The sequence below is a fragment of the Physeter macrocephalus genome, chromosome 12 (assembly GCF_002837175.3).
Source record: "Physeter macrocephalus isolate SW-GA chromosome 12, ASM283717v5, whole genome shotgun sequence".
Taxonomy (NCBI): Eukaryota; Metazoa; Chordata; class Mammalia; order Artiodactyla; family Physeteridae; genus Physeter; species Physeter macrocephalus.
This window is the reverse complement of record NC_041225.1, coordinates 83064847-83136935: the sequence shown is the minus strand read 5'-3', so window position 1 is coordinate 83136935 and position 72089 is coordinate 83064847. Positions and strand designations below refer to the sequence as shown.

Genomic DNA, 72089 nt, shown 5'->3' with positions numbered 1-72089 from the left:
GTGATGTCCTCTTGCACTTAGAATAAAACCCAAGTTCTTTCCCTGTCTCTCTGATGTCTCCTATCACTTCCCCCCTAGTTCATCAAGCATCAGACACACTGGCCTTCTTTTTGTTCCTTGATCATGCGGCGCTCAATCCTGCCTCAGGATCTATACCCTTTCTCTTTCCACAGACAGGAATGTACTTATTTCTTGCCTTGTTTTATTTTCGTCAATAGCACTTTCAGTATCTGAAGTTGTCTTGATTGTTTATGGACTATCCCTCCGCACTAGAATGCAAGCTCCCTGATGGTGGGGATCTTGCCTGCCTTATTTACCTAGCAGTGAACAAGCACTAGTGGACTCTAATTAATATGACCCTGTTGAACAAATAAATGAATGAGTTACTATGAGTTCCTATACTTCTGGAAGCTACAGCCCAACCCTCTACCCTATAGTGCACTGTAATGAACTTCTGGAATGAATCAATCATGTGCAACCACTGCTTCCCCTTTTAACTACCAGCCCCATTTTCTCTGTGTTGCGACTTTTCCCCACACCATCCTTCTGAAACTTCTCCCTTGAAGGTCACCATGTGCTTTCATGACCACACCCAACTGCGTTCTGGAGGCCTCGGCCTTCTCACCCACCGTGTTTTGACGCTGTTGAAGGCATGTCACACGTGCCTTCTTACGGAATCACGCTTCTCCCTGGGCCTCTGACAGTCTTCTTCTCCTGACCACATCTTGATCAACCCTTTTGCTGGCCCCTCTTCCTGTTCCTGATCTCCATCCATGGTTCTTCCCAGTTGTCCGACATAAAGCTGTGTTCATCTTAATTCTACATGTTCTCCTTTGGTGAACCCACCTCCTAGGACTGCAGGCCTCTTTGCTCATGTCTCTAAGCAGACCCCTACATCTCCACTCTCTCTCCTTACCACAGACTCATGTCCCAAGCCCACCCTTATGCTATGATTTTCTCTTTCATGACCACACCCAACTGCGTTCTGGAGGCCTCGGCCTTCTCACCCACCGTGTTTTGACGCTGTTGAAGGCATGTCACACGTGCCTTCTTACGGAATCACGCTTCTCCCTGGGCCTCTGACAGTCTTCTTCTCCTGACCACATCTTGATCAACCCTTTTGCTGGCCCCTCTTCCTGTTCCTGATCTCCATCCATGGTTCTTCCCAGTTGTCCGACATAAAGCTGTGTTCATCTTAATTCTACATGTTCTCCTTTGGTGAACCCACCTCCTAGGACTGCAGGCCTCTTTGCTCATGTCTCTAAGCAGACCCCTACATCTCCCACTTTCTTACTTACCACAGACTCATGTCCCAAGCCCACCCTTATGCTATGATTTTCTATACAGTTCACGCATATTAAGCTTTAAATACAGATGCTATGGCCCAGAGGGCATGACTGGGTCTTGACTCTTCTGCCCCTGCATAAGGAGATGGGCAATTAAAGTTTGTCTAGCAAGTTTCTTTTGAAGCATAAGTCTTCTATGACAATTTGCAAAACAGAAAAATCAGATAATACATAGATATGAATTATTAATTATAATCATAAATAAAGATTGAAATCTCTGCAGATTTAACAATATTAACAACTGCGTGTACAATCAACTAAAATTTTTAAGCTATATTTCTCTCACTGGCAAAAAATTTTTTTTCAAGTGTAGGTGAAATTCAACTAATTTTTCAACTACATAAAGTCTCTCTCATCCTTAAAGGGTGTTCTCTTGGTTATCTATCCCATTTCTAATTATCAGCTATTTATCTATTTCTCTGCGCCATCAAGAGTCTTGAAAGAAGAGTCTATAGTCTTGTTTGTCATTAAAGTACTGACCCAGGCTGAACTCACATTTCTTCAGTTACCACGAAGTGGGCACACAGTAAACATCGAATGTGTGAGTGAATGAATACATGAGCTCTTGTTCTCCCTGGACATTCTCATTCGTTATTACAGCTTCAAATGTTCACAGACAAGCTCATGACTCCAAAACCTCAAATTCTACTTTGACATTTCTTCTTTGCTCCAGTCCTGTAGATCCCTAACCGCTACTGGGCAGTCATTCCTAGATTCTAAGTAGGACTTTAAATTCAGTATTTTTCTATCTAAATAGAAAAATTATCCTTTCCACTAACTAGGCTGGGTGTTTTTGTATTTCTTACACTCATCAATGAAATGATCATCTTCCGGGTCGCTAAGTCAGAAACTGGAAATCATCTTAGATTTCTTACCCTCCTGTTGGCTCTTCCTCCTAAATATCTGTCATATCTGTCTCCTACACTCTTTGCCTACTAAATCTTATCCATCCTTCAAAACTTCACTCAGTTATCACCATCTCCAGGAAGTTTTCCCTAAACAGCCCATTTCCCCTTCTTTATCCACACATAATAGCACTCAGCAATCACAGGGTATTGAAATCATCAGCTTAGGGGCTCTCTGAGGGCAGAGAGTAAGTCTAGGCTACTTCTCATGCCAGCACAACTCCAGATATATGATGGACTTTTTGTAAATATTTGTCCAACTGTTGACTGAAATGGACTCTCACCTGCTTTACCTTCATGTGAGGCTGTGATTCAGTTACCTCTCACCTGGATTATGATAACAGGCTTGACTGCCACTGTTCTCTCAGGGATGCTCAGCTCCAAATACCCTCCACACTGCGGTCAGAATGAGCTTGCCAAATGCTAATGCAAACACTTCACAGAGAGGGCCTAGAAAGCAAGAGGAATAGGAAGGGAAGCATAACAGAAAGAGTGGGCTGTTTATCCAACTGGATTACTCACTGCGGCAGGAAACAAATGACCAAACTGGGACATGAGTCTTCTGGCCTTATGTTGACCTCATTTACTAACCCAAAGACGAGACAAGTGGAAGGTTATCTTCCTGTGCGTCAAGACACTGCCAAAAAAGAAAAATCCACACAATGTTATTGGATTTGCCATTCTCTTCTAAATGACTGCTAGACCAGAGTCCACTTCAGAAGACAAGGAAAATCCTAAAAGATTCTGACATTTCTGGTCGTTGATCATGGAGATGTGGAGTCCAAAGAAGAAAAAAAAAGACTTTCATGGAAATTTGAGAGGATAGGAGAGTCAGGAAATTCACTTCTGTTGCCTTTTCTCTTCCATGTTGACCCAATCAGAACAGCTAGGTTATTAATGCTGCCATAACAAACAACCCCAAACCCCAATGGTTTAAAAGAGCAAACTTTTATTTCTTGCTTATATTACACATTCATTATGGGTTGACGGTAGGACCTTCTCCATGTTTTTGACATCCTCACTTTAGGAATCCTCCAGACTGATGGAGGAAACACACTATCCAATAAAAACATTATGCACTTTGCTGTACAGCAGAAATTAACACAACACTGTAAATCAACTATACTTCAATAAAATAAATTTTTAAAAAACATAATGCAAGTCACATGTATGTTTAAAACTTTCTCATAGCTATATTTTAAATAGTAAAAAGAAACAGATGAAATTAAGGAGATTTTCATTCAACCCACTATATTCAAAATAGTATCTTTTCAACAAGTAATAAATGTAAAAATTATTAGTGAGATATTTACAAGAATTTTGGGGCTACTAAGTCCTTGAAATCTGATATGTCTTTTACACTTACATCTCAGTTTGGACTGGCCACTTTCGAGTGCACAGGGGTTCCATGTCACTACACAGTGGCTACAGGGTGGATCTGGACATTGATAGAGAAAAGAGAACTCCGGAGGGTCTTACACCACAATGAAATGCTCAACCCAGAGCAAGTCACACGACAATACCCAACCCCGAGGGGCTGGGAAATGGCAATCCTACCAGGTTCCTGGAAAAGAGAGAGCTGGGACTATGCAGTGAACAGCCTTCAGGACTGTCACATATGCCTTCAGGAATAATATCTTCCTGTCATAAGCATAGCTACTGTAACCATTACGCTGGAAAGCTGGTCTCGTAAGAAGCAATCAGAATAAGTCTTTTATTTGTTCTCTCCCATAACCCATTCAAATCAGTTCTCTGTTTACAACAAATGCTAAAGGAACTTCTCTAGGTGGGAAACACAAGAGAGAAAGACCTACAAAAACAAACCCTAAACAATTAAGAAAATGGCAATAGGAACATACATATCCATAGTCACCTTAAATGTAAATGCTCCAACCAAAAGACACAGACTGGCTGAAGGGACCTGTATATATGCTGTTTACAAGAGACCCACTCCAGACCTAGAGACACATACAGACTGAAAGTGAGGGGATGGAAAAAGATACTCCATGCAAATGGAAATCAAAAGAAAGCTGGAGTAGCAATACTCAGACAAAATAAACTTTAAAATAAAGGCTGTTACAAGGGACAAGGAAAGACACTACATAATGATCAAGGGGATCAATCCAAGAAGATATAACAATTGTAAATATTTATGCACCCAACATAGAAGCACCTCAATACATAAGGCAAATGCTAACAGCCATAAAAGGGGAAATTGACAGTAACACAATAATAGAGGGGGACTTCAACACTCCACTTACACCAATGGACAGATCATCCAGATGGAAAATTAATAAGGAAACACAAGCCTTAAATGACACATTAAACCAGATAGACTTGACTGCTATTTATAGGACTTCTATCCAAAAGCAGCAGAATACACTTTCTTCTCAAGTGCACACAGAACATTCTCCAGGATAGATCACATCTTGGGTCACAAATCAAGCCTTGGTAAATTTAAGAAAATTGAAATCGTATCAAGCATCTTTTCCGACCACAACGCTGTGAGATTAGAAATCAATTACAGGAAAAAAACTGTAAAAAACAAAAATCAGTTCTCTGGGGCTAGAACTTTCCCCACCCTGGATGGACTCTCAGGCCGGTTCCATCATATTTTCAGTCTCTGGGGTAAAGAAAAATCCTCCAGTCACTTCAAGTCACAAAACCATCTCAACTGGGTAATTAAAATGTAGCCTTCCGTACAACACTCTAAAACTCATTGAGAGGTAAGGAGTCTGCCTTTCGCAGATCAGGCCTGGGGGCTCGAGAACTCTGCAGGAGAAAGGGTGACAGTATGGCAAGTTCCGCTCCATTTCCCTGCCTCGTACCCCTGCCCCTGCTTCTTCCAGCTTCTCCAGAAGTAAAAAGGTTTGGGAGAGCGGTGGCGAGGAAGGCAAGGGACAGGAAATGTTCTACTTGCCTGTTACCAACCCTATCTTGTGTTACTCTCCTCTCAACTTGTGCAAGTTCAAAGCTGCCTCTTCAGGGAGGTTTTGGTGGGTTCCCAAAGACACTGCCCCCCATCTACCCCAAGCAGCATTAAGATGCACTTCTCATGAGGCTGGCCATATGTGTTCCCATGGCTGGCTGCCTACATTTTCTCCTTCAGCCCCTGAGATTCCGATGGTCCATTCCATTTGTTGAGGTCATATCCCTCCTGTTCAGGCAGTCCTCTCTGGCAGAATTTTTTAAAGCCCCATGTGGCCCTCTCTTGCCTGTGACCCACACTGGGATGCACTCATTCAAACAGGCTTTGCCCCAACAATCCAGGAGTAGAGGCTGATTCCAGGGTAGCCTCTATTCCTTGCCTCTGCCACCAGGGCACACCAGTCACAGCCTCTGGACTTAGGCTGTTTCCAGGAGTGATCTGCCACTAGCCTCTGGGCTACATGGATTCCATCAGATACAGGTCAAGGTCAGAGACTTCTTGAAGCCTTTCACGGTCTACTTAGGCTGAAGGGAAATACCCTCACACCACCCCCATGGAGTCAAAAGGAAAATTCCATTGCATTGCAAGTGCTTTCCCCAAAGAAACAGTCTCCCTGATTTCCAACTGATCTCTCCAAATTCTTCTCGTTTAGATCTTCCAGATGGGAGAAGAGCAAAGTGTCGTACATCCGGCTTTTATCCTTCCTTTGCAAGTCCCAGGTTGTTTTGATGTGGGAGTACCTGGACTTTTTAAGGGCATCAGCCAAATAGAGAAAAAAAGAATCCCATTTTAACATCTTGCTAAACTATTGTATGTTGCCCGTCCATGCCCGCCTAAGTTATTTTACTTCCATGATCTCATTTAATCCTCAGGTCAATGGTGCAATGTTGGTGCCAGCCTCCCTATGTTACAGATGCATATGCGAGGCTCAAAGAGATTAGTTAGGAACTTGTGAAAGAGGTCTGGCATTTGATCTGCCTACTGACTAGGAGATAAAACTCCCTTCTGTAGTAGGGGTAGAAAACTTCACAGTCATTTAAAATTATTCGACTTCAGTGGGTTGATCTTCTGTTAAAAGTGCCCGGTTAGAAGAAACTACAGTCCTCCTTGTCTGAACATGAAGCCAACCACACTTCAATTTTAATGTGAGCTCATCAGCTAACTCATCATTTTTTCTGTCATTCTGGCCTTTCTCGGAAGTGTGTTCAGCTTCACAGATTTACACACATCAATCTATTTCCTCTGAGCTGCCATTCAAAGGGAAATTTGATTATGGGAATTATAGAAAACATTGGACTGGACAAGACCCAACTGATCAGAACTCCAAAATAACAGGAACTTTCTTCTATATTACAGTTTAAAATAAAGAGGCAAGTCACAAGACAGCAGGTCAATGTGAGAGATTGGGGGCGGAGAGGGGGCATGGGGTGTTTCAGAGACAGCTTCCTAGTGGTGCCCTGACTCTGTCCAGATGCAACCACTTCCTTCCACATTTGCCCACTCTCTTCTCCTGCCCCACCCCCGGCAATGGTAGCTGAAGCCCAGAAGGCCCACCTCCAGTAAGGCAAGCTCCTGAGTCAGCAAAGAGAATCTCAGGCAACTTCACTGCACTTCTTAGGAAGGCAGGAGCCTGGCCTTACAGCTTTAGGAAGGTTGTCAAGTTAAACACTTGATATTAGGAAGCTGCCCGCTTAATATGCAAAGAGCAAGAAATCTGCATTAGCCGGAACACTCCCAAAGCATTCTGGGTATCCAGATTGTACTCTCAGCTGCTCCTCGTCCCACTAGGGAAGGAAACAAGGGAAGGTGCTCTAAATTCCACTGACTTCTGGACTAGCCCCTCAGGAGTGCTGAGAGCAGGGGTGTCCAGCTAAAAAAGTCATGAGCAGCTACTCATGCTACAGGACACTTGTGTCCGCCAGACCCCAAATATAAAGCCTCTTATGTGCAAAGCATGGCTTTATTGAGATAAAACTGACCTACAAGAAGCTGCATACATTTAAAGTATACAGCTTGGTAAGTTTTGACCTACGTATGTGCATGCGAAACCATCACCACAATCAAGATAAATGGACACATCCATCGCTCTCAAAAATGTCCTTTTCCCTTTGAAATTCTTATCCACCTCCACTCCTTTCTGCCCTCCTCCCCATCCCCAGGCCACCACTGTTCCCTGTCACTGTAGATTCACTTGCATTTTGTAGAACTTTATATCAATACAGTAGGTACTCTTTTTTTGTCTGGCTTTTTTCACTCACCACACTTATTTTGAGATTCATCCATGTTGAATATTCATTTCTTTTTATTGCTGAGTAATATTCCCTTGTACAAATATACATAATTTGTCTCTTTATTAACCTTTTATTGTGTATTTGGGTTGTTTCCAGTTTTTGATTATTACAGGTAAAGCTGCTATGAACATTCATGTATAAGTTTTACATAGTCATATGCTTTCATTTCTCTTGAAATATATCCAGGAGTGGAATGGCTGGCGTATGTTTAAGTTTTTTAGAAACTCTCAAACAGTTCTCCAAAGTGGTTGCAACTATTTTACTTTCCCACCAGCAGCATACGAGAGTTTCAGTTCCTCTGCACTTTTGCCATCGTCCGGAGTGGTCAGTCTTTGTAATTCTGGACATTCTACTAGGCATGCCTTGGCATCTCATTGCAGTTTTAGTTTGCATTTCCCTCATGACTAATGATGTTGAGCACCTTTCCGTGTGCTTATCTGCCAACGACATGCCTTCAGCAAAATGTCCCCCCTTTAATTATGTTTTGTTTTCTTATTATTGACAAAACATGGCTTTTGACCACATAGCAGTTTTTCCTGTGATACACCCAGTGATATCAGTAGAGTTAAGTTAAAAAAGTTTAAATACACAAATAAGCGCACAAGGGTATATGTGTGTGTATACACACACACATATATAGACACATACACAGTAATCAACTCAGGAAAATGTTTTGCCACGTGCAACATTAGAGGATAAAATCCTCAGAAGCCTCAAAACTAATATCAAGAGGGCAGAGCTATTTGCATAGCTGTATCTAACCACAGAGGTTTCCCTTTAGATAAAGAAAAGCTTAGAGGGTGGCCCTGGCCTAACAGGAAATGTTGCTGCAGCTGACAGAGCATGTGTGGTAGGTGTAGTAAGTTGGGTGTTCCCCTGGCAGCAAGATAGAGAGTCAAAAGGTGGTAAGAGCCAGACAGAGCACGACAGAGCAGAGCACTTAAGCACCAGGATTCAGAAGCCAGGCTGACCTGTGTTTGAATCTCATTGGGCGACCAGCTTGGGGCCCTTGAGCAATATGATTAACCTCATTTCCTTCATTTGCAAATTGGGGACGCAGCCCAACAAATGTCTACCCCATTCCCAATTGTTCCTCCACTATCTGCCAACAGCATCACTTCTATAGCATGCAACTTCTCTCTTTCCCTGCCGCCCTTCTTTCCAATCAAAATAATGCCCTCCATTACCTGTAGATTAAGTATAAGGAAGCTAATATTTATCAAGAGCTTAGCAGATTAATTTGGAAAAGATGATGCAAAATAGCATTCATCTAGACAAAGGCAGATATGGAATCACAACATGGTTGGGTTAATTCTAAGTGGGGTCTTTCTACCATAAACTGCTACTAACTATAGTGAAATGATGCAAGTTAAAATCAGAACCTGGACACAAATATATCTCCCAGTTTTTTTTAAAACATTGATTGCTGTACAAATTAAGTGAAAAACTCGTGTGGTATGTAGCCAAGTTCCTAGCACTCAGTCAGCACTAATTTAACTTCAGCTCTTATGAAGGGGAAGTTTAAAGTAGGGGTTAAAAGCATGAACTCTGGGGTCAACCAGAGCTGGCTAGAACTTCAACTCTGACAATTCCTAGCTGTGTGTCCTTGGACAAGTCCCTTCACCTCTCTGGGCCACAATTTTCTCATCTGTAAAATGGGAATAATATGGAATAAATGTCCTAGAGTTATTATGCACATTAACTGAGCTCACGTCTGCAAAGTCCTTAGAATGGTGGTAGCAGACAGGAATTGTTTGCTGTTACAGCTGCAGTGATCTCTCTAAGCTCAAGGCGATGTATCAGGAGCCTCCTGACTGTGACTAGTGATTACTTCATTCACATTACTTAACCAACAGCTATTTAGAGTGTGCCTGCTATGCAAACCACTCAACTAGGTGTTAGGAGGGAGTGAAAGAGTTGTAAGACACGGGTACATTTCTTACCCCAAAGAACACAAACCCTAAATCAGGAAGCATGGTTGGTAACTTCAAGCAACACGGTATGCAACTGTTCGTAAATGCTTGATGCAAAAGATGATGGAGAATTTCAGAGGTGAAAGGTCTACCATGGACTTGGAGAGAAGGACAAGGGAGAGGGGTGGGGAGCTAAGGCATGGCATCAAGCTGGATCTTAATGGAGGAATAAGAATGAGAGAGCCAAAGAGACAGGAAGTAGAGTGCTCTATGCCTCAGGGGTGCCCTTGGGGTGTGCTGGCCTCCCAAGGTGGGGATTAGGGGGCAAAGGAGCAATCAGTTAGCAAAGGTAGGTGGAGGCCAGTTCTTGAAAAGTCTTTAAAGCTAGGCTATTGCTTCAATGTCTACACTAGAAGCAGTGGGGATTGAAGGACTTTATTGGTAGTTTTTAGCTTTAATGTTGATTAAAATTACACGTCTCGTTTTTGTTAAAAAGTAGAAGTGCAAACGTATAGATCACACTGCACACTTAGGAAATCAGAATCCCTGACACTGAGGCTCAGAGAAAGAATTCCACAGGCTGTTCTGACATTATTCGAAAGTTGAAAGCCATTGCTACAGAGCCCTGAAAACCTGGATCACCACGAGCAGCTTCTATGGCAGAAACATCAGAAGGAAGGAAACTAGGATTTGCTGAGTGCCCACACGTGCCAGGGGACTGACAGGTATTCTTTCACTGAGTCTTAACAACAGTCCTATTAGAGGGACGTTACGATTCTCATTTTAGGGATAAAGAAGCCAATAGTTGGACGTGTTGCAAACACAGTAAGCCACAGACAGGGCTTTCAAACCCAGGTCCCAGGCTCCGGGATGACTGTACTTCCCACTGTATCACCTGTTTGCCCCAGAAACACCCGTGTGCATCTCTCTCCTGAAACTTAGTGCAGGTCAAACAAAATTCAGTAGCAAATGTGGCGTCATAAGCACTCTTCTCCCATCCTCATTTCTCTCCTCCAGTGAAATCTGAATTTACCTTCCTTTTGCCCTGAAGCTGAGCCAAAATCACTGAGGGCCATCATTTCAAGTGGAGTTTATTCTTGTAACCGAGCTTCTTCTAACTTTCTTTTTCCTCCACCCCTTCCTCTGTGATATCTCCTAATTCACCCTGTGCAGTTTTGTTTTCCTTTGTAAGTTTCAGGTGTACAGCATTACAGTGTAAAGTAAAACTCTGGAGAACATCAAAGGAAAATGGCTGTGCATCTGCTCTTTAATGTTTTCCTACAATAGATTAAAATAACAACAAAGTATCAGTCTCTTACAAGTAGTAATTTATATTCTCTGGATTTTTTCAGCCCACAACAACTGGATTCTCTTTTCTGTATACCCTACAGAGTGATCACCATGAGTCTAGTTACCATCCATCACCACACAGTTGACCCTCTTCACCCATTTTGCCCATCTCATATAACCCCCTTCCCCTCTGGTAACCGCTAATCAGATCTCTGTATGTAAGTTTGTTTTTGTTTTATTTTGCTTGTTCATTTTTTTGTGGTTCCACATATGAGTGAGATCAGACAGTATTTGTCTTTCTCTGACTTATTTCAATCAGCATAATACCTTCAGTGTCTATCCATGTTGTCGCAAATGACAAGATTTCATTCTTTTTTATGTCTGAGTAGTATTTCACTATATATATGTGTATATATACATATATACACATATATAGTGATATATATACATATATATACATATACATATATAGTGATATATATACATATACATATATGTATATGTATGTACATATACACATATGTACATATACATATATGTATATATGTACATATACATATATGTATCTACATATACATATGTGTGTGTATATACACATACATACATATGCATACATATACCCACACCATATCTTTATTCATCCATCGATGGGCACTTAGGTTGCTTCCATATCTTGGTTATTGTAAATAATTCTGCAGTAAACATGGGGACAGCACCCTATGCAGTTCTGAAACTCCTCATTCATAGCAGAACAAAACATGAAATCTTAAATAATTCCTTTTGTGGTTTCCTTTTCACCCTAAGGGTGACATGGGGTGGCAGCCGGCGGTGGGGGAGGGTTTGTCCATGGGAGGCTTCACTTGAAATCCACAGGAAATGATGTGGATGCGCTGTTTAGCTTTCTCGAACATCTACAAACAAGCACTGGGACACTGGTTGTTATTTTCATCTAAGCAAGTTCCTCATTCTGCTTTCGAAAGCCATCTCCCTTTGGTAGGATCTTAGCCACTGTATGTGCGTCTATGAGACACTTAACGTCTTTCCTTAAATTAGTACTGTGTTCTCCACCTGAGTGGAAGATTCTCACCTTACAAGGCCTCCTCCTATTTTTTTTTTTCCCAAAAGGGTGTTAGATTTATCAGATTTAATGCTTTATTTTTCTGACTTGCTATCGGTCACATGATGCAAGAAGCCATTTTCCCCCTTTATATATTCTTTCCTAATTCTCCCATAAATTATTCTCTTCCAATTTATTTTTTTCCCCACTCTAAATTGGAATCCTGGGTAAATGCTGAGCAGCCCTTTTTCCAGCTTCTAATGTTCTTCAAGTGGAATTGACAGGTAGTACTTTCCTTGACCCGTATCACTGAGGGCAATCTCTGTCTCTCTGGGGCTCAGCAAACCCATGTGGGTTTGCTTGTTTCTGTGCTGAAGGGGTCTGAGTATGATTTCTAAGCCAAAGAGGTTCAGACATAATATCTATACTTATACTCTAAGTATTTACTTTGGCAAGTGACAACTTCATTCCAATTGCCCCTGTTAGGAAGCCATAATGATGCTTTGAATTCTCTGCAGACCACAATATACAAATGTGCAGATTGTACAATGCAAATCCCAAGAGGTGACAATTACCTAGACTACAGTGTGACTAATGCCCCCTGGAGTTAAGCAGTGCATACCCTGCACAACCATACTTAGCAACATTTCAGTGGGAAACTTCTTTTCCTCTAATGTAAATCATTTTCTGCATTCTTAAAAATAATGGCCATTTATAGACTCTTTTGCTTGCCTAAACATTATAATCAAGGTCTCATAAATTTAAAATTACTGATAAAGGCTTAGGGAATAGGAAGATATACTGTCCGTATATCTTCCTTTTCCCTAAGCCTTACCTTTATTTTCCCCATATTTTATTTTCCCTATAATCTTGCTCCCTAGAATACACTAACTTTGTTTTTAAAAAAATTGCAAAGTCATTGGGAGCACTTCAGAGATGACAGATGGTGTTATCCTCAGTAAGGGAAAGTAGGTGGTAAAAAAGGAGAGTCACGAATGTCAGGCAAAACATCAGAGTCATGGTACCAAGAAGATGCTAAACATGGTAACATTTATTTCAAAACTCAAAACTGATTCCATATTAATAAATACCTTTAACACCGAATATAGAAAAACTACCATGCATGTTCTAATACAGTGTACTAAAGAATCAGAGAAAAGGTAGTCTTTCATCTCTCGGCCATTGAGAAAACAATCTGGAGGTAGGAATAGCTTCAAGGATATTGTGTAGAATTGGGGGAGGGAAAGAGAGGAGTTGATAAAACCAGGAAGAATTTTCTACTCTCCTTTCCTTACTAGGGCCTTAAAATTAAAAATCTGAAGTTGGAAAATACACCTGCACAACATACCAGATTTCCTCCTCAATTTTGGTTTAGAATCACTAGTTGGTGGACGGGGTCAAAAATTGGAAACAGGTACCCAATTTGAATCTAGGTCAGATCCCGCTGGGCTGATGATGGGTCCATGAGGCCCCTGAGAGGCCGAGCAGGAGACTGGACAGCCTGTCCTTAAAGCATATGCTTTAAGGCACAACCACAGTATCTTTAACTCAAGAATTGAAGGCACGGCACAATGTGACGGCCACCCCCACGTGCTGTCTAGGTGTAAGTCCTTTCTGAGCTGTCTTTGTATAAACTCATCATCCAATCAGCTGGCCTGTGATCCAGCCCCTCCACCCTCTGGAGCTGCGAGGACGCTTCAGGCGGGCAGCTGTCCAGCCCCTTCACCCATGGAGAGACCCCATAGAGAAAACCCCTCTGGCCACTATTTTCTGTAAACACTCAAATAAAGCAGAATCTTGCAGATTTGGAGTTCCCGCTCCTAATTAGAAAAAAATGGTAGAGAAATGCTCTGGAAAGGGACAAAGATAGCCCCGAGTCAGATCAGTCTCCAGTGCGAGTGGAACACGCCTGCTTTGGGCAGCTTCAGGACGTGTAGAGGACCCTGGGCTACTCCTGGTTTCCTCGGGTCTTTTTCTCAGAAGACATAACTTTCCAGGCTGTCGTCACAAGGCTTCAAGCTAAAAGCCACCACTGCGGCGCTGGCTCTCAGGAAGTTTCTGGGTAGGGCAAGGAAGGAAGAGGGTTCTCCTTGACCGTGATATATGATCTTGTGGCCAAGAGCAAGGGAAGGCAGCAAAAGGGAAAAAAAGAGGTTTGTACCTAGTGCTCTTAGTACAGATGGGCAACAGTTTTAAAGGGAAGAGTTGTTTCAGGTTCTGAAGGCCAAGACTTGGTCACAGAGGGACTCCAGCTGCACTGCCATGGGTATTAGAATCACGGGGCTTTTGAAGCTAGGGAGGACCTCGGGGCTCTCCTAGTTCAAGTCCTTCACTTTCCAGAGGAGGAACCTGAGGCCTGGAGAGGGTAAGCAACGTGCCCAGGCCACACAGCTTGTCATATCTGCCTGGGGGACACAGAGAGTGGTGGCAGAGAGGCTTCAGTGAGCAATGCGGTCGGTGTAGGCGAACATCACGCAGCACGTGGTTAGTTACATTCAGGACCCCCGAAGATGACAATGTCCCACCCCTGGGCCCTTTCTCGTTGATCTGTCGCAGAAGTGGCCAGGTCCTGGGCCGAGCTTATCCATGAGGTTCCCTTGGGAAGCGGGGTGGTGCAGGCCGCCGGCGTGTCCTCACTTCCCTGTCCGGAAGGCCGCCTGAATGGCTTTGATCCACTCGGTACGCTCCTTGGGGGCGGCCGCTTGCAAGAAATAGTGAACTTCATCAGCCGTGATGATCTCAAAGAGGTTCTCTTCTTCACTCTTCTTGCCTGGTGAGAGAGAAAGTGACAGTAGGCATGGGCACCAGAAAGGCCACCTAGCTCACCCTCCTTCTGCAAGCAACGAAATCCCCATTTTTCAAGCGTTCCAAGAAAAGTAAGTATGTGATTTTCAAACTTACTATCACTATATGATCATACATATTCATTATATGATTTTATATATATATATAGTGCTTATATACACAGGTGTATAGTATGATTGTGTGTGTGTGTGTGTGTGTGTGTGTGTGTGTGTGTGTGTTTAAGAAGTAAAACACATGGCTTCCCTGGTGGCGCAGTGGTTGAGAGTCCGCCTGCCGAGGCAGAGGACGCAGGTTCGCGCCCCGGTCCGGGAGGATCCCACGTGCCGCGGAGCGGCTGGGCCCGTGAGCCGTGGCCGCTGAGCCTGCGCGTCCGGAGCCTGTGCTCCGCAACGGGAGAGGCCACGACAGTGAGAGGCCCGCGTACCGCAAAAAAAAAAAAAGAAGTAAAACACTCAAGGAGAAACATTTTACAGTTCATAAGCAAACTAAATTTCTCACTTTTGCACACAAATAGTGTTGAACGAGTAAGCCTGTAATAGTGTCCAGTGAGTATCTTTCCTCCACTCACAATATAAACCAAGAGCTGACCTCAATATATTTTTTTAAAACATCAAAAAAACCCCAGATTCACCACCAGTGCCATCAGTATAGCCTGAACTCGTTTCTGTCAAGGGCTAAGTGAGACTCTTTGCTGAAAGATCGGAAGGCAGCAAACTTTCCAGTACTGTGACAAGACTTAAAACACATCCATCTCAGATCAAAAAGCAGCACGCTCTCCACCCCCACTAAGAGTGGCAGATCCAGGAATAGTAAAAATCTCGGCTCTTGCAGCTGCAGTGTTTTCCTGTCAGCCTCTGTAACCTCATAAACCCAACATGACAAAGGAGAAACCAGGGTCTGGATGTCTGAACCGCGTCTTCCCACTGACACCACTCATTCATACACCTGAGGAGACATGGTCATTTCATCACCAAATCATAGACTTGTGATCAGGACCCAAGGGTCATCTGGTGCGACTCCATCATTCTCGGAGGAGACGGGAGAGCCCAGATTAGTTAGGCAACTCACCCAAAGTTGTGCCACTAACTAGCTAGCCTAGACCTAACTATAACCCAGGAGCACTTCCTGGCTCAGCGTCAGGCATCAGGAGGTAACAAGTGTCTCCACCTAAGCCGGTTCCGAGGTGATGGATTTTTCTCAGCATTGCGCTAGGATTTATTCGAGGCAGCCACAAAACCACTCCAAGTCCCCGAAGCCCAGAGAGCCAGGGCAGCAGTTGGGAGAGAATAGCTTTGGGTGTCTCTAAAGTTTTCAGACAGTAAATTCATTCACGCCTGGGTGAGGGAGTGAAGGAGTGATTGCTGTTGACTCAGGGTGCCCAGGTGGGGGAAGGGAGCCTGGGTAGACACACCTCTCTGCCACAGAAATTCTTTCTTACCATCTGGGTTGCTCTCCACTGAGGTCACCACACAGCCTCTCAGGCGAATCACTCCCAAGGGATCTTCCCCCTAGAGGAGAGAGGAGTCCTTCGTTATGTTTCCAAAGTAAAATGTACGGGTATGCTTTATCCTGTTGGTGCAAAAGCCACACAGACTCACTGTGGTGTAGATAAGAGCAGAAAGAGATGAAAGAGAACCCCTTCTGGATCCTGTATCCCTCACTTCACACAGAGGGGAGGTGTGGGAGCTGGGAGAGGAGACACGAGTCAATCTGAGCTTCACATCCAGAGGAAAGTGGCAGGCAGAGGAGGCAGTGAGGCTGAATCATCCCGTCCCATGAGAGAAGGACCACACGTTTCCAGAGCCCTTTGGCCCCAGGCAACAAACATAGGAGTATAACCTTCACAGGAGGGAATCGAAGAGCCCTGCACTGCCAGCAGAGGCTGAGGGCCCAACCCAGATAGACACGGCTCATTTTATTGAGGAAAAAGCCCTCTTCTGAATAATCAACAGCCCAAATGGCTGGACTCAAACAATGTTCTCACTGAAGTAGGCCCAGAAGAGGAATTATCACTTTTTAGCGTATTAAGCCAAGAGCACAGTGTTAGATTGGTTGAGTTCCTCTGAAAATATCAGACTGGGGCAAACAGAGAAAATTATGTTGAGTTGACCAAATAAATGACCATATAGTGATATTTTCTTCCATCCCTGTGATTCTGCTGGACTCAAAGCCTAAGATCTCAGATCTTTGCAATAAGAAGGGGTAGGAAAAGGTAGAGGAGGGTGAGGATAAAGAAGAGGGATTGTGAAGAGGAAAGGGGCTTCAACAGAGCAGAAAGGGGCCTGGGAAGCCCAGTGAATAAAAGCAGCAGAGGCTTCTAGTGGGATGGGTTTATCGAGCACAGCCTCTCACCCCAGCAGGGTCATAGTAGTGCAGATACGCGGGGTTTTCTCTCAGAACGAACTTCCTCACTTTCCAGTTCTTCCGCCTATGCCCCTGTATCCAGGATCAACACAGAAAAAGAAAGGATGAGTTCTTCGCATCACTCGGTACACCTAGTACCTACGTGATAAGTCTTGTTGAGTTGAAATAAGAAAAAAATAAAGATGAAATCCTAACTCCAGGAGAAACCAGGCCACAACCCAGACCTTTGTCACAGAGATAGCAGTAGATAGATGTTATTAAATCATGGATTAAGTTATTTCTAAGATTGTCTTACAGCTCCAGCATTATATAAGACAGTACTCTGTACAACGTACTGTGTTAGGTAATGGGGGGCTATCAAGAGATTTAAGACATGGCCCTGTTCTTCAAAGAGTTTATAACCTGTGTGGAAATATAAAATTGCAAATGTCCAAATCAAATAACATGTATAGGTAATGAGTTTCAAAGGATTTTTAAAATATTTATTGTTTATTATTTGGAAACTTAATTTGGGTTTTTTTTTCTTTGGTTTTTTGGGGTTTTTTAAATTTTTACTGAAATACAGTTGATTTACAATGTTGTGTTAGTTTCAGGGGTACAGCAAATTGATTCAGTTATATACACACACCTATATATATTCTTTTTTAGATTCTTTCCCATTATAGTTTATCACAAGATATTGAGTATAGGGCTTCCCTGGTGGCGCAGTGGTTGAGAGCCCGCCTGCCGATGCAGGGGACACGGGTTCGTGCCCCGGTCCGGGAGGATCCCACATGCCGTGGAGCGGCTGGGCCCGTGAGCCGTGGCCGCTGAGCCTGCGCGTCCGGAGCCTGTGCTCCGCAACGGGAGGGGCCACAACAGTGAGAGGCCCGCGTAACACACACACACACACACACAAAAGATAAGCCAGGGGTAAGATAATATGGTAATAAGAAGATCATCAAGAAATGATTGCAACAATCCTGGCATAAAATTATTAGGGACTAACAATGGGTAGCAGCAATGGAAATTGGAAGCAATAGCGGTTGTGACAGACATGATGAAGAAGAATAGGACTTGGCCCTTCCCCATAGAATTAAACATTGACATCGTCTAGACTGTGGGTTCTGAGGCAGGATTTGTGTCTCTTTATTTTTGCTTCTCCCATACCCAGCACCGTGCCCGGCACACGGGACCCCCTTCATATCTGTTTGTAATTGCCTTGAATTACCCAGTTATTTCAATTAGCTGATAGCAGTTGTTTAAAATGTTATGTTAAACCTGATTCTATGATTTCCCACAGTAAATTCAAATGACAACTCCAGAAGCTAAAAAAATTAGATTAAGGGCTTCCCTGGTGGCGCGGTGGTTGCGCGTCCGCCTGCCGATGCAGGGGAACCGGGTTCGCGCCCCGGTCTGGGAGGATCCCGCATGCCGCGGAGCGGCTGGGCCCGTGAGCCATGGCCGCTGAGCCTGCGCGTCCGGAGCCTGTGCTCCGCAGCGGGAGAGGCCGCAGCAGAGGGAGGCCCGCGTAACACACACACACACACAAAAAAAATTAGATTAGAAAATATATAGTTTCTATCTTGCCAATATGAAGAATATTGTATGCTATTTCTGAAGCACCACATGCTAGAGGCACATATACAAATTTTCCAAAATTTTTCACTGCCCTTGTATAGAAAGCAATGAAACGTTTGTGATTTCAGCAAACTGTGTCTCTTTCATAATGCCAGGTCAGAAGAGTTTAAAGAGAGCTTTCAAGAATGGGTCTAAGTTATTTGGCAGGGCGTCTGGTCAAGTAGCTCAGCTCCAAAGAACCTTTTACTTGCCTGAAGAAAGGAGCCAGGAACGCTGTAGAGTCATATGGGAGAACAGAGAATATTTCTATCTGCAGTATCACATACAGAATGGCTTTTGTAAAGCGTCAGTTTCTAGAATTCTTGTTATGAGTGCCTGCTCTTTGCCTTAGCTGATGCTGCCCATAGGCTGAGGACAGTAAGGCTTCTGCCCCACATCGTTTCCTCCAGATCCACGGATACACAAGTCACGTTCTCTTACGCAATTACTGGGTGAATATCAAGTACTCACAAGTCAGTGGAAGAGCAAGATACAAGAGGATGTGAAATCAGCCAACCCTGGCCAACCACCACATTGTCTTTCAGCCCTCACTGGCATCACAATGTGATGCACTGAAGAGTTATCTTTCATTGACTGAGTATTTCCTGGGGTATTTTAAGGAATGCATGCATGCCTGGGGTTTCCAAGAATTGTTGCTGCTCTGTCAGCGTCATCTATGCGCTGTGCCATTTTATACAAGGGACTTGAGCATCCACAGATTTTGGTATCCGTGGCAGTCCTGGAACCAATCCCCTGTGGATACTGAAGAACGGCTGCGCTTATATTCGATTTAATTCACTCTAAAAATATTTGTTGCCTATTACAGACCAAGAAAGATGCTGAACTCTGTAGGAGGTACAAGAAAAACACATATAACACAAAGAATCTCCTCATCAAAGAATCTACACGTGGTTGAGAAACTAGATATTTTATTCGCTGTCGTCACAGAATGAATTATATGAAAAGGATTATATTGAATATAATCCAAAATCATTCATCCTCAAACTTGCTCGGCCCCCAGGTAGAATTATTTCCTCTGGGATGAGAGAAGGAGGGCGGAAATGGGGGGGATGGGACTGACCACCAGCTGGATGCAGCTACTTCCCACCTGTATGAAGTATGGAGCATAGGTGTCCTTTTTTGAGATAAGTCTTCTACACAGGTAACCCTGGCTAACTCCCAACAGTAGACACAGGGTGGTTTAGTTATGTGGTACTTAAAGAGAAGGTTTTCAAAAATTTCTCAGGTGATTCTGCTACGAACCAGGGTTGTAAACCACCAGACAAGAGATTGGAAACATTAAAGGGGGCTGTCAATTCAAGTAGAAGAGGTTTTTCTTCCCTCTACCTCCCCCCCAAATTAGAGGGGAGAATATTGAAAAAGAACACAATTCCTGAATGCACAAAGATTTCTGTTTTCTTCATGTTAAAAGGAGGCTTCTGACTATTTAAACAGTCGTACTTTGATAATAGGATAAATTAACTTCTAAGAAAAAGGTGGTTCTTAACATTGGCCACACCTCAGAATCTCTTGGGGACCTATAACATCCAGAGACTCTGATTTAATTGGCCTGAGGTGCAATTTTAACAGATCCCTGGAGGATTCAAATGTGCACCAACTGGGCATTCTAAAGACTACCTTGCACCTACCAATGGCCATGTAAAGAAGGCGAGGGAAAACAGGGAAGTAAGCCTACTTCCAGTACAATTACCTTCAACACACAACCGCACCATTACCCTCAGCCGACTTTTGGCCATCCAGTATCTCCATTGGGCCCTTTGCCTGGACATGACTCCAGTCCAGCCGGGACTTTGTCTACCCCTTATCAACCTTCATGTTCAATTTCCTCAGGGCTCCACTCTAAAGTAAGGCTTGTCAGATGAACTAACTCAAGAAAAGCCCTTCATGGCTGATAACAATATAGAATTATAGAAGACATCAACAAAAAGGAAACAATGAAATTCCCCCCCAAGTGATTCCTACTTTAACAGCCACCTTTCAGCACCTGTAATCAAAGAGCCAGATAACATAGGAACGTTTGTCAGAACAAATGAGAAAGCAGGTGATGGACAAGCTCTGCCTATGGGCAACTGCCAGATCCTTCCCTGTATAAGGCTGGCCCTCTTTTAATCGAGTCAGTGAGCACCCTGTCATAAAAGGGATTAGAATAGTCTAGAATTCTTTCACAACCATGGCTGTATTATTCCTTAGGACCTTGTTCTCTCAAAACCTGATGTGAAGGTAAGTTTTCCACACTAATGCCCTACTTCCCCTAGTGAAACTCAAAATCAACGTTCTCCTTTTTAAGTATAAATATACCCTCAACTTTGGTTCTTCTCTCTTCACCCTGGAAGTTCAGGGTCCTATTATAAGTCAAATCTCTCAGTCCCACGGGACCTGTAGACAACGCATGGAAACCTCCTTACAGCAACCAGATTCTCTCTGTTACGTACTGAGAAGTGCCTTTAAGACAGCTCACGGCACAGCCGCGAGGGCAAGACCTTGGCCTTAAAAAGCAGCTTTGGCTTCTCGACAACATATGCTAGCCTCAGTTGTTTCACCCTGAATTTTCACATATTTTCCTGTAGAGGTGCTGGCCCTGACTTCCTCACTCAGCCTCAGCCCCTGTGTTCTCTTACCTCTTGGCATCCTGTGCCTTGGCACCTGGTAACTAACCAGAGCTCTTCAGCTCACCCCAGTCCCTGCCTTCCAGACTGACAGTGGCCAGTACAGGTGGACACCTGGTAATTACTGAGTCTATGCCCTCTGACCAGATTTGACCTTTGTGTGCTGCTGCCCTTGCAGAGCTGGTCTGGATTTGGTCTCACCATGACCTACCCACAGTCTGAAATGGTACTTCCTTGCTCTCAGTGGTTTATGATGTTCCTCTTCTGGGTATGGCCTGTTCCTATTTCCTGGTTACTTTGCAGGGAGGAGGGATAGGCCAATGGAAGTACTTTCACTATCAAACATCCCTGTCTTTTGAAGGCATCTCTTAGCCAGCTGATATCCTCCAACTGATGAAAGGGTCAGCATTTTCTTGAAACATTGATAGAAGAAGAATTTCCCTATTTTATTTATTTATTTTTAATTTTTTTGGCTGCACCGCACAGCATGTGCGATCTTTGTTCCCCAACCAGGGATCAAACCCACACCCCCTGCAGTGGAAGCGTGGAGTCTTAACCACTGGACTGCCAGGGACGTCCCGAATTTCCCTATTTTAAGGTGCTTCTCCCCTGCCTGCCTCAGTCCTCCTGACCTAATGCCACTTTGATCGTCTACTTAACTATCTGTCTATCTTTCACTAAGTGGGTGTCATTTTCTAATTGACTATTGACCAAACAAACAAAATACCATTTGGTGATTTAGAATACAAAGGACTTGGTAAGGGAGAAAGGTTAGGATGGAATAGTAGTGACCACTCACCTGCTTCAGTAAACATCCCTGCTTGATAATGACCCCTCTGAATTCTTCTTTCAGAATCACATCATCATCACTGGAATTCTCTTCACAGAAGAACCCACTGTCTGGCTATTGGGGAACCAAAGAGCAAGTTTATTTTCCCAGTCTTAGGCATATTGCTACTTATACCATCTCCATCTCCCTCTCCCCTCCAGCCACTCCTTCCCCCTGTGGTTTATTGGTTTATTCCAACCTGAACTTTAAAGTTCCTGGGGGCTTTTTTGGGGTTTTTTTTTTTTTTTTTTGGCCTTGCAGTGTGGCATGTGGGATCTTAGCTCCCTGATCAGGGATTGGACCCGCGTCCCCTGCAGTGGAAGCTCGGAGTCTTAACCACTGGACCACCAGGGAAGTCCCATCTAGATGCTTATTTCTTGTTGCTAGCTGCTCTCTTGTCTCCGCTCAAGTGTGGTTTTATCAATATCCTTTCATTTTCTTGGGTTCCCCAAGCTATATTGGAAGTCTAGCTCAGCACATCTTTTTTCAAAGCCTTTCTTCTCTTGGGAACTTATGGCCAAATCCCTGAAAGCAGAGTTGGCTAGTTTATAAGACACTGTGCACACAACACAATCTCTATAATGCCCTCTGTCACTCAGCTCCTCCACTTTGAGAAGACCAAGAGCACGTGTCCAGCCACATCCTCTGAGGTCAGGAAGGAACTGGGCCTTGCTCAGCTATAAGACAGCAGTGAATCACACAGAGGAAGAGGAACCACTGTGCTGGGTATTTTTAGAGTCCCACATTTAAATGGCTATAAACAACCAGATCAAAATGCTGAAAAAAAAAAAAATTCTGACAGGGGAACTTCCCCAAAGTGAAATGAAACTCTCTCTGTGACATTCACTTCATTTTTGTAAGCAGCTTCCTTACTTTTGTGCCCTGACCCCAAATGGAAACAAAATTGCCAAAATCCCCCTAGAAATCCACTTTGCCAGATTTCTCATGTAGCCCAAGATTAAGTCCATATTGTACAATACAGTGTTTCCCAATCTGTGGTAAGCATGCCACCGGGGATACTCATGGTGCAGGGGGAACGAACCTGGATGAACACATTTTGTATTGAGTCACATATTTTAATGTTTATTTGGAAATATAAAACTGGCCCATTGTGATTTTACACATCTCCCTCTAGAAAGGAAGCTCCCAGAGGGCCATAATTTTTGCCTGTTAGTTTTCTTTCCACTACTGTATCTCCTTTGTCTAGGTGGGTGCCTGTCATGTACTTGGGCCTAAAAAGTTTTTATAAAAGAATTCTTGCTTAGAATAAGAATAGATATAGCAAATTTTTAAAAGTAAATAAAGAAAACTATTCAAGTGAACAATATTTTCCTTTAAAGAATCTCACTGAGGGCTTCCCTGGTGGCGCAGTGGTTGAGAGTCCGCCTGCCGATGCAGGAGATACGGGTTCGTACCCCGGTCCGGGAAGATCCCACATGCCGCGGAGCGGCTGGGCCCGTGAGCCACGGCCGCTGAGCCTAAGCGTCCGGAGCCTGTGCTCCGCAACGGGAGGGGCCACAGCAGTGAGAGGCCCGCGTACCGCAAAAAAAAAAAAAAAAAAAAAAAAAAAAGAATCTCACTGGATGTGACAGGCATTGTGGAGGCGGACAGCTGTCAAGTCAGGGACATGGATCAGGGACATGGATCAACGCTGTAGGGCTGGGCTCTTTCTTTTGCGGCAGATATGAACTGAGACCAACCCAGAACCCGCCCAGAGCAGCCCCCAAGCCAGGAGGAGTAGATGGGGAGCTCTCTCACTCACAAAGTAGTAGAAGGCGTCGGGGTTGTCGAGGAAAGGGTTCTCAGCAGTTCCGTCCACCGCGGTTTTGGAGAGGTCTCCAGCAGGCTGCAGGTACCCTTCGTTGAGCAAGGAGGAGGCTATCACGAGGCCCTCCTGGCGATTCCGAACAGATTTATTGGAAACCAGCCAGTCGATGACACAGTTACCTGGATGGGACCATCAGAGGGAATGTTAGCTCTCTTTACCAAAGAACAAGCCACTGACAGTTGCCCCTGGAGAGCTCCGGATGACCTCTACCGTTTTTTGTGAATTATCTGTTGATTGGACAGCCCTTCGGATTCCATCTGCTGTATCTTCTCAGTGTTTTCCTCTCTTGACCTCTATTGTCACCAGAAGTCAGCCATGTCTGACATCTGACAACCTAGTCCCAAACTGTACTTCTCATTTTTTTTCCCCTAAGGAACCATCAGTCCTACCAGGCTGGTCATTTTCTTTCCCTGATGAATATTCTGGAAATCTCAGCCCCATAACTTTGTCCTCACCATCTGCTCAGCCTAACTATCCTCATCTGAATTCCTTCCCACAAATACTTGAAGAAATTCCACCCATCTTTCAGAGTAGAATTTAGGCACCACCTTCTATTTATCCCAACTACCCCTGAGTTCTTTCTCTTTTCTGAACACACAGAATTGATTGTCTGTGCAGACATGTGACTTCTTAATCATAATAACTGCATTGAGAGCTTGCACCATATAGTACTTAGTGTGTGCTCTAAACACATTACAGTTACAGCAAGCCCTAATGTAGGTGCACTACGATTATCCCTATCTGATAGACAAGGAAAGTGAAGCACAGAGAGGCTAAATTGTTGGCCTAAGGTTTTACAGCTAGTACGTTGAAGAGCTAGAATTTGAACCAAGGAAGTCTGGCTCCAAAGAACATGTTTGAAACCACTACACCACCTCCCTAAACCCATAATACATAATGCCTCACCCTGTGCAGCCTCAGGCATCCCGAATAGTGCCACCTAAATCTTACATTGGGTATCTTGATTCCTGTTTATCACCTTATTCAACTCTGTGTCTATTTCAATATCCTGCCATTTATTGGAAAACAAAATATGACCCTTTGATTGATACAGCTGGAACTTCTGAGATTTTGATCTTGAACGACAAAGTTTTGTTTCACCCTTCTTTCTCCTTCCACGCTGAGGAAGTTCAGTGATCGTGTCCACCAGCCTGCATTCCGTGACCCCACTCCCCGCCCCCATGCTCTACATCCGTCACCCACATGTGAGGCTGAGCGAGGCCTCCATACCGCCTGCCCCAGAAGCCCCGCTTCAGACTCACAAAGCCTTTTACCTGTGAAGCAGTGATTGAAAATCTTCTTGTCCTTCTCTAGGTTCAGTTCTTTTACTCCTTTTTCAGTGTCTCTCATGGACAAATACAAGGCACTGCACAGATGAAAACACATGGATGAAGAGGAGCATTTCAGAATGGCCAGTCCTCTCTGGGATTCGCCGCCTCAAAGGGGCTGCTCCTGAGTACAAGCTTCCCCCTCCCCAGGTGAACGCTGAGCCTAATCTCTCCAGTAGATCATAAGCAGATCATTAGAGGGCAGAGTTCATAATTGCATAACTTTGCGGCCTGAGCAACATTCAGCAAAATGTACTTAACGTCTCTTAAATTCACTAAACTCTGCTGGTTTAATTTTTAGTGTCTGAGACGGAGAGTTGCCCCCAGTTAGGTGCCAAAGATTACAGGTTCTTGGGGCTCAATCCTCATGTCCCATTTCTTTGTGTCCTTCAAGAGACCATCTGGTGTAGACATTTGCCTCCCAGGAAGTGAATGTCTTGACTAAGCTTATCCCTTTATCCTAAAAATTAGGAGATAAAGCAAAACAGTGAGACATTCTCATTTTTGTCCTTGAAGTAATAAACTAAAGATAGCCTTATCAGAGAAATTGCAAGCAGCAAAACCCAAGGCCACTTTCATGTATCTCATGGCTCTACATAGCACAAGCATCATTCGCACTTAGCTCTGACAGCTGTGGCTAGAAATGTGGTCCCTTGACCACCCCACCCAGCAGCTACAGCCAGACTAGGCAACTCCTCTTGGGTCTTTACCAAAAAGCTTTCTTGGTGAGAGAAGGTGCTCATTCTGTCTAAGCTCAATGCACAAATTTCATCAGACTCCTGTGACCTGCCACGTCCTGCATTAGGCATGCAGAGGGCTTTTTTCAGTCCCCTCCTAAGGACTCCCCCCCACCCATTTTGTAAACAGAATCCTGGTTGGCTGCTTTAAGTAGGCAATATGGAATTCTTCCTGGCAGGGCTCCTGTTACAGGATATGTTCCACATAAAAGCAAAAACCAGCAAAAAGTAAAGAGACTCCTAGAGAAAGGGGCTCATGTGATATCAACCTTTAGGCAACAACCATCACCTGCAATTCCAGGCCAGTCAACATCAGAGGTCATTAAACTAGGCCAAGGCACAAATGGCTTCCTGCTAGGAGAGGTGTTCACCCTTGCTGAATGTGTGAACTTGAACTTGAAACCTTACCTACTAGGACACACAGCCCCTGCCTCTTCCTACCTACCTATAGATCCTGAAGCTTTCTTTTAAGAGTAACTTATTATGGCTACTTCATAAATACAATGATGCATCTCTCTCTCTCTCTCTGTTTCTCTCTCTCTCCATCCCCCGTCTCTCTCTCTGCCAAGATTACCCAAAATGAGGGAATTTAAATTCCACTGCCTCCTCTCCTCAGCTGCCAGACCTTAGAGAAGCCACAATCACTCCTTCAGACCTAGGTAAACATCTTAGTACACCAAGTGTCAGTACTAAGGACCTGGAAGGGTGGATACAGCCTTCAGAGGTGACCAAAGCAGGCCTTGGAGCAGGATCTGTTGTGAGATTTCCTCAAGAAGCAGGGTGGGGGGAGGGAAGAGTGAAGGGAAGCAAACATAGAAAATCACCCTATGGAACAAAGTGAGAGAGTGGCACGGACATATACACACTACCAAGTGTAAAATAGCTAGCTAGTGGAAAGCAGCCACATAGCACAGGGAGATCAGCTCGGTGCTTTGTGACCACCTAGAGGGGTGGGATAGGGAGGGGAGGGTGGGAGGGAGGGAGATGCAAGAGGGAGGATATATGGGAACATATGTATATGTATAACTGATTCACTTTGTTATAAAGCAGAAACTAACACACCATTGTAAAGCAATTATACTCCAATAAAGATGTTAAAAAAATAATTAAAAAAAAAAGAAAATCACCCTAAGTCAATGGTTTCTGGCAGTCGGATGGACCTCCTGGTAGATTTCCTGGCAAACTTCTGGCCTCCTTCAATGCATTTAATGGCCTTTTTGATGTCCCGAACCCAGGCATCTCTCTCCTCCAGGAAGGCTGCCTGGAAGAAGTGGTCCTGCTGTTTGGTCGTAGTGATCTTAAACACAAACTGAAATCAAAACACGTCCCATTAGGAATGACTCCTTTCAAGGGGCTGAGGTCTCTTATGAAGCACAGCAATTGAGCCAACCCTATTCTGGAAGTGCTTGGCCAAGAAACACCCAAATGCCCAGGGTAGAGGGTGGGTGGTGGGGTGAGGGACTGGCCCAAGAAGCTCCAGTCACATTGCAGGCTATGCACGGGCTCAAAGGTCAGCGCCTGACAAGGTATTCACTGTGGTTAATGACATCAACTCACCATCCTTTTGCCAAAGTCCTGGCAAGGGCTAGTCAGCGTGCTTCCTTTCAGGGGAATCATTCCTTTGGGGCTGTTATCACTTTTCTTCTTATAGAATTCAATTCCATCTTCTAACAATACAACCCACATGGGTTTCCAGGTGTTGAACATGCTCCCCTGTAATGACAACAGAAAGAGCTGGGTAATGATGTTTTCTAAAACTCTTCTATAGGTGGCAAAGGGCTTGATAAATAGCCTAGCTTTGGCCAGTGTAGACACAGGCGACCCACATTTGTGTGACCAGGCTGCTAGGAAAGCAGCCTTCAGGGGGAGAAGGGGAATACCATTCTGCTGGAACTTTTTTTTAAAAAGTTGTGAGATAAAATATATACACATCTATAATTAGACCGTAAGCCTCTCCTGGGCCATTACCAAGGGGATAGGGTGTGAATCTCAACTCTCCTTCTTGTACATTTCAGGTTGACTACCTGTGGCTTATTTTCTCCCAACCCTGCCCATTATGTTCCATTCAACTTAGGGATGGCAAATAGATTCTACCTCAAGTGCCAACTCAGACTGAAGAGTAGAGGATGCCTGAAGCTGGACTCACTGGAAAAGTGCCACCATCAATAGCATGTGCCATCAATGGTGGCATGCTAGCTGCAGTTACTTCCATCCTTTGGTCTAATCAGATTTTATCTGGATATGAACATCAAGAAGAAACTCAGAGCACAGCCTTGTGTACAGGCATGACGAAGAGGTATGAAAATCACCTGCAGAACTGTCTCTAATGCCAGCATGTTGCTGTCATGTCAGTGTGGCCTTTAGGAATATCCTTACTTAAAAAGTTTTCAGTTTGGGTTAATGCCAACTGTCCCCCCCTTTTTTTTTTAACATCTTTATTGGAGTATAATTGCTTTACAATGGTGTGTTAGTTTCTGCTTTACAACAAAGTGAATCAGTTATACATATCAACTGTCCCTTTATCAACAGATAACCATTCTGACTATATCAAGGAAGTCTCTCTCTTTTATCTATATTTTGGGAGCGTTTTGGAAAAGGAAGAGAACAGGGTTCTTTGCCTCTTATCTTTGAACCCACGATGTCACCCTGTCATGACTACCACAAAATGGGATTATCATCCAGTTCCCAGAAGGCCCTGCTGCTTATCTTAAAATACCAAGAGCCTCTATATAAAGGTCCAGTTTCCCAAAAGGAAGACTATTTATGCAAAGAAGATAAATACTTGTGGGACTATCATTTTGCTTGTCCAAGTGTTTCCTTTGTTTTAGTTACTGAAAAAAAAAGTTTTAAATTAATACACGCTATCTCTTTTCTGAACATGCAGAATAATTATTCATGCTAACACTGAATTATTTCCCTTTTTGAAAAAATGGGCAAGGTCAGACACTATGCCAACACATGAAATAATTTCAATCAAATGTCCTTCTGTTTTACATCTATCAGAGAGAAACTCAGAATATAAAGAGTTCCTGCAAATCAATAAGAAAAAATACAAATAATCTATTTTTTTTAATGGGCAAAAGACTGGAAGAGGCATTACACTAAAAAAAAAAAACCCTCTGAAAAAGTGTTTAACATCATTATCCATCAGGGAAATGCAGATTAAAACCACAATGAAATACCTCTGCACACCCACTAGAGCATCTAAAATTTTGAAAGCTTGAGAAGAGCAAGACTTGGCAAGGACGGTAACTGGAACTCCCATACATGGCTGGCAAGAGTGCAAAATGGTACATCCAATATGGAAAACTGTGGAGAACGTTCTAATTCTTAGAAGATATATTTTGACATATTTAGGCATGAGGGAGCATGATAAGCTGACTTATTCTCAAATATCTCATCATAAAAATATGTGTGTATATTTATATAGAAATACAGAGATAAGACAAATGTAGCCATGTGTTAGCAATTCATAAATCTAAGGAAAGAGTATATAGGTAGTCATACTATTTTCTCCACTTTTCTGTGGGTTTGAAAATGTTCAAAATAATTGGGAAAAATTAATAAATAAATGAACAACACATGATACTACTACATACTAAAATTTGGGATGTGCTTTTAGGGAAATATATAGACAAGTCTAAAAAACTTTAAATAAATGAAATTAATAAAAGATCTATTCACAGAGCTAGGAGTAAGAAGTTGGACTAGATGACTGCTGAAATACCTTTCAAGTCTCAAATTTTATATTCCACTTCAGACCTATCAAAGATTTATAACTGCCAGAGCCACTCAGGGCTTTTGACCTTGGAACCGGGATAAAATTAGGAGAAGTCAGCCAGCACTACATTCCTTCCGTGGACCATTAAAATAAAACTACTCGGGAGCCAACTATTCAAAATGAGTTTGTGCTTTACTAATTCAAATGTTGCCTCAGGGTCTGACAGCTCACTGGGTGGAGGATGTGTCATTTGGGATTCAGGGGCATTAGGCCCATTGAGGAGGCTGACACTCGGTAAAACAAGGGAAATGGGACAGCTTATAAAGTGGGACTTTCTTCCAGGTTTGGTAGTGGTTAGTTAGGTTAGGATGATGGAATTCTGGGTCATTTCTCTCCTCTGCACCTGCTGGCTTCTCCCTGGATAACCTGACAGCACCTCCTCTCCAGGACCGCTATATTTACCCTTCTCTGTCCTTAACCTTCTTGGTGCTCACCCAAGAGCAAAACCAGAAGTGTGATCACGGACTGCCCATGCTAGAAAGGCATTCAGGATCATCTACCAACACCCTCATCATACACGTAAGAAAGCTGAGGCCACTTTAAGTGACTGGGCCTAGTACACCTGACCATTTAATGTGGGACTGAGATTAGAATCCAGGCCTCCTGATTCCTAATTTTATGTTCTTTCCACTTCCCCTTAGATGCCATCTTCATTTTGGTTCTCACTGAGTCATTCTGGAATCTAAATCAATTTTTAGGCCACTTAGCCAGCTATATATATAACCTCATATATGTGTATATGTGTGTACATAAAATCATAAAACATATCTAAATTGTAAATCACATCATAATATGATCCTATATAATAATATGTTTTATGATACTATAAATATTTAAGGTTTATATATGTAAGTAAACATATATGTGGCATATTCCTGCTTTCTTCCATGATAGGCCAAAACCGATACAATTACATGTCAGAATGGGCAGGTTTTAAATGTTGAGCCAAATTTAAAGTTTCCAAGTGAGTCACTGTACATCATCATGGAAGTGCTTAGTTTAGTGCATAAGAGTCTGACATTGCATGATACCAAAAGAAGAAATCTTAAAGCTCAAGATATTTGACCACTTACAAAAATTGAATTTCTGTACAGTAAAAAAACAAATGAACAAACAACAACAACCCTGAACAACTGAAAAGCAAATTAAAAGGTAGGAATATTTATAATATAGTATCATATAATTAAAGGTTAATATCCTTAATATGTTTTTTAACCCTTTAGAATCAATAAGAAATATACAAACCCTCTGAATTTTTTTTTAAATGGACAAACAGTAGAAACAGCCAATTCTCAAAAGAGGAAATGCTTGGGTCCAATAAACATAAAAATGTACTGCTTCAACAGCATTTAAACAAATGCAAATTAAACAAAATATAAACTTATTCGTCAATACTTTTTTTTTAAAGATTTATAAAATGTATTGGTGAAAATTTGGGAAAATGGGCATGTGGGGAAAAAAAATGGAGCTCTATCGGTCAGCAGTTTGATGTGGGCTATCAAAAAAACTAAAGTCATTTGTAGGCTGTATAAATGGCACACTTGTGAACAGAGTAGTAAAAGAAATTCAGGCCACAGATGAGAAGTTCAATTAAATGCTTATCAAAATACGTTACATTCCTTTCAACCCTCAGATTCTACACATCTGTTCTAAAAACGTGTTATTACTGTTATGCCTTTAGCTTTCTAATTCCAGATGCCCTTGCCTTCATCTGAACACTTGGGCTTCATCTGCAAGCAAAAACAAAACAAAACTGCAAAAAAAAAACCCTCAAAAACATATTTAACATGAATATCTAAAAACGACCCCATTAGAAATTTTTTTTAAGTTACTATAATATGAACCCCTGATTTTTTTTGGTTTCTTTACAAATAATGATAGATAAAGCAGCTCCCATGCTTCAGACACTGGCCTGGGTGTTGGGGTATAAACATGAACAAGACGCCATCTTTCCTCTCAAGATGTTCACAGTCTAACAGGGGAGAGAGTGACCTTGACCTGCAACTCCAGGTCGGTGTGATGAATGCACAAACTGAGACAGGCCTTCCTGCGCATGTGTGGCTTCACAGAAAGAAGCCATGACTCATTGCCGTGGGAGGGGACAGCTTGATTGTGGTGCCGAGCCCCTCCCAGACATCTCCCACCAAGTGAAGACACCTCCTTTCACTTCTCCTTTTCTTCAAACTTCTCTTTTCCTATGTTGACATATAGCTAGAATTTAAAGGAAAACTATATGATGGTCAAAACTACGTATTGAACTAAAGCAGACTGTGAGTTAGTATCATCTATTCTCCCACACTCATGGAACATGTTATTTTAAGTTAGTGTTGCTTCTATGAAGTCCTTATTTCTGCTACATCATAAATTGCATCATCTAGTTGTCCAACCTGATCTACGACATCACTTGTATAACATCCCAGATCAATGGTCATTTTGTGCCACTTTAAATACTTTGAAGGCAAGGAAACGAATCTGTTCAGTAGAATATTTTTTATATAAAAAAACTCTTCCAGGTTGGACAATTTCTCAATAAAAACATATTAGGTTAGCAATAGAAAAATGACGCAAAGTGTCTAACAGCATGATTCCTGGAGTCTTAGGGATTTGGGTTCAAATTTCAACTTTGCCTCTTCTAAGCTGTGTGACCTTAGGCAAGTTACTTCATTTTTCCAAAACTTAGTCTCTCACTTATAAAATGATAATAATAATAGTACCAATTTCCTATTGTTATAAAGATTAAATAAGATAATACACTTAAAGGGCTGATCACTATGCCTAGCTTGTAGTAGGTGCTCAAAAAATGGTAACCATATAGGCAGATAAGATGACACAGTTTTGTAGGCAATACTATGAAGTCATTCTGGCCTAAGGTTCTCCTGGGCACCATGCATAACAACAACAGTTCTTTGGAAAAGAAAATCACTGCAATGTGAGCCCATGAGGGCCATGTATAACACGGTTAGGCACCGCTCTCTGTGACACTGGGACCACACTGCTGGGTTCCAGTCCATCTCTGCCACTTAATAGCTGTGTGACCTTAGGCAAGGTCCTTTGCCTCTCTGTACCTTACTTTCCTCCTCTGTAAAGTAAGGGTAATAGTTGTACCCACCATATATATATATATATATATATATATATATGTATTGCATTGATGCATTAAATGCTTAGATCTGTCCCTGCTGCAGGGTAAGCTCTACATATGTTGGCTACTTTGATGAATATCAAATCATTGATAATCATTATCATTATCATTGATAATGACTGATTCATTATCAATCAATCATAATGAATCATAATCATAATGAATCAATGTGTGCAAATCAAGAGGGATTATTTCACGGTGTCTGGAAGACAAGGTAGCCGTTCGAAAGAATTGCTGGGCAGAGATCCCTGAGTCCTGCTCTCTGTTTTGCCCCAGGCTTTCCTCCTTCTATCAGTACATCAGCTTTTTTTTTTTTGAGGTACGCGGGCCTCTCACTGTTGTGGCCTCTCGCGTTGCGGAGCACAGGCTCCGGACGCGCAGGCCCAGCGGCCATGGCTCACGGGCCCAGCCGCTCTGCGGCATGTGGGATCCTCCCGGACCGGGGCACGAACCCGTGTCCCCTGCATCGGCAGGCGGACTCTCAACCACTGTGCCACCAGGGAAGCCCTACATCAGCTTTTTTTGCAGCCCTTTTCTTTCCTGACCAAGCCTCTTGTCCTTCTCTTTCTCACCACCCCGATTCCTGTGCTTTCCCCCAGCCTCACAGGCCACCTAAATTCCTAATACACTCTTTGGGTCAGTCCTGCCACTCAACATGCTGGCTGTTGTCATAGAAACGACAGTTGGCTGCATAAGCCTCTAGGAATGAGGCTGATTGGTGACGTGACTTGGTGGAGTCTAGGTTATTGGTTGCATGTAACCTGCTCCTCTCTCTTTTTTAAAGTTATGATTATAAACATATCCAAATCAGTAGTATATTTTCAAGGACCTCCAAAATATGTTTATTAGCTGGAAGTAACCCCCTAATCAGAGAAAAAGGGAGGTTGAGGTCACTAGGCACACTCTGGCCCACAGTACAGTTTGTCCAGGCCCCACTCTGGCTCTGCAAAATTCATCTCACCTCCCTTTTGCTGGCTTGGGAAGCCTGCTTTTCAGAAGGCTGCCTGGGATCAACGAGATGGTGGGCTTTGTGATTGGGCAAGCCTGGGTTTGAAACCCAGGTTGTCGTCTTACCGGCAAGCCACTTATTCTCTCTGAGCCTCAGTTTCTCATCTGTAAGATGGGGATAAGCGTACTGTTACATAGGGTGGATAGGATTGAATGAGATGGAGGTCGTACAGTGGCTAGCTGCTACATGGCAGGCTCTAAGTGCTCCTTTTTTGTTTTTTTTTTTTTGAGTCAAAGTGGCAAGACTTTGAGGCAAAAAAATCTGGGTCTTCTTTAGAATGAAAAAGCTGCAAAATGACAGAATCATGTATTTTCCCTCCTGCTCTTAACCATCAACTCTATTTAAAGATCTCAGGAGGGAGGCAAGGGAGGAAACCTGAATTGTGAAATGTGGACAGTTATCTTGCACAGAAGAAAAGCAGAAACATTATATAGTCGATACCATTGACTACCGACCCCAAGATTACTGACTTGACAAAATCCTTGTACTAGAATATTCTAATGTTATATTTTTTCCACCCAAAACATCTTTATATCCAATAAAATTATTTCATTAAATAAGAATAAGGAGAAATATATTCTCTATTACTACCCAGATATCTTAAACTGCATAAGAAAAAAAGATGAACAGAGGGAGACATATATTATCACCTGTCGTGCTTTAACATCAATGACTATAGTCAAGGCATCTCCCAGCCTTGTCGGAGAAAGGTCTTCATGCTCCTTTCTTCACTATTAACTTGGCAACCAATCCAGGAAGCAGGGCATATGACCAATAGCATCTAGGAGAGGACTGCCTATCTACTGAAGTATATAGCAATACTGATATTAATAATCATTGTGACTTAGGTACCATCTACTGTGTGCTAGGTTCCTGACATATACTTTTTAACCCATGTATATGAAGTATCTGAAAGAAAAAAAAATGACGTCTAAAGAAGTTAAGAAGTTTAACACCTTACTGGGAAATTCTGACTTCAGTTCTGCAGCTGACAAAGGGAATGTCTGAACCAAGCATTTCTTTAAAATAACAAATTAGAGAATCCTAACACATTATAACAGAGAGTGTTCAAAAGGCCCCAGAGAAAAATGCAAACATTATGAAGATGTAAATTGTAGACATGAAAATTATGGGAGATATAAACTGGAAAAATCAATATGAAATTTCACCATGTTTTTTTCTAGGTACTTTTTCTAGACTGACTTTTACAGGCCATGATCTGAGAGAATTACTCTCACTGATTTAAAAATTTATTAATTTAAGTCCATATGCTTGACAACCCTAACTCTTTCATCCTCGTCATATTCTAGTGCGGCAGATTCGCTTATTAGAGATTGAGTCTTTTAATCCTTTGTAATTTATAGAGTTTAAAATGTAAGTATACAATATAACAGCAATTTTAATTACAAAATGCTTAAATTGTTTTTTTAAAAAAACAAACAAACAAAAAACCTTGGCAGAAAATGTTTCCATTCACCTGCTCTTCTCAGGATACTAGCCTAAGTGGCCAGGAAAGAAATGTCAACATTAATTATTGTTGGCTCTCAAGAGAGTATTAGTGCCTATTGCAAAGAGTCTACATACACCTCTGTGTATATACATGTGTCTTTTCCAAAGGATGTTTCAAAATATGGCTAGCTAGAAAAAACACCAGCTGAGGGCTCATTTATTCTCTGGCATCTACTCGTAACTCTCACGACCATAGACACATTACAAACCCTAACTTAGATTGAATTTACTCAATGAAAATCCCGGTGTACTGGACAGATCTCAGTGCCAGGAGTCAGGGAGTGAGTTTCTGGTCCCAAATCTGTCACAGCCATGTGACTTGGAGAAGTCACCCAGCTTCTGGGTCTCAGCTTACTCTTGTGGAAATGAGGGAATGAGGTCAGACGGTCTAAGGCCCCTTCCAGATTTAAATCAAAACAGAATCAGGCAGCAATGTGAGCAGTTTAACCTCCTCTTCGTAGTACTTTCAGGCTAAAATGTGAAACCATGAATGGCCTAAAACAGAGTCCCATTATGCTCTCATTCAATTAAAAACTGGGCCTTTAAAGAAATGTACTGCATTCAGTTCACTTCTAACACCCTGAACTCTCTTGGGTCGGCGTGAGTTACATGTTCATATAGGTGTTGCCCACAGGATGCCAACAAGCCCTGTGTGTGAACTCACCCTCTTGGGGAGTATCACAGTGACACAGCATACACCCCCCATCAGGAGAAAACCCAGCAGTGCTAACGAAATTCAATTTCCTGATGCCACACCGGTGAAACCAAGCGTTTTTGAGTAAACTTGTGTCTCTGTTTCCTAATCTTTAAAATGGTGCATCTACCTACCACCTTAACAGCACGTTATACAAATTCACTAAGGACTGTGAGTGAAGAGATTTCAGTCCAACAAAAAAGGATGAATAAGCTACCATTACTGTATCATTATATCTGCTCATCTTTCATCATTTTCTTCTTCCTACTTTCCAAAAAAACAAGAGGGGAAGAAGAATTTAAATAACAAATGAATAGTTTCTCCTAGTAACCTCTATAGAAGAAGAGTTTCAGTCTTCTAGCATAACACACGTGCGTGACTCTTGAAAAGGATGCTTTAAATCCTGAAGGATTTCCAGACCCTGTCGTCTGGAATTCTCAGCCCCACAAAATCAAGCTGTGCTGACGCCTGAGCTGGATTAATTCACTTTTAAGAACCGGAAGGCAATGGAACACGTACTGGCTTCTCCTCACCACTCAACCTTCTACAGGCTGCGATGCTCTCCCATTTCAGCCCGATAGGTTCAGCAGGTAGAGAGTGCAAAGCTGGACGCCAATCCTCCCCCACCCTATCTCCAGGGACACTCTTGCAGGTGGCGCTTTGCTTACCCTCTTCACAAGGTAGCCCTCCCTGATCCGCTTTGGTTCCATGTGGGATGGACAAATAGATGGCCGAGTCCCCCCGCAGAAGCCGCCTCAGAAGCTCGCCCTCCTCTGAGAGCTGGGGCCGTTGTGGGCTGCTTTTATAGAGCGAGGCCCCTTTCACAGTTTCCCCTCTGCTGGCAATCGCGTGATCACATCCTCTTCCCCTCACCGGGGTGGAAGATCAGAATAAGGAACTGCAGAGTGAAAGAACCCATTCTTTGCTAACATTGGAGAATTATCAAAAGTACAGTTGGGTCGAATATTTACCTAAGGTCAATTTTTATTATCATAAAGGAAATAATTCTCCTAAAGAGAAAAAAATGGTGAAAGGAAAAGGAAAATGAACAAGAAAACCCTACTGGTGGAAATTTTCCTGGCTTAGGAATTATATCCGAGAGTCTAGAAAGGCTGAATAAAAAATGCCAAGAAATTCAGAACAGTCTGGTTGGCATAACAAAGGCAACTACTATTAAGTGAATGTCTACTTCTGTCCCAGGTGTTCTCCTAGGTGTGTTTCAGCCTACCTCATTTAGCATAGTTCTTATAAGAAACCCACAGGGGAAAGGATATTGTTGCCTCTATCTTAGACAGAAGGAAACTCATGCTCAGAGAAGAAAGCAGTTGTCTTAAGGACACATAGCAGGTAAGAGGCAAAACTAGAGAGTAGGGAGGGTCCTTAACAGGGTGCTGCTACCTCTCATTGGGCCTGTGATCTGTGTCACACAGACCACCAATCCCACAGTAGAAAGAAGTTCATACCCAAACATGTTTGAGAAATTGTACATTACAGTCCCAGTTTGCTGGCTCCCTTTCAGCTTAACAAATTAAAGACCCTCCCAAAGTACTAGAGCTGAGAATCCTACTGTAATGGTGGTTAATCCTGTGTTTTTCAAATTTATTTGACTACATAATTCTTTTTTGGAGCAATTGCTATCAACATTCTTGTGACGAGTTAAAGTGGAAAAAAAAACCCTCAAAAACATATTTAACATGAATATCTAAAAATGACCGACCCCCAAAATAAGTCCTAACCCCCAGTACCTTAGAATGTGACCTTATTTGGGAATAATGTATTGCAGATGTAATCACTTAGGATGAGGTCATACTGGAGTAGGTGGGCCCTTAATCCAATATGACTAGTGTCCTTAGGAGAAGAGGAGTGAGACACACAGAGAGAAACAGAGGCATACATGGGAGGAGTACCTCTACATGCCAAGGAAGGCCAAGGATTGCCGGCAAATACCAGAAGCTAGAAGAGGCAGGTCGGGATTCTCCTCTAAAGCAGTCATAGAGAACATGGCCCTGCCAGTTGATTTCAGACTTCTAGCCTTCAGAACTGTGAGACAATACATTTCTATTGTTTTAAGTCACCCTGTTTGTGGTGCTTTGTTATAGCAGCCCTAGGAAACTAATACACGTCTGAAAAACTTGTACTCTACAGAATAAACTTTGAGAATGTTAACCTGGCCATGTGAAAATGGGCAGGTTATTTAATCATCTGTGCCTCAGTTTTCTCAACTGTAAAATGGGAAAAAATAACATTTATTCAATGGGGTCATTCTTAGGTAAGTATTCTTAAATAAGAATACTTGTAAATGTTTAGAAAAGTGTCTAGAACATAATGTTATCCATAAATGTTAGTAATGCCTCATTTTCAAGGAGTCTCCATTTCCTTCCGGCTAGTTCTTTGCAAAGATAAGTTCAACTGAGATTATAGAAGTAACATAGGACTAGGTTTTTGACTTGTTCCCTTTTCCCATTACATCAGTCAGCATTCTTTGGCTGCAGTCATAAAGAAACCAACTCTGGCTTATATAGGCAAATAGGAATTTACTAGATGAATGTGGGGTGGCTCATGGACTTGAAGGAAAAAATAAAGACTCAGGTCTTTGAAAGGATGGAAAACAGCACAGCTGTGGGATTCTACAAAGCAAGAAGTAATGGATGGTCTCTTTGAGACACCAAGTTGAAAGAAGTCCAGTGGTTTTCAGGCTCTACAAGAGTTTCCAGTGACCGAGCCTTTGGTTGGCCTAGCTTGGCTTAGTGCTTACCCCTCAGCCATCCGATGGGGGGGAGGATGTGAACTAACAGCCCCCTCAGGACCGTGCCCAGTCGGGGAGGGGTTCATCCCCCTCAGGGTAAAATCAAGGCACTATTAACAGTAGAAGAGGGAAGGGCCCCTAGGCAGGCAAAAACAACAGATGTCCTCAGAAGGCGTGTCAGGAGCCAGGAATGTCAAGGGCAGGGAGAAGATCTGTTCTTGGGGTTTTCTAAGAGCCTCCTGATTCGCTCTCCTTCCTTCCAGCTGTGGATCTAACCCATAGTCATTGCCCCTCTATTTTTCACTTTTCATCTTATCCTAATCGATTCCTTAAAATCATAGATGACTTGCCATCAGTTTCTCATTGCACCAAAATTAGTAAGAAGTTAGAAAGTTTTGGGGGATAGGAGTGGAAGAATCAACATTTGATGGCCCCTGAGCAAAACAGAAACAAAGAAAAGGAGGACTACCAGGTCTGCATTGAAACAAGTATTTTGCTACGTTGGTGTTTGTACAGGCAACGGAAACTGTTCACAGATTTTCCAAGTCTAATTTCATGGCTAAATGTATCTCTTTTTGTTTAATTAACCTAGTGACTTCTAATTTATAATGTTTTCTCCTTTTGTCCTAATATGACCAGAAGTCTTAACGAATCCTTACTCTGAAATATCATATCTCTTAGATGTCTACAGTGTAAAAGCACCCCCTGCGTTCTGAATAATTCTTTTCAAGAAATATGTATTGAATGCTTACTATGTGTCAGGCCCTGGACTAGGTAAAAATGTCTTGCCACCAATGAGCTTCCCAAATGTGTTAATCAGGTGCGCATTACCATGGCTGGATTAGGTGCTGCCACCCCTGCCCCTCCGGTCAGGGGTCAAAATGCCTGCTTAGCGACCCCTAGTGGTCAGTAGAGGGAACTGTCTGAATCAATGACATACTAGGACTTCCTTCTCTTACTGGACGGAGTCTGAGCAAATGCTCTTCTGCTCTGGTGGATTCTATTCCCAGATCAGATAATTAGAACCTCTTCCAATATCTTTTTTATGTGTATGTGTCTAGGCTTAAAAAATCTCTTTCTGTCCTCCTTTTAATTCTCTCACATTGGATCAATACCTTGGAAACAATTCTTACAGTACATTTTATTGGTGTAAAGAATATTTAAGACTTTGGAAAAAGCAAAAAAGATTACTGCATGTCTCCAGTGGAAAACTAGGCATCATTTACAGCACACCTTTCCAGGTTATCTGATTCTATGGAGTTTGTGCTTTCCATGTATTTGAATTATTTTACAACTCTATAAATTGTGGATACCTGATAACAGGTATGCAAATAATTCTTGTCTATGGACATGCAAATACATTCTGTCTGGTGGAGGTTCAACCCCACCCTACTCCCCATGGAAAAAGCCAGTTTTTTGTCCATTTGTAAATTGATTTTACCATTCCTTTACTCCATATCAATTTGTCTTTGACTTCTCCTTTGAACCAGTTTTGACAGCTGGCTGGTTCCCACTTTAATTCATGAGCTAAATAAAATTTTCCTTTTATTATATGTGAGTCATGATTTTATTTTGAAACGTTTTAAATGTTTTTAATTTAAAATTTTAAAAACTTATTCTTCAGCATTGGTAACTCCAAAAAAGGCTTACATCTAGCTGAGAAATATCGGAATACTGTTAGTACTCAACCTAAATGAAGGTGTCAGAACCAGAGAAGAGTCTGAGGTTTACCTACGTGCAACCTTACAAGTTAGTCTGCACAGTTTTGTGGAAGCTGCTAGAAGACACTAGACTTCTGGACCTTACAATTTGACAAAGGACTTTGTTACTCACAACACCGTAGGCAGGATAGGCTTCATGTTTGTGTTGTTCCTCTTGTCCCCAATTGCTGTGAGAAAAGATGGAGCAGCCTAGATGGATGCTGCACATACAGGAGATACAGGAGCTTTTTTTTTTTTTTTTTGCGGTACGCGGGCCTCTCACTGTTGTTGCCTCTCCCGTTGCGGAGCACAGGCTCCAGACGCAGAGGCTCAGTGGCCATGGCTCACGGGCCCAGCCGCTCCGTGGCATGTGGGATCCTCCCGGACCGGGGCACGAACCCGCGTCCCCTGCATCGGCAGGCAGACTCTCAACCACTGCGCCACCAGGGAAGCCCATACAGGAGCTTATTGGACCCAAATCTTTGACCATGGGCTGCAAGCAAACCTGCCCAAACTTTGCCTCAGAAGGAGACATTATCCTTATCCAGATTAAACAAATCTGCCCTTGCTCTGCAGAGAGACCCTATCTCCGTCTCCCAAGGTTATCGTTCACTGTACCAACAAACATCCGTGAAAAGATAATGCCTCTCCTTGCCAACTGTAAAGAAGCACAAGAGATCCATGGAGAATTATCTCCCAATGAAAGGAAAGCCTTAAGTTGTTAATTTCTTTAAACCCATTAGAGAATATCTAGTTGCTGCCCAATGGGCCTGCAGCTCAAAATGCATAACTAAAAGCACATATTAAGCAATTTTTCCCAACAGACACAGAATTCATGAGGAAATGATAAAAGAAATATAAAAGTATATATATGCATATACCCATTTGCTTCAATGAAAGCGTTTCCACACATAAATTTCCTTGCTCTGTCAACTGAGAGCCTAGAAGCAACACCCTTGTAGCAATGTTCACAGTGTTATGGACTAAGTGTTTATATGCCTCCAAAATGTCAAAATTCTAATCCCCAATGTGATGGTATTAGGAGATGAGGCCTTTGGGAGGTAATTACTCCATGAAGGTAGAGCACTCATGAATGGGATTAGTGACCTAATAAAAAGACACAAGAGAGCTTGCTTTCTCTCTCTCTCTGATCTTCTGCCATGTGGGGGTAAAATGAGGAGACAGCAGTCTGCAACATGGGAGAAGGCCCTCATCATAACCCAACTACAGTGACAACCTGATCTTGGATGTCTAGCCTCCAGAACGGTGAGAAATAAATCTCTGTTGTTTATCAGACACTCAGTCTGCAGTAGTTTGTCACAGCAGCCTAAACTGACCAAGACACTAGTGCCCAGATCTTGATACACTATCTCCAATGAAAGGAACTAGGGGTCCTTGGAGAAACAGATGATTCTAGGACTGGGACAGGAAATATACAAGATGAGCCTGGAGCATCTTGTAGTGTCAGAAAGCAAGGAGGTGCTAAAAGTTTTTTAAATAAATAAATAAAACCACAATGATGGGTCATGTCAAAGGGACACAGGAGCCAACGGAAAGAGATCTCAATGGCCAAAGCTGGAACAATTCAAACAACAAAATAGATAAAGCACTATTGGACTATAGCCCAAAGAATAAAATTCATAAATAAATGATTGAACAGATAAATAAATGAGGGAGAAAAGGCAAACCTATTCCAAGAATTCCAACTAATTTGTGTAAATACTCCACCCTCAAGAAGATGGAGTATAAATCCCCACTCCTTAATCATGGGCCGCTTACAATAACTTCCTTTCAAAGAGTACAGTATGGAAAGAGGAAAAAAAGAGTAAGTTTATGGTGGAGAAAACTGACAAACACAACCTCTGCCTGGTGATCAAGGTCAACATCAACGGTGATTAGTCAGGTTGAAAGGATACACTCTTGATATCTGATCATGAGAGAAATATTAGGCAAGCCTCAACTGAGGAACATTCTGCAAAATACTTGACCAGTATTCCTCAAAACTGTCAAGGTCATCAAAAAACAAGGAAGTTCTGAGAAATTATCACAGCTAAGGGGAGCTTACGGAGACATGAGGACTAAATGTAACGTGGGATGGGATCCAGGACAGAGAAAGGACATTAAGGGAAAACCAAGCAAATCTAAAGAAAGCATCGACTTTAGTTAATAATAATGTATCAATATCAGTTAATTAATAGTGACAAATATGCCATATTAATGTAAATGTTAGTAATAGAGGAAACTGGGTAGAGGGCATATAGGAACTCTCTATACTATCTAAGTTTTTCTGTAAATCTGTAACTATTCTAAAATGTATTCAATACTGTGATAAAAAGAAAGTATTTCTGATTTATCTTCATCTTCTTAATTTTTATCCCATTCAGATGGAGATTCTGATGGAAACATTTCCATATTGTTATGTTTACATCCTATTTGTTCAGAAAGGCTTTAAATTCTTTCAGGACTGTTTTGCAGTGGAAACTTCGTTTTGTCAGGTCTTCCTCTCCCTCTACAGATTATGGAGGTAGAGAACACTGCTTTTTAAAAGAGTGTACCTTTGTTATCTCAAGATTTTAATGCAGTGTGTAAGTCTCTAGTTGTCTAAAGATGGAAAGCACTCAAATTTAAGATTTTTGGAGATATTATTAAATAAAGGTCTTACACCAACAATGACAACCAAAAACTAAGAGGATGGGTCCCCAGAAGAATCCCACTAATACAGCCAAGCTGAGAGGACTAGCTATTGGAAGTATGGACTGCTGAAGGTCAATGCCAACCAAATCCTAGCCCTGCCAGCACATTCAGAGAAGTGCAGGAAACCAAGCACCGTGGAACAGCGCTGCTGGGTACTTAACTGTCAGCCCACTCCTTGTACAGAGAGTGGATCTGAAGGAGGAGAAGGGGCAATGCTACTGCTGCCTGTAGATAGGGGCAATTGTTGGATGAAAGGGTAGGCGAGCGGTAGCTGCAGGTTCAGAGAACACGCGCACAGTTTGCCACGGCAATCGGAGGCCGAGATTCAAGGTGTCTGACAAGACCGCCAGCATTGCTGCCCTGGGGAAGGGATGCCTTTTTCTTGTATGCGATAGTACCCTCCTCCAATTAAGCACTGTGATCCTGAGGTTGCTCGGCCCAGAGGGGGTGCCTTTTGCCATGAACAATAGACCTTCACAGGCTAGCTGCAGCCCAAAGGAGTTCCCCAAACAACTGCCAAGCGGCAGCTCAAACAGAACCTTGGAGAAGCTCCTCGCTTCCATTTCCTTGCCGCTATCCCAAGCAATTAGGCTTCTGGTCTTTTAAAACAAAACACTAGTAACTCTAACATTTTTTCTACTTCCTCGAAATGGGCTTGAAAGATATGAACAGGGATAGAGTTCATTTCAACTCTGACACTGAAAGATATAGAGCTCTCTCTTAAAGAACAACAAGCAAACAAAAAAATGAGCACATTTGAAAAGGTTTGATAGTGCCAACTGTAACATGTTCCTGAAGGAGCTAGACCCAGTAGGGTACAATCACAAAGTACCTATTCTTTTTCTCAATGCTCCACACTCTGACAATCAGTTAGTTCCTTCTCGGCCCCTTGGGTGAAATCTTGGGCATTTTCCATGTATTTCCCAAGAACTCTTAGCTTTAAAAAACAAACAACCCAAATCAGCCTGACAATCGTATTAACTATAGTCCAGTCTAATATTAAACACTCCAAACATTTTTGTTTAACTTACAGAGTTTCCCCAGCCCCAATTTGAACCCTGGAGTGAAGAGGGAAGTTTCTGATCAGCTTCTTCACCCTATCCTTCTGCAATCTGATTTGCTAGGTCAGGTTTTCTGGACTCTCCGGGATCTAAGGGGGGGGGGAGGTAGATATGACGAAAGATACACCATCAGGCCTGTCCCTGGGTCAAACATCTGGGACAGCTGCCTTAGCTCCTGGGCTTAGGGGGAGGGGAGAGACTATGAGGCACTGTGGCTTAATTCCTCATTTTTGTACATCATTGAAACTATTTGAAAAACTCTGCTTTTCATGAGAACCTAAAGGGCATGAAAGATGCCCTACAGTGCAGATTCCTTTCCAGTGGACTCACTCACCATGAGCAGCCCTGCTCATTCCGTTGCGCTGAGCCCATTTGTGTCAGCCCTGGACTGGGTCTTACCTGACTGGCACAGCTACCAGCTGGCACTGGCGCTTGGCAGATGCACTCTGGCTGGCTCCTTCTCTCCCAAGATGTACATCCTGGTTCCACCTTTGCTGATGATTGCAACAATCCCCTCGAAGTGGACAAGGTCTCCCTCCTGGATGTTCCCTGCCATTACCCCGCAGCCTCTGGAGTGAGTTTCACCAGATAAGCTGTCCTTAAAGGGTCCCTTCATCCTTCCTGTTGGTCGCTGTGGAAAGGATCCTTCTTAAGCTACCCCAGGCAGGCTTCCCCTCAAGGGGTCTGCATCTGGCCCCAGAATCCAAGCTCTTGGGCCTCCAGGCAGAGAGACTGCAGCTTTGCTCCAGTGCATTTCTTTCATCTCTGCCTCCTAGTGAGAAGTACTCCACCCACGGGCTCCCTTCTTTAAACACTTCCTGTTTGGAGCACAATGAAAGTACCCCTGAATCCTCTCCACTTGGTCCAAGGTGAAGGGAGCAAGTCCTCCCTTTCCAAATGGGAGATGGGGAGGTGGGATGGGAGTACAGCACACTGACGACTCTCCAAGGAAATCTCCCCAACCTTTCCAATCTCAATACTCAGGCAGGAGCCGGGCAATGGCTGATGGGAGTAGAGCTCGTTTGCCTCTTTTACAAGTGCTCTGTGAATAGTCTAGCACAGGGGTCAGCAGACTACAGCCTGTAGGCCATAGCCCGCTCACTACTTGTTTTTTGTAGGGCCTATCAGCTGAGAATGGTTTTTCCATTTTTAAATGGTTTAAAAAAAAAAAAAAGGAAGATTTTGTGACACATGAAAATTATACGAAATTCACATTTCAGGGTCATAAATAGGTTTTACTGGAACAGAGCCACTTATTCATCTCTGTCTTGTTTACGGCCACTTTTACATTAAAGGTAGAGTTGGGCAGTTGTGACAGAGATCATGTGACCCACAAAACCTAAAATATTTACTCTATTGCCTCTGACAGAAAATGTATGCCAACCCCCTGGTCTATAGCTTCACTCAGAATGTAAAGGTATTTAACACCAGTTAGCTCCTTTCTGGCTAAACTCCAAGATCTGGTTTAACATGTAGTTACAAGTTCAACAGTTCAAAAGAACTGCAAATGGAGGCTGCAGAAAACGAATTGATGAATCAGAAAACTAGCTACAAAAATTGTCTTAGACTCACAACAAATCTGTCATGTATGTTCAAAGACTCAGTAAGATATTTCATATGTTTAAGGACTTGGAAAAGATATACTCATATACTTTTTTGGAAAAATAAATAAATAAATGACTTGATGAAGTATAGGAGCCAAGTAAAAAAGTAATGAAAATAACCCTAACTATTTACAGGAAAGGACATCAGTGAGAAGCTTACTTCTTGAAGCCCAGACAAGGGCTGTGACAAAAAATATATTTGAAAGTCTGTTTATGGAAAGGTTGCATCCCTACCCAGCCAGCACACCCCAAAGACTGGCCCACTTCTGCTCCAGTAGAAGAGAAAAGGTTTACTTTGCAGAGCAATACTTCCAAACACTTTGGTCTCAGGACCCCTTTATACCCTTAAAATAAATTATTGAAGACCTCAAAGAGCTTAAAGGTTTAAAGGGATAAGTTAGGAATTTGGGACCAACAGAAACACACTGCTATATATAAAATAAACAACAAGGATCAACTGTATAGCACAGGGAATCATATTCAGTATCTTGTAATAACTTATAATGGAAAAGAATCTTAAAAAGTTATATACAAATAACTGAATCACCTTGCCGTACACCTGAAGCATTGTAAATCAACTATACTTCAATTTTTTAAATGTAATAAAAAATAAATGGCTTCCCTGGTGGCGCAGTGGTTGGGAGTCCACCTGCCAATGCAGGGGACACGGGTTCGTGCCCCGGTCCGGCAGGATCCCGCGTGCCACGGAGCGGCTGGGCCCGTGAGCCATGGCCGCTGAGCCTGCGCGTCCGGAGCCTGTGCTCCGCAACGGGAGAGGCCACAACAGTGAGAGGCCCGCGTACCACAAAAATAAATAAATAAATAAATAAATAATAAAACTATCCTTAAAACAAATGAAAAAATGAGAAATTTTAAAAGTATTCATTAATTCACTTTAAAATAACAATAATCCCACTGCATTTTAACACAAATAACATATTGTGATGAAATAAAATAAAGATAATTTTAAAATAAAATAAATAAGTGATGAGTGACATTAGTTTACATTTTTTCAAAGCTCTTTAATGTCCTGCCTAATAAAGCACAACTGGATTCTCAGCACTGCTTCTGTGTCTGAACTCTTGTGACATGCTGTCTCGGTTGAAGTAAATGAAGAAAATATGACATCACACAGATATGTAGTTGAGAAAAGGAGTATTTTTTTATCGGAGTAAAGTTGATTTACAGCTTTGTGTTAATTTCTGCTGTACAGCAAAGTGATTCAGATATATATATATATATATATACACATTCTTTTTTATATTCTTTTGAAAAGGAGTATATTTTAGTAGCCCTTCTAGGTAATTTTAGATATTCTTCTTACAAACTACACCAAAACTCGAGAAGTTTCTTAAAGGTTAGTTCCAACGTAGAATTTGAATCCATATGAATGGACTTTTGGTACTCTGTTCTATTAAAATTATTAGTTTACCTGGCACTTTGAATGGATATTTTTAGCCCCTGGACAGTTTTGTAGCATGACTCATTGATCATTTGAAAAGTATTGGTTCACCCTTCCAAATGTTGACAGTTTATTTTACCATAATATTGAAAATCACATTTAATATAACTGATTCACTTTGCTGTACACCTGAAACTAACACATTGTAAATCAACTGTATGCCAATAAAAAGTTTAAATAAATAAATAAAATCACATTTTAAAAACTATCATCACCAGTCTCATCAAAATAGTTTTAAAATATTGGAAAGCTGTCAAGATCATGGTAGCAGATACAGATTTTCCAAATTTCTAATTTTCATTTGGGCGTTTGAATCATATCATTGGCAACGAATACCATTGTCTCTAAATTGACAAGCTCGCTTTATTCATTTTCAAGAGAATGTCTGCCAAATACCCAAGTCTGAATAACCAGCTAGTCAGTCATTCTTTCAAGGAAAAATTGCGTTTCTGCAAAAACAAAGGGGCTAGTTCAGCTCACAGCCCCAAGAATCACACAAGTCCCCTTCCTTGAGATGTCATCATACTTTGCTAAAAGATAGAAGTGCTTTATGCACACTTATTTTGCAAACAGAATATTAAAGACACATGTACTCAAGGGTAAAGATTTAATAACATTAATAAATTTTACTGCTTCATGAAGGACCTTCCTAAGTAAAACTGGTTTTTGGTTTTTGGTGTTTTTAATCTGCGGCTGTGTCACAGCAGAAACACACACAACTACAGTTTGGTGCCACTGCCTTGATTGTGCTAGGCAATTACACTCATCATTGCTTTCGCATCATCACAGCAAATGTCGACATGGTAAAAAAGGCAAATAACGTTTAGTATTACTATGAAAACAATTTTAACCTGGCTGACAACGGAAAGTATCAGGGATCTGGGAATCACACTATTAGAACTACTCATTTGAGAATTATTGAACAAGAAAGACAAGAAAGTATTCTCTGAGACCACCGTCACAGCTGAGAATGGAGATAAAGCACATGCTGAAAACAGAGAGATGAAGTTTGATTACCAACCAGCAAGATCTCAGGCGCAGTGCCTCTGCTTGGGCCAACCGTGTTGGCAGGCAGGCAGATCTCCATCAAGGAGATAATCGGGGGATTCCTCCCTGGAGAAATGACCATCACATATGGACACCGAGGAGTTCCCCAGCCAAACAGCCAGGTCTCTGCCCACTCAGCCCCAGGGCACTACGTAAGTCAACAAGTTCCACCCAAGCACAAGCAGATTTCTAGTGCCTTATTTTTGAAGCTGAAAGGCATCAGAAGATAACTGGATACAGGAAGAAAAATGTTAAGTTGAAACCAGAGATGAAAATAAACAAGACAACCAAACAACTGTGTGAAAATAGAAATAGTGCAATGAGGTAAAGAAAAAAGATTTATTATAATTAATAAATTATAATTAGAGAGTTAAAAGAATATATTGCATAAAAACCAGAAGTGGGCTTCCCTGGTGGCTCAGTGGTTAAGAGTCTGCCTGCCGATGCAGGGGACACGGGCTCGTGCCCCGGTCCGGGAAGATCCCACATGCCGCGGAGCGGCTGGGCCCGTGAGCCATGGCCGCTGAGCCTGTGCGTCCGGAGCCTGTGCTCCGCAACGGGAGAAGCCACAACAGTGAGAGGCCCGCGTGCCGCAAAAAACAAAAAACAAACCAGAAGTGTCATATTGATTCTCCTGTAACTTACTTTATTGCTCAATATTATATTCCTAATAATGCACATAGATATATATGTATTCATTAATTTACACCTTTATATAGCATTCTATTATGCAAATAGACTTGAACTTATTTATACTTCCTGTTAGTTGACATTTGAGTTAGTTCCAGTTTGTTATTTTTACAAGCAATGCTCCAATGAACGCTGGGTACTTGTCTCCTAGGTACCTAAGTGCACTCATTTACCTTGGGGATACACCAAAGACTGGGACTAGTGGATCATATTTTACGCAGTAACACCAAATTGTTTCACATAGTTTTACCAAATTAACCAAGTTGACAAATTTCTGGTTTTTCCACATTTTTGTCTACAATCAGTAGTACCAGACTTTTAAATTTTTGCCAGTCTGGTTGATATTAAACAGTATCTTGTGGTTTTAATTTGTATTTTCTCTGACCACCAATACAATTGAAATTATTTTCATATGTTCATTAGCTGCCTTAGCATAAAGGTAGCTACTTTAAAAATAAAGCAAATAAAACAGAGGCTTAAACAAGATACATTTATTCCTCTCTCATAGGACAAGCTGAACCTAAACAATCCAGTGTCGCAATACAGCTCTGGGGGGTTGGGATCCAGACCCCTTTGATCTGGTTGTTCTACCTCCTTGACACATGATTTCCATCCCATGGCCTAACATGCCTGCTCCAGCTCCCACCATAAGGTGAATGTTCTTGAAGGCTGTCCATAACACAGACCCTGAAATCTCCTTTCACACAGATGGTATATTCAAGCACCACCCACCCGCACTCACATTAATTTTTGTTTCCAAAACCAAGAGTAGGTAGGAGGCAGGATGTGGTCCAAAACAAGGAGAAAGGGGCATTGTGAGATACAAGTGTCCTACAGACTCAAGTGTCCCATTAGAGACTGACCAGCACATAAATGCCATATCCCACTGTGATGCACGGGCAAGTTTAGGACGGAGGAAGGGAGTTTTCTAAATAAGCAAGGTCAGAAAACTGGGCGAGGCTTAAAGGAGCTCAGGAGGCCTGAACACAAAGCCCTGTGACTCCTGCAGTTCCTAGCAAGGTCTTCCCAAGCCCTTCTGAGCTCAGCCAACCCTGCTGAGAGCTCCTCCATTTGGGAGAGGTCCTCAAAGTACGAGATGCTGGGAAACTGTAAGAACACAGACTTTGGAGACAGATTCACATTCAAATTCCAGCTCTACCTCTCACCTTGGGCAAATGGCCTGACCTCTCTGAGCCTCCATTTCCTCATCTGTAAAATGCAGATAGCGACAGCACCCACCTCTAGGACTACTGTGAAGATGACAAGAGATGTTGGGTGATGCCTGCAAAGAAGGCCGTATGGAAGAGTGGCGAAGATTATGGCACCAGACCCAGCTGTCTGGGTTCTAATCCCAGCTCGACTATTTCCTAGCCATGTGGTCTAAGACTCTGTTTCCTTGTTTTTAACACTAGGGTAATAATAGTCCCTGCCTCAGTTAGAAGATGCCAACTATTATATATAGAGTGGACAAACAACAAGGTCCCGCTATATAGCACAGGGAACTATAGTCAACATCCTGTGATAAACCATAATGGAAAAGAAAATGAAAAAGAATGTATATGTATGTATAAATGGATCGCTTTGCTGTACAGCAGAAATTAACACATTGTAAATCAACTATACTTCAATAAAATAAATTTCTAATAAATAAATAAATAAATAAAATAATAGTCTCCACCTCATAAACTTGCTATGGGAAGTAAATGAGGTAATGCATGCACAGCTCTTAGGTGAGTATCTGGTATGTATTGAATAGGAAGTGCTTAGTAAATACTAGGTTTTTTTTTTCTTAAGTGAAAGCATAAATGACAGCCTGGAAAAATATTTGAAATAAGTATGAAATACAAAAAGTTACTCTTCATAATACAGGAAGGACTCCTACCAACCTAGTAGAAAAAACCCAAGAGAAAAAAAGGGTCAAAAGATATGAAAAAGCATTTCACAAAATAAGTATAAATGACCAATAAAGATGAAAAAATTCCCACTTCAGTAGTAATTTTTAAAATGCAACTTAAGAAACAACAAGGTTTTACTGTATAGCACAGGGAACTATATGCAATATCTTTTGAAACTATAATTGAAAAGAATCAGAAAAATAAAAGGAGAATATAGATATATACATATATATGTATAACCGAATCACTTTGCTGTACACCTGAAACTAACACAATACTGTAAATGAACTATACTTCAATTAAAAAATAAAATGCAACTTCAAACAATTAGGATGTGCCATTTTTTGCCCATCAGACTTAAATTTTTTTATATAATGGTGAGAGCATGAGTGCACTTCCATATATTGTTAGTGAAAATATAAATTAGTAAAAATCTCTTTGGGGAACAATGTGGTTGGTACCTCTTAAAATTTAAATGCACAGAAGTCACCATTGACGATATATGAATGAATGAATGACTGTAGCTATGTGCCAGTAAAATTTTCTGTGTGAATTCTGAAATTGAGTTTCATATCATGTTCATGTATCACTAAATATTAATCTTCTTTTGATTTTTCTATTAAAAATGTCTTAGCTTGCAGGCCATTTAAAAGCAGGTGGCAAGCTCAGTTTAGCCCATGTGCCTGACATTTTGTCCACTCCTAATCTGAGGGAGGGAACTCCTGCTTTTTGCAGGTTAGGGGAACAGGCTACAGTATGATCCTTTGTCCTTAACTCTAGACAGCAACAGAAAACCCCTCAACTAAATTTCTAACAGTTTTCTCAGCACTCTGTAATATGCATACATTATAATAAATATAACGAATTTCTTTTTTATGGTTTTGGGGAACAGGCAACATCCCTTAGAGGTCATCCCAATTCTAACATATTTGTAAATATACTCATGGATTTTTTTGGATTATCAAAATAGTACAAACCAGTAAACATTTTAAACAGTACAGAAAGGAATGAAATAAATATGGAAATGAAAGAGGGTGAATTGATGTTTCAAGTGTTTTCCATTAAAAGCAGTGATTTTATATTTCAACAGGGTCGTTTTCATCACATCAGAGCAGGTAAATGCCAAAGTCTCAGAGCTGCCTTCTTCTAGGTGCACTGCTCAGGAAAGTGGAAGGAAACACACAAAATTGTTAACCTTGGGAATTCCCAGGTTGTCCAGTGGTTAGGACCCTGTGCTTTCACTGCAAAAAACTAAAAACTAAAAAACCAACCAACCAACCAAACAAAAAACTGTTAACATAACCCCAAATGTTTTAGGAAGTCGGGGAAGTCAGAAGGCTTTCACCTTCCACTTTAATCACTTATCATTTGAACTTGTTACAGTGTGCATGTATTCTTGCAGTAATTACATATAAATGAAGTAAGCATTTATTTTAATGATTTACTCAGAGTTGTCAAGAGCATGGTAGGAGTGTAAATCAGTCCCACCATTGCAGAGGGCAACTAGATCGTGTATAGCAAAAGCCTTAAAAAAATACAACTCCTTTGACTCAGCAATCAGGAATTTTCCCCCTTAAGGAAATAATTATAGTTGTGAGAGGGAAATATAGCCATGAGGATGTTCTGTGCAGTATGGTTTATAATATGGTCCTCCATATCCACAGGTTCCAAATCCAAGGATTCAACCAACCACAGACAGAAAATACTCAGAAAAAAGAATTCCAGAAAGTTCCAAAAAGTAAAACTTCAATTTTCTAAGCACCAGCAACTATTTACATAGCATTTACATTGTATTAGGCATTATAATAATCTACAGATGATTTAAAGTGTACATGAAGGGCTTCCCTGGTGGCGCAGTGGTTAAGAATCCACCTGCCAATGCAGGGGACACGGGTTCGAGCCCTGGTCCGGGAAGATCCCACATGCCGCGGGGCAACTAAGCCTGTGCGCCACAACTACTGAGCCTTCTCGCTCTAGAACCCATGAGGCACAACTGCTGAGCCCGTGTGCCACAACTACTGAAGCCCGCGCGCCTAGAGCCCGTGCTCCGCAACAAGAGAAGCCACCTTAATGAGAGGCCTGCACACCGCAACGAAGAGTAGCCCCCGCTCACTGCAACTAAAAAGAAAGCCCGTGCGCAGCAAAGAAGACCTAACGCAGCCAAGAATAAATAAATAAATTTATTTTAAAAAAATAAAGTATAGAGGAAGATGTGCATAGGTTATGCGCAAATACTATGCCATTTTATATAAGGGATTCGAGCGTCTGCCAATTTTTGGTATCTGAGCGGGGTTCCTGGAACCAATTGCCCACAGGTACCAAGGGACCACTGTAATGAGAAGTTAGGGGGAAATCTAAATGTGCAAGAATAAAATGTTGTTTAAATGAATTACAAAGCAGGTATAGACTGAAATAAAGGCATTCAATAGAAATAAGTGGGAAAAAAAACAGGACGTAAACCAGTTCAAAACTTTATGTGCTAGGGAGGGTGGGAGGGAGGGAGACGCAAGAGGGAAGAAATATGGGAACATGTGTATATATATATATATATATAACTGATTCACTTTGTTATAAAGCAGAAACTAACACACCATTGTAAAGCAATTATACTCCAATAAAGATGTTAAAAAATTAAAAAAAACTTTATGTGCTAATTTTTGCAGAACAAACTTGGAATTTTTTTTAGAGGGAACTTTATTTTTATTTATTTATTTATTTATTTTTGTCTGCGTTGGGTCTTCGTTGCTGTGTGGGCTTTCTTTAGTTGCAGCGAGCAGGGCGCTACTCTTCACTGTGGAGCGTGAACTTCTCATTGCGGTGGCTTCTCTTGTTGCAGAGCATGGGTTCTAGGCATGTGGACTCAGTAGTTGTGGTGCACGGGCTTAGTTGTTCCCCGGTATGTGGGATCTTCCCAGACCAGGGCTTGAACCCGCGTCCTCTGAATTGGCAGGAGGATTCTTAACCACTGCGCCACCAGGGAAGCCCCAAACTTGGAATTTTTATTAGGCTGAAATTTGTTGAGTTCTGTGATGATCTAGGTGCTGTGGAATCAACTGTCAAATTTTTAATAAGAGCATGTTTAATAATGGTCTATAAAAATTTTAATAGTAACAGGTATAGATTGCTGGAGATTTGGGGGTATAGCTTTGGTGTCCAATGAACAGATCAATAGCATAACAAATGCCAAAATGCCCTCTTGTTTGGTGTTGCTTCAGCTACACGGAAGGCTCCAGAAGACTCAGCACAGCTTTTCAGGGACTGACAGTGGTACCCTCTGCAAGTGGCTGTGCAAGTGGGGGACGTGCTCTCAGTGCAGACATCAGCATCTTTGGCATTACAAATCCCCAGCCTGGATGCAGCAGACCTAGGGAGGCATCGCCTGCTGAGGTGGCAGCCTGAGCTGCAGGAGAGAATGCTAAGAAGGGCCAACGGGGGAAACACATGGTAACTGATAGAGCTGTCCATGAGTCCCCATGAATCATTTCCTGCAGAATTTCCAAAATACACAGGGGACCACAGAAGGGAGCCAGAGCTCCCATCACAGAAGGTATGGGCAGAGCTTGAGAAATACCATGTACAACTGTTGTTGTATAGCTCGATTTTCCCCAGACTTGCAGGGCTGGGGATACACAAGTTCTATATCTACATCACGGTCACTTGATACCAAGTGTATCTTCAATCTTCAACTTGTTCAGACAAGTTCTTTCCTAAAATGGGCTTCTGAAGATATAGCTGCTTGGAGTTCCAGTTGCCACCTATCCTTCTTACATTTCCTGCCCATGTCTAGATGAGCTAAGTGGCATTAAGTGTAGCTGAGGTCACAGAAGAGATTTTTAAATAAGCTATTTTAAAAGTTACTGACATCATCAACTCAGAGCTGTTATTCCCGGGTCAGCACAACGTCCTCTCTGCAGCAGTGGTTGCTGATTACCGCCTGACTGCGCAGGGCCACAGTGGGTACCAGATCTGAGTGGGTGCCAGGAGGGATGTGAGATCTCCCGCCCTCTAGCAGCTAACCTCCCATGAAAGATGGAGGAAATTGCTTCCCAAAAGAATTAAACCAAGTGAAATATCAGATCCTGATTTGGTTCTGAAAATATTTGACAAATTAGAAATAATAAATATACATTTCGTTCCTATTCAAACTGACTTCCCATTTCTTTTAAAAGACACCTTAGTCTCATTTATAGGGGAAAAAAAGTTAAAATTGGGGTTTATTTAAATATTTAGCAAATAACTCTGGGAAGGGAAACTGGATCAAATAACATCTAAATTCCTTTCTGACACCTAGATTCTATGATTCTATGAAATGAACAGGATTCACTCACATTTGCTTTGTTTGTTTGTTTTTTGACAGTTTGATCTTTTTCAAGCCCCTGGTTTCTAGGATGTTAAGGACAATAGCAAAAGAGAAATAATTCAGCTCCTCCTGGGAAGGACAGATGTCAATGCATCTAAGACTTATGTTAATCTTCCAAATGCTATAAACCATTTTTAAAATAAAATGGCATACTTCTTAACCCTTTGATCAACATGAATCAATAATAATAATAATAATAAGCTAAGATTTATTGAACGCTTACTATGTTTTGGCATTGTGCTAAGCCTTCATTTATTTTAACCTCATCTAATCCTCCCAGTCTAACAAGGCAACTGTTATTACACCTGGCTTGTGGGTGAGGCAGTGAGCACAGAGAAGTTACGTGACTTGCCTAAGGACCTAGAGATTATCATATTAAGTGAAGTCAGTCAGACAGAGGAAGACAAATATAATATGATATCACTTATATGTGGAATCTAAAAAATGATACAAATGAATTTATTTACAAAACAGACTCAGACACAGGAAACAAACTTATAGTTACCAAAGGGGAAAGGAGGAAGAGCTATAAATTAGGAATTCGGGATTAACAGATACACAGTATTATATATAAAATAGATAAATAACAAGGACCTACTGTACAGCACAGGGAACTATATTCAATATCCAGTAATAACCTATAATGGAAAAAAATCTATATATATGTATAACTGAATCACTTTGCTGTACACCTGAAACGTAAATCAACTATAGTTCTATTAAAAATTATTTAAAGGACAAACATTATTCATAAAAATAAATGAGAACACTTGGATAATAAATAAATAAATAAATAAATAAATGGCTTGCCCAAGGCAGCTCAGCTCATAAGGACAATTGGTTGGGATTTGATCCAGATCTGTCTCATTCCAGAGCCTATAAGCTCCACACAATACCTGGCATACCGTCCCTTTAAGCTCAGGTGCTTGGCAGCTAAGAGAAATCAATCATTAAATTCACATCAACCCCACCCCAAAAAGAGTCACCATTTCAAAAGAAGAAACAAAGCTTCATTGACTCTTCATTTAAAAAAAAATGCTTACTGTGTTTTTTATACAGAAGTCACTGAATAAAATATCCCTACGATAAATGCAATCTTGGATCTTGTATAGCAATTTCTTAAAATCTCTCAACAAATCTGAGGTAAGGAACTAAATGCTCACCTTCAAAAAGGTGTTAAAACAATAGGAGTTATATATAAAACTCTGTCTTAATCCAGAAATAAAACTTGAAAACACACACACGTATATAAAATCTCAGAGGAATATCCTTTAAACAATCTTCCATGTAAATCATCTTTCATCAAAGTGCTTAAGATAAACGTTTAGCAGTAAAAATTTGAGGTTATGATCTTTGGCAAAGGCCTAAAGTGTGTATATTCTAGGTGGCCAATTAAGAGCAGATGTATATGCTCTGAAATAATATCAAGTTGTTATCTAATAAATCAAAGTGATGATAGACATATAGAAAAAGCAGATATATATATTCTACAGATATATATATATACATGTTCTACATTTCACACCTTATGTCAAAATAAATTCCAGATGGATCAAAAATGTAAATATTAAAAATGATATCTGGAAATTCCTATCAGAAAACATGAGATAAAATTATTTTTATAATCCCAGAGTTGGTGATGCCATAAGAGGTTGATAGATTAAATTACATAAAAGTTTAAAAAAAAAACTATGTATGAAAAAAGCATCACATACAAAGCAAAAAATGTGTCAAATCGAAAAAAATATTTTATTACATATCCCAGGCAAAAGACTTATTTCCTTGATGTACTAAAAATTCACACAAAGAAATAAGGTAAAGACAATAGAAAATGGTTAGAGAACATGAACAGGTGATGGGAAAGGAAGTTCAAATGATTCTTAAACTTATGAATAATGTGTGAACCCAAAAAAATATGAGATGCAATTCTGTACATATCAGATGGTTCAGAGTCAAAAAGTTAGATGGCATCCTGTGTTGATGAAGATGTAGGGAAAGAGGCACGTGGCTGGTAGGAGTATAAAGCAGAGCAAACTCAACAGAAGGAAATTTGGCTATATCAAAATTCCAAAAAGCACATATTCTTTGACCCAGCAAATCTGCTTTTGAGCAAAAATCCTATGGATATACTTACCAGTGTGCAAATAATAAGTATACAAGGACTCCCCTCCTCAAAGTATAAAGTAGCACCTTGCATCATCCTCTATTTCTTTCTCCTTCTTGGTCATCATAGCACCTACCGATATACTAATTTGTTTTGTCTGTCTCCCCCTCGAGTGCATGTGTGTAAGTAAAGGGTGAGCAGCAGACATGCTTGGGGAGCTGATCCTGGGTTTGCTTTCTCACAGCTCTACTTCCTTGCATAAATGTGGACCACTACGTACTACATTTCTGTTATCTGTCTTGTTTACTGAGAGAGCAGCAAATGGGCACTCAAGCCTCGGGCTGACATAACTGGAATCATATAAAGAGACAGGAGGGGAACTAGGGCAGACAAGTCTCTTTTTCAAGATGAATCACACATACCCTGACCTTGTTCATGGAAACTATGTTTGCACTCCCTGCTGGATCACTGATGAGCCCAAAGCAGTTTGTGTGCTGCTTTCCACGACCTGTTTCCATCGACAGAGTAACCTTACCGCTAGACTCAGTCCCATTGAGTGCTGCCAGTTGGATTGCCAGTCTGTGCCTGGAGCTACTCTTGGTGGTAAGACAAAACACCAAAAGGCAGGCTGCATGCCCAGCACCTAGAACAGGACCTGGCACATATTAAGAACTCTATAAATAATATTTAAATGATAAATGAATGGATGAATGAGTATATTGCTAAGTGGAAAAGAGCAGGGTACACCACTATGACACTGCATATTATCCTTCATGTAAAAAGATTAATATTGCTTCCATCTTCACAGGCTAACTCCAGTCAAATGCACAAATAATTCACACCTTACAGATGAATATACCCCTTCTGCATTTGGTGGTTGCAGGGTTTTTTAATGCCAGGACACAGATTCTTCTTGGAAAACAGTTGGTGGTCCACTCTACCATATATATAAATATGTGAATGATTAATCAAGGTTGTATATCATAGGCAATAGTGATTTTGAACTAGAAGAGTATAAAAGCAGACATTACTAGGATAGCTCTATTATCTGCTTCCCGAAGTATAGTGTTCTAGATGCTCTTAGGGACATGAACATGCCACACTAAGAAAAAAGAGGCCCTGAACAAAGCTGGGCGTGGGATGCAGTAGATAGGCAGATAGGCGGATATGAAACAACACAGAATCACAGTGATCCCATAGTGATCCCATAGTGATCCCACACAGAAGATTGAAAAGTAATATATCAAAAGTAATTAATCATATTGGCCTTCCCTATGAAGTTGTTGAATAACAATCAATAATTTTGAGGGGAGGGATGCTGATAAAACATAACGGCTTTTAAGATGTTTGTATTAAGCTTTCTGATCATAGTTAGATGACAGCTGAAAGTACATACATTGAAGCAGAGAAAGACACATTTTTTTTCTATTTCCTATCTAACAAATGGGACTGATGAGGAGAAGCTTACAGTTGATCCACAAATTGTTAAAACTCATTGAGAAATAAACTTAAAAGATAGGGTTACAGCATTGCCTAACTTTATATCACTCAGAATGATCATGTGATTTAATAGAAGACGGTTCCCGCTAACCGGTTATCGTAGGGTGGGCTCTGTATCAGGGCTCTAGTTCAGACAATACTTATCTACACAAGTTTTTTTTTTTTTTATAGACTTTGGCCCATTAACTGCTTATTTTCACCAAATCAAAGGTAATGTACAACAAAGGAGCTGCAAATATTACAAGGTCTTTCCACTCTGGTTGCTAGCAATGCAAAACATTCCCAGCCTTGTGTGAGTTCCAGGAATGATTCAACCTAGTGCTTTCTGGTGGTTCTTTCCTCATCTCATGGAATTTCACCCCAAACGATCAGTTAGCCAAAGATACTCAACGACTGCCCTGCAGATACCCAGAGCGCCCTCATTCTCTCTCTCTCTCCCCACCCCCTGTCCTCCTGCCAATCCCCACCCCCTCACTGATAGTCTGCCCCGCAAATTCTAGCCAGTCTCCAATAATTCTGATCTCTGCTCCTCAATCCAGTGTGTCCACTAGGCTCTGTTTCCATTCTCCTTCCCGCACCACAGCCTGCAAGTGGCCGCGGACGGCAAGCCGGGACTACCATAGGGCTCCCCTTGTGTGTTTCACAGTCCTATGCTGCCCGCCATCCACTGTCTAGCAATAGTTGTCACATATATTTTGTTTAATTTTCTAGTTTTTTATTACAGGAAAGAAATTCTTGTTGCAGTTAAACCTTCATGAGAGGAAGCACAAATCGATAATTTTATTCTTCATAATTTCCCCAAGAGTGATGAAGGGTATCTCCAAGGTCATTGTAAATGGTATTGTGGTCCTGTTTTATACACACACACACACACACACACACACACACACACACACACACTGATTCTTATCTTTTAGGGATTCTGTTGAATTATTTATGGACTAAGTGATACAATTTCTGGGATTTGCTTCAAAAATCTGGGTGAGGGTGAAATTGCAAAGAGGTAAACATTGGCCAAGAATTGATCATTACTGAGGTTGGGTGATGAGTAGTGTCTACTTTTTAATGTTTGAAATTTTCCATAATAAAAAGTTTTCTGAAACCAATTCTAAGAAACCTCTAAGTTTAAGGCCCACTACCTGACTTCTACTATGTCAGCTGAGTAAGAACGAATGATCTAAGAGCAGGCCTTTGATGGTAGAAAGGGCGGAACACGAAGGCATGTGATGTAAAAAAGAAACTGAAGGAAAGCGAAACAAAAGCTAATGGCAGGACTTCCCTGGTGGCGCAGTGGTTAAGAATCCGCCTGCCAATGCAGGGGACACGGGTTCGAGCCCTGGTCCGGGAAGATCCCACATGCCACGGAGCAACTAAGCCCCTGTGCCACAACTACTGAGCCTGCGCTCTAGAGCCCACGAGCCACAACTACTGAAACCCGCGTGCCACAACTACTGAAGCCCGCACGCCTAGAGCCCATGCTCCCCAACAAGAGAAGCCACCGCAGTGAGAAGCCCGCGCACTGCAACGAAGAGTAGCCCCCGCTCGCCGCAACTAGAGAAAGCCCGTGCACAGCAACGAAGACCCAATGCAGCCAAAAATAAAATAAAATTAAAAAAAGCTAATGGCAATCTTCAACTGCAATATCTTCTCAGTTCAGAAGACAGCCCCTCCTAAAAAGGGTACAAATGAACTTATCTACAAAACAGAAAAAGAGTTATAGATGTAGAAAACAAACTTATGGTTACCAGGGGATAAGGGTGGGGGAGGGATAAATTGGGAAATTGGGATTGACGTATACACACTACTACATATAAAATAGATAACTAATAAAGACCTACTGTATAGCACAGGAAACTCTACTCAATACTCTGTAATGGCCTATATGGGAAAAGAATCTAAAACAGAGTGGATATATGTAAATGGATAACTGACTCACTTTGCTGTATACCTGAAACTAACACAACATTGTACATCAACTATACTCCAATAAAAATTAAGAAGAAAAATAAGAAGACAGCACCCGGACTTCCCTGGTGGCGCAGTGGATAAGAATCCGCCTGCCAATGCAGGGGACACGGGTTCAATCCCTGGTACGGGAAGGTCCCACATGCCGCGGAGCAACTAAGCCCGTGCACCACAACTACTGAGCCTGTGCGCCTAGAGCCCCTGCTCCTCAACAAGAGAAGCCACCGCAGTGAGAAGCCCGTGCACCACAGCAAAGAGTAGCCCCCGCTTGCCGCAGCTAGAGAAAAGTCCACGTGCAGCAACGAAGACCCAACGCAGCCAAAAAAATTAAAAAATATATATTAACAAAAAAAGAAGAAGACAGCACCAACCCAGGCTGACAATAGCTTCTCCACTTACTGCGTGACTGAGAGGTTGCAGAAGCTCTACCCAACACCATGTTGTTACTGCTGCCGTGACTGCCTGGTCCTTATTTTAGAGAGTGAGATTTCACAAATCGCAAAACCAATCTGTCCTGTCACAGACTCTGGCTAAATAGAACCTGGATCACCATGGTAACAGCAAAGGCAGGCAGTGGAGGAGGGATGCTACTTTGTCACAGAGACAAAGAAGCTGGTGAAAAGCAAAAGTCAGAGAAAGCATCCCATCCGTCCCTCAAGATCCAGCCCCGAATTCTGCCTCCTCTCAAGCCCCATGGCCTCCTCCAAATAACTAGGTTTATAAAGCACCTAGTCTGTGCATCCAAGGAAGGTATAATTATCTCCATTTTGCAGAAGGGAAATCTGAGGCTCAGCAAGACTAAGAAACTCTCTAAAGTCTGATAAGCACCAAAGCTGGGATTGAAGCCCAGACCTACCTAGTGCCAGGACCCATGTTCTCCCATCTCTGATCCTGTAGCATTTAGCATTTGAGGGTGCTCATTTAGAAATTATCTGTATTTGCTTTATACTATTTGTATAAAGCAAACACAGTGGACAACATCAAAAAGGCAGACGTAGACATAAAAATAATTTTTAAGCATTTAAAGGTCCAGAGTGTTTTGAGAACTCGTATTTCATTTCCCTCCTCTCCCAAATTTCAACCAAATAAGAACAAAATATTAGAATATAATAATAAGGGGGAAATCTCTTTCCACCATGGAAACCTGAGAAGAGACACATAAACAAAGAGATGCATTAAGGGATCAGCCAAACAAGCAATATTCTAAGACAGTGATTTAAATATCACCGGGATAAAAAAAAAGTATACTGTTCAGTTCAGGTCTCCTTAGATAACTCCTCAAACAAAGAGTACAATGTAAGTTAGGCTTATTCTTGTTCAGTGTCTGTAATAAATCCTTTATTTAAACATTTTAAAATGTGGTAGAGAAAAGAATATTTATCATCACAAACTGGTTTCTAAGGAAGGTGTTTTTGTTTGTTGTTGTTATTTGGGGACATTGTTTAGGGATTTTTTATGTTTTGTTGAACACAAATATAATTTTTATCTTCAGTATAGTTGTGACACTTGAAGACAGAAACCTAGGTGTTCTGGAAGGAATACTATGGCCAAGAGGCTGCTAGTATAGAACATCCAATACTAACCACCCCTGCAGCTGATAAATTCTCACTATATTTTAGTCTTTGCATCATTCATTCAAGATTTAAATCTCGAAAATTTTTATTTTTAAAATGTATTTTATTGAAGTATTGTTGATTCACAATGTTGCATTAATTACTGTTGTACAGCAAAATGATTCAGTTATACATATATATTCTTTTTCATATTCTTTTCCATTATGACTTAGCACAGGATATTGAATATGGTTCCCTGTGCTATACAGTAGGACCTTGTTGTTTATCCACTCTATATATAATAGTTTGCATCTGCTAACCCCAAGCTCCCAATCCATCCCTTCCCCACCCCTACCTTTCCTCTTGGCAACCACAAGTCTGTTCCCTATGTCTGTGAGTCTGTTTCTGTTTCATAGATAAGGTGATTTGTGTGATATTTTAGATTCCACATATAAATGATATCATATGGTTAAACCTTAAAATTTTTAAGACCTATGCCTCACACCTTATATAAAAATAACTCAAAATAGGTAATAGCTCTAAACGTAAAGCTTAAAACTAAACAACTTGCTGGGCTTCCCTGGTGGCACAGTGGTTAAGACTCTGCCTGCCAATGCAGGGGACACAGGTTCGAGCCCTGGTCCAGGAAGATCCCTAAATGCCGCGGAGCAACTAAGCCCGTGGGCCACAACTACTGAGCCTGCGCTCTAGAGCCCACGAGCCACAACTACTGAAGCCCGTGTGCCTAGAGCCCGTGCTCTACAAGAGAAGCCATCACAATGAGAAGCCTGTGCACCGCAACGAAGAGTAGCCCCTGCTCGCCACAACTAGAGAAAGCCACGCACAGCAACAAAGACCCAACGCAGCCAAAAAGAAATAATTTTTTTAAAAAACTTGCAGAAGAAAAATAGGAAAAAATTTTGTTGAGATCTTAGATTAGGCAAAGATTTCTTAGATATGACAGCAAATCATGATCCATAAGAAAAACAAATTGGAATTCTTCAAAATTAACAACTGTGGTCCTCAAAAGGCACCCCTAAGAAAATGAAAAGACAAGGCATATATCGGGAGAAAACATTTGCAGATCACTTCTGTATTAAGACTAAAACAGATGAAGAAATCTCAAAACTTAATTCAAAATACAAAAATTGACCAAAAAATATTAAACACTTTGCAGTAAGCTGAACAATTGCTTCCCAGAGATGTCCACATCCTAATCCCTGGAATTTGTGAATATGATACAATTACCTTACATGGTAAGAGAAACCCTGCAAGTGTGTTTAAATTAAGGATCTTGAAATGGGAGATTAACCTGATTATTCAGTTGGGCCCAGTGTAACCACAAGGGTCCTTGTAAGAGGGAGGCATGAGGGTCAGAATCAGGAAAAGGCGATGCGATGACAGAAGCAGAGAGAGAATCGGAAGATGCTACGCTGCTGGTTTGGAAGATAGATGATGGAGCCACGAGCCAAGAGTGCAAGTGGCCTCTAGAAGCTAGAAAAGGCAGGGAAAGGGATCGCCCAGAGCCATCAGAAGAAATATTTTGAGCTCCAAACTGTAAGATAAATTTATGTTATTTTAAGCTACTAACTTTGTTGTAATTTGTTACAGAAGGAAAAAGAAATAAACATGTATACATAGATATGTATATATACATATGCATATACATATGTACATGCATATACATATATACATGCATATACATATATACACACATATTCACTTTGTAATTTTTCTTTAAACTGTTTCTATATTTTATTCACTACCGTGATATATACACATATATATGTATATATGTATATACACTTTTTAAAGAAAAACATTAAAACTTTTATACATATGAATAAAACATAGAAACAGTTTAAAGAAAAATTACGAAGTGAATGTGTGTGCAAACATCACCCAAGTCAAGAAATAGGATATTCTCAGCAGCCTAGAAACCACATACGCCCTTCCATAGCATATACTTCTCCCTCTTCCTGGAGATCACCATTATCTTGACTGTTTAATAATAATTGTGTTTTCCTTTGTAATTTATATGCACATGTAAATGCACACATAGAAGTGCATCTCTAACCAGTATAGTAATTTTGCTTGTCTTCTAAAATTTTTAATTGTGGTAAAATACATGTAACATAAAATTTTCCATCTTAACCATTTCTAAGTGTATACTGTTGTGCAAAGAGCTCCTGAATTTTTCATCTTGCAAAACTGAAACTTTATACCTGTTAAACGACCACTCCCATTCCCCCCATTCCATTGTACATATATATCACATTTTGTTTATCTAATTATCTGTCAACAGGGTATTTGGGTTGCTTTTGCCTTTGGTTATCGTGAATAATGATACAGTGAACATAGTTGTACAATCATCTCTTCAATACCCTGCTTTCAATTCCTTTGGATATATATCCCTAAGTGGTATTACGGGGCTATATGGTAATTCTATTTTAAGTTTTTGAGGAAACACCATACTGTTTTCCATAGCAGCTGCACCATTGTATATTCCCACAAACAGTGCACAGGGTTCCAATTTCTCCACATCCTTGCCAAAACTTGTTATTTTTCTGTTTTTTTCTTTCTTTTTTTTTTTATAGCAGCCCTCATATTGGGTGTGAGGTGATGTTGTGTTTTTGATTTGCATTTCCTTAATGATTAGTGATGTTGAGCATCTTTTTATATGCTTGTTGGTCATTTTTTTTGCAATTTCAGTATGAGTTGAATTCTTTATTTTGCTTATACAAGGACTGATAGCACTAACATTCACATTAAAAAGTCAGTACATGTGGCAATAGACTTAAAAAGTTACTTTGCCTTGCAGTCTCAGGATATGATTCAATTTAATCTTATTGAGAAGCTTTTTTAAAATTATTTTTTATTGAAGTATAGTTGATTTACAATGTTGTGTTAATTACTGCTGTACAGCAAAGTGATTCAGTTATACACGCACACACATATATAGTCATTTTTAATATATATATTCTTTTCCATTATGGTTTATCTTAGGATATTTAATATAGTTCTCTGGGCTATACAGTAGGACCTTGTTGTTTATTCATTCTGTATATAAAAGCTTACATCTGCTAACCTCAACCTCCCACTCCATCCCTCCCCCAACCCCCTCCCCCTTGATAACCACCAATCTGTTCTCTATGTCTGTGATTCTGTTTCTGTTTCCTAGATAGGTTTATTTGTGTCATATTTTAGATTTCACATATAAGTGACATCATATGGTATTCGTCTTTCTCCTCTGACTTTCTTCACTTAATATGATAATCTCTAGTTGCATCCATGTTGCTGCAAATGGCATTATTTCATTCTTTTTTATGGCTGAGTAGTATTCCATTGTATATATGTACCACATCTTCTTTATCCATTCACCTTTTGATGGACATTTAGGTTTGTTTCCATGGCTTGGCTATTGTGAATAGTGCTGCTATGAACATAGGAGTGCATGTATCTTTCTGAATTATAGTTTTGTCCGTGTTTATGCCCAAGAGTGGGATTGCTGGATCATATGGTAGTTCTATTTTCAGTTTTCTGAGGAACTTCCATACTGTTTTCCACAGTGGCTGCACCTTATTGGCCATTTTTATATCTTCTTTAAAGAAATGTCTATTCACGTCATTTGCCCATTTTTAAATAGTTATTTGAGTTTTTGTTGTTGAGTTGTAGAAATTCTTTATATATTCTGAAATATTAACCTTTATCAGATATATGATTTACAAATATTTACTCCAGTTCTATGGGTTGCCTTTTCACTTTGTTGATTGTGTCCTTTGACACAGAGAAGTTTTTAATTTTGATGTAGTCAAATTAATCTATTTTTATTTTTATTTCCTGAGCTGTTGGTATTATATTCAAGAAATCATTGCCAAATCCAATGTCACAGAGATTTTCCCCTATGTTTTGTTCTAAGAGTTCTACAGTTTTAGGTCTTACATTTAAGGCTTTGATTCATTTTTAGTTAATTTTTTATGGTGTTAGTTAAGAGTTCAACTTCATTCTATTGCATGTGGATATTCAGTTTTCCCAACACCATTTGTTGAAAAGACTATACTTTGCCCCACTGAAAATCATTTGAGCATATATGCAAGGGTTTATTTATGGGCTCTCTATTCTATTCCATCATCTATATGTCTGTCTTTATGCCAATACCACACGGTTTTGATTACTGTAGCTTAATTTTGCTTGTTTTAGAACTATATGGAATCCTATTATTTGTATTCTTGAGGATCTTGTTTCTTTTGTTTGGCATTGAGAGATGCATTTATATTATTGCATATAGCTCTAGTTTTTATTGAAGTATGGTATTCTATTGTCCAAAATCTATCCATTCTACTGCTGGTGAATATTTGATTCTATCCCCAAATATTTTTTGGAAAGGGATTGCTGCTACTTGGTCTCATTGACTTTAAACTTCTTTTTCATAGCCCCCTGAGTCTATTTTATAGTCTCTTTTGACCTACCACATCATCGTGATTTCATCTTTTGTTTCTTTAGACATTTCATCCATAGCTATTTTATAGTTGCTGTCTGATATTCTAATATCTGGAGTTCTTGGTAGTCTATATTTGTTGTTTATTGTTTGTATGGAATCTCATTCTTTTCTTTTATCTATATGGCTTTGGTGATCTTTGATTGTAAGCTGACATTTGGTTGATATTCATCTGTTTAAAATCTGTGGCCCAAGTTGAGGATGCTTCCTCCAGATATGATTTTTATTCACGTCTTCCAGGAGCTTGGGATTGCTGCGAAACTGCAACCACATTTTTTTTTTTTTTATGCGGTACGCGGGCCTCTCACTGTTGTGGCCCCTCCCGTTGCGGAGCACAGGCTCCGGACGCGCAGGCTCAGCGACCATGGCTCACGGGCCCAGCCGCTCCGCAGCATGTGGGATCTTCCCGGACCGGGGCACGAACCCGTGTCCCCTGCATCGGCAGGCGGACTCTCAACCACTGTGCCACCAGGGAAGCCCCTGCAACCACTTTTAACCCATATTTGGAGCATCAGGAGTCCTGGGCTCATCCCTCCCTTCCTCTCCCTCCCCCATCTTGCCACTGACCTAACAGCTTAGTTTCTGGATTGCAGGGCTGATATTGTAATTTCATTTCCCCCCTGTTCAACTCTGTCTTCTCAGAGGCACGAGATTCACTGAGGTTTTGTTTTTTCCTTTGGAAAGTTCTCTGTTTGCTGTGATACAAGCAATATAATAAAAATTGTGCTTTATGTAAGTTCTGTTTTTTTTTTTGTAAGAGGAGATATCTGGTCCACCATCATGTCAAAAGCAGAAGACTTTCAGATCTCATTTCTTGGAAGGTTGGTAAGGCATTAGGGTCTTGCTTGAGAACAATAAATGGAAATTATTCCACTAACCAAACTAGGCTTTTGTTTTAGTGAACAAGACAGACAAGAGCTGGATTGTCTTCAGCTGAGGACAAAAGCTAAACCTGGAACACAGAGAGTATTTGTAGTAATTTGGGGAAGAGAAAGGAGAAAAAGGAGTAACTGGAAAGAGGAACAAACTCTACTGGATGAGTTTGATTAAGTTCTTGCTGTTTGGTGAGGGATGTGAATCACAAACCAACCACAAATATGTCCATATTTTATAATAATGTGAATTTGGATCTACTTTGGAAGACGCAATGAAATTCTGAATTTGGCTCTGAGGTAGGTGAGACTGGGAGCCAGGGCCTATTACTTGTATTGGGTAATATCTGGAGAATGAAACTTACTTCGATCTTATTATTTTGGTCTCTGGCAGAAATGTTTCCACCATATTAAGATGTAATATTAAGTCTCATAGTTTTTACAGCATGCTAATATAAAAAAAATCATCTGAAGTACATTCTGTCTTTTGCAAAAACACATCTTAAGATATCTATTCGATTACTCAGTGTACCTTAAACAAGAACCCACACATACAAAATTCATCCTCAAGTTCAGTGCCAGGAAAAAACTTGTCTTCTTAGAAAATTATGTGTCCTTTTTTTATCAGACTAAATAACCCATGTGTTTCCTCTCTCGACTTTTTTCCTTAACTCCCAAAAAGGTCAGATCTAAAGTAAAATCACTTGTGGTAACCAGTGCATCCCAGGGGCCCGGCCCCATCTCTGTCTCTGATCCCAATTGTAAAAGTAGTTTGATTATCTTTTCATATTGTATCATAAAAGCAATACATATTCATTATTCATTGTAGGAAATATAGACACAAAAAATCAAGAAAAATAGCAACTGTTACTTTTGAAACATTAATGTACATTCCCTGTTTACACCATTCCCACACTCATCCCAACTTTATTAATATTATTTGGTTGCCAGTAAGAAAAACTGACTCTGACCTATGCAGGGGAGGGAATTTTCTTTTTCTTCTACCCATCTTAGGTTCATTGACTGGGGCCCTGCAAATTAGACAGACAAAGATAGGTTAGCAGGGGAAAAACAAACAGAGGCTTATTGACAGGCATATCACACTTGTACCTGGGAATACACAGAGAGCCTATATAGCATCTTAGCCAAGAACAATAATTTTCTAGTGAAGTGACAAGATTAAAGAAAAAGACGTTGAGTTTCTAGGGGCAGGCAGCAGATTATGGGAAGGCAAACATATGGGGAAGTCAATAGTGGATAAGGGCTAATTTCAGCTAGGTTCGTTATGTAGATTCGTTAGGTAGGTTGATAAGGGTCTAGAATAGTCTCGGTGGTTAACTTCTGACCTTCCTGATAGAGAGAGGAATGGGGTACATCTTTATAAACTTATGTCCTACATTTAGGCAAATAGGGGAGAGCAGAGAGCTTTTCTCATATCAGCTCTTCTCAGATGCCTTCGGCTCAAGTTAATCGTTATGCCAAAGTGCCGTATTCGGGGGTGGCAAATTCTGCTACCCTTCAGTTATTTAAATAATAAAAAGTATTTATTAGGAGGACACTAGTCAGTTCCCATAGTTCAAGTAGAAAGCTCAGGCCTCAGAATGCACGGGAACCTTGGTGGCCCTCAGCCCGCAGCAATGAAAATCACAATCTCCCTAGGACTCACCTCCAAACCGCTTTTTTTCCCTGTATGTCGGCCAGCATGGAGCACTGTATTTGGCAATTCCACTAAGACTGCAGGGAATCAGGCAGGGCCTGAGAGCCCGTGCAAATGAATATGCGGTGGTTCTGTTACAGTCAAAGCAAAGCGGATAAAAAGGAGTGTTTCAAACCACTGGGCCACCTGTTTTTCCTCCTTTGTGTGGTCACAGCCAAATGTTCATGAATTTATGTTGCCCCACACCTATCGCCACTGCTGTGAGAAAGAAACCCGGGGCTGACTCTCATTCTGGTGGGTTTCCTGATTGGGCATCAGTTGCTGAGGACTGTGGTTTTCTGCTGCCTCCATGCCCTCCCTTTCTACCTCTCATCCCACCAAAGATAGCTGGGTGACCCAGAGGAGAGAAGAGGGAGTCCACGCTGGACAGGAGGCCACAGTCCCCCTAAGTACATTACCCATAATTAAAGCAAAATAGAGCTTGATTCTATTTATTTTAAAACTTACTAGTAGATGATGGGAGCCTATTCTATACCCTCAACAAATGACACTTAAAAGGGAACATCCCCAGATGTGTATCTAACACAGTATTTCTCAATACTTATGGGAACACTCATTTATAGAACACTAGTGCACTCGGTGATATTAATATTAATTTTGAGGAAAGAGTTTTGGCAGTCAAACTACATTTGGGAAACACTGCAGACTATATTATATTTTTGGATATGCAAAATGTACTGTATCAAACTAAAGGCTCTAGGAAATGTTACAATTTCTGTCCTGTCTCTCTAATATATAAATATATACACTAAAATATACAGTGATTATATTCCACAGGGTAAGTGAAACTGTAGACATTTTTTCTTTGTTTTGCTTTTCATTATATTCTGATTTTGATATTATACTCTGATTTTTCTGTAATACATATATTTAAAAAGTTAACAACTTATACAAAATAGATGACAATTTAAAGATTATTTTTTAAAAAATAAAGATTAAATAGATGTTAAATACAACAAATAAGGAGAATTTGTTCTCATCAAACACCAAAAGTGTTTAATAATGCCTCCCATTATCTATTGAAGTATAGCGCACTGTCCATTAAATATCCGAATTGGATATATGCTGAATGAACATAGAAATATCAGAGTGTCTATAAGAGTTAATATACTATTCCTATGTCATTACACAAATATTAATCCCTAAGACATACTCTACTATCAATTTTTAAAGTTCTTCATATTCTTTTGCCAATATGAGTAACAAGGACATTATTTTAAATGTTCTTTTAAATCAGGGATTGGCAAACTTTTTATGTAAAGAGCCAGATGGTAAATCTTTTAGAATTTGCAGGCCATACAGTCTTGGTCGCAATTACTCAACTCTGCTATTTCAGTGTGGGAGCAGCCGTAGACAATACCTAAACAAGTGAGTATAGCTGTGTTCCAGGAAAGTGTATATATGGACACTAAAATTTGAATCATGTCCTTTTCACATGTCATTAAATATAATTATTCTTTTTATTTTTTTTCCAACCATTTGAAAATGTAAAATCGTGCTTAGTTCATGGGCCACGTGTAGTCCCTTCCCATATCACAATAGCATGTGGGAGAAGTGATATTACGTCCTTTCTAAGATGAGGTTATAAAGACTATACATTTCTGTCTCGGATGCATGCTCTCTCTCTCAGATCTCTGCCATGTTGTGTGGTGAGGCCCAAATGGCAAGGAACTGAGGCCTCCAGCCAACATCAGAGAGGAACTGCGGCCTCCTGACAACACCCATGTGAGTGAGCTTGGAAGCAGATTCTCCTCTTCCAGTCGAGCCTTCAGATGACTGCAGCCTCAGCTAACAGCTCGCATGCAACCTTATGGGAGAGGAGACTCTGCAATAAAATCACCCTAGAATCCTAACCCCACAGAAATTGTAAAATAATCAGCATGTATTGTTTTTAGCTGCTAAGTTTGGGGGTAATTTTTAATGCATGCATATTAATTAATACAGCACCTATGTTAGACCAAGATCTGTTGGGCCCCTAACACTAACCCTTCACATATTGCTGCTCTCAAGATCCCTCTGCTCTGACTCAAAACCCAACCCCTTGTCTGGGTGCCCAGACTACGAACCCTGCTGTACTAAGACACTCCCTGAAACCAAGACTTAACTCCAGCCTTTGGAATGTCTGTGTGTCACATATGGAACTAGTAAAAGAAGAGGGGGAATATTTTCCTGCACATTATTTTCCATAAAACACTGGTCAGATTTTCTGAATTTTGTGGTTTAAAGCATTTTTCCCTCTCAAGAAAAAAAAGTTTATTCACTGCTTATTAACCTGCTGTGTAACTCTCCAGCTCTCCTCAATCACCCTTTTCAGTATCTTTGCAGACAGTATATGGTGCTTTAAGTGACAATTTTGTCTTCGAGAATTGTGCTTTGTTTTTCAATCAGTCACCTGATTTTCCTTTATAATACACAATCTATCCCACTGTTTATTGCTTCTTACTTGTCCGTATTAAAGGTCCTGCGATTGTTCAGGATGACATTTTGAAAAAACATAAGGCAGGAAAAGCAAGAAAATAATGATCACTCTGCCAAGTCAATCACATGATCCTAACAGAAGCTTGGAGCCAGGCCAGTCATCATTAGCGGGAAATCATCGCATTGTATTCTGGGGTTTCAGGGCACTGGAACTTCTTTA

At 41.2% G+C, this 72089-nt stretch overlaps 1 protein-coding gene and 1 long non-coding RNA gene across 3 annotated transcripts in view; both read right to left on the bottom strand.

The window, feature by feature from the left end:
* Positions 1-12805: 12805 nt before the first annotated feature.
* PLEK (pleckstrin) lies at positions 12806-36743 on the bottom strand. Of its 2 annotated transcripts, XM_007126722.4 has the most exons (9): positions 36652-36743; positions 27406-27561; positions 26976-27157; positions 25058-25149; positions 23718-23902; positions 21926-22030; positions 16889-16972; positions 15975-16044; positions 12806-14501 (listed from the first exon to the last, which is right to left on the bottom strand). In XM_007126722.4, exons 1-9 carry the CDS (start codon positions 36691-36693, stop codon positions 14365-14367), a joined length of 1053 nt encoding a protein of 350 aa, XP_007126784.2. In that variant the 5' UTR covers positions 36694-36743; the 3' UTR covers positions 12806-14364. The 2 variants fall into 2 exon arrangements, with proteins under 2 accessions (XP_007126784.2, XP_028352596.1); XM_028496795.2 differs by lacking the exon at positions 16889-16972.
* Positions 36744-68738: 31995 nt separating this feature from the next.
* The window catches only part of LOC129392650 (uncharacterized), an 8240-nt gene continuing 4889 nt past the window's right edge, over positions 68739-72089 (bottom strand). Inside the window, exon 3 of the long non-coding RNA XR_008618912.1 lies at positions 68739-68765. This is a non-coding gene — a long non-coding RNA (uncharacterized lncRNA). The remainder of the gene's footprint in view (positions 68766-72089) is intronic.

Excerpts from the sequence above, each read along its gene's own strand:
- PLEK (XM_007126722.4), bottom strand. The coding sequence starts at position 36,693 with ATGGAACCAAAGCGGATCAGGGAGGGCTACCTTGTGAAGAGG. Across the intron at positions 22,031-23,717 it reads CCGACGCCTTCTACTACTTT|CCAGACAGTGGGTTCTTCTG; the intron begins GTGAGTGAGAGA and ends GTTCCCCAATAG. Across the intron at positions 16,973-21,925 it reads AGGGATGTTTACTGAAGCAG|GGGCATAGGCGGAAGAACTG; the intron begins GTGAGTGGTCAC and ends TCCTGGATACAG.